The sequence below is a fragment of the Notolabrus celidotus genome, chromosome 2 (assembly GCF_009762535.1).
Source record: "Notolabrus celidotus isolate fNotCel1 chromosome 2, fNotCel1.pri, whole genome shotgun sequence".
In the NCBI taxonomy this organism is placed as follows: domain Eukaryota; kingdom Metazoa; phylum Chordata; class Actinopteri; order Labriformes; family Labridae; genus Notolabrus; species Notolabrus celidotus.
Window position 1 is genome coordinate 8,878,196 of NC_048273.1, and position 72,089 is coordinate 8,950,284.

General features: G+C 41.3%; 1 protein-coding gene across 1 annotated transcript; it reads left to right on the forward strand.

The window, feature by feature from the left end:
* The first annotated feature begins 13,732 nt into the window (after positions 1-13,732).
* Positions 13,733-60,466, forward strand: kita (KIT proto-oncogene, receptor tyrosine kinase a). Its single transcript, XM_034701451.1, has 21 exons — positions 13,733-13,878; positions 16,758-17,012; positions 21,278-21,562; positions 21,649-21,788; positions 23,899-24,091; positions 24,793-24,979; positions 27,422-27,537; positions 27,801-27,915; positions 30,932-31,113; positions 36,611-36,717; positions 36,876-37,002; positions 37,544-37,648; positions 37,980-38,090; positions 40,039-40,180; positions 40,347-40,438; positions 40,548-40,678; positions 42,286-42,408; positions 50,116-50,227; positions 50,319-50,418; positions 51,864-51,969; positions 55,878-60,466. The coding sequence occupies exons 1-21, from the start codon at positions 13,824-13,826 to the stop codon at positions 56,058-56,060; spliced, it is 2,967 nt and encodes a 988-aa protein (XP_034557342.1). The 5' UTR covers positions 13,733-13,823; the 3' UTR covers positions 56,061-60,466.
* The last annotated feature ends 11,623 nt before the right edge of the window (positions 60,467-72,089 follow it).

Sequence of the window (72,089 nt, forward strand, 5' to 3'; positions counted from 1 at the left end):
TATGAAGCCCATGTGGAAGTGTTATAAACTGCTTGAGGCTGGCTGCAGAAACACCGGAAACCACATAGACATGAATGGGAAAAAGACGATCTTTGCAGCATCAATAAACATGTTTACAGCCTGGTTCAAAAAACGGCATGGCCCTACGAAGCTAATCTCTCTATCGGCACACACTGTACGGGGGGTGAATTTTTTTCTAACGTGACGGTTCAGAAGATGTTAAGATTTTGAGTTTTTGCCCAAATAGGACATGACTGACGTGACTCCCGGTCGGGAATACATAGCTGTTGGCTAGGAGGCTCACACTCCGCCTCTTTACGTCACACGATGCCTGGTTAAGGCGGCTGCTGCCGTTGATTAGCTTCTAAGCAGCGCTCAGGAACAGACGGGTGACGTCACGGATACTACATCCATATTTTATACAGTCTATGGTCGTGTCAGATTGTACTCTTGTCGTGTCATATCGTATGTTTCTAGTATCATATTCATGTTGTGTTTTATCATATTCTTGTCTTTTATATTGAATGTTGTAACATTTTTTTGCATCATATAGTATTCTTCTTGTATCATATTTGTATCATTTCGTATTGTTGCTGTTTTTGTATTCAGGCCGTGTCATTGTATTCTTGTAATTTCATATTCGTGCCATGTCATATTGTTGTTTCTGTTCACAGTATGTTTCTTCATACTGTGTATGTTTTTTTAAATAACCTGGTGCAATTTTATCCATGCAATAACTTGCCTATCTATTTATCAGATAGAAGTGTACATAGTGTGTATACATCTGTAATAGCTGCCATATTTTACTTTATTTTATTCTACTTTATTTCATTCTATTTTACCTTAATCATTGCTATTATTATTGTTATTATATTTTTTAACTATGTTAGTACATTGTTGTTTTCCTCTGTGCCGTGTTGTAAGCTGCTGTAACAAAAAATTTCCCCCAATGGGGGACCAATAAAGTATATCTTATCTTATCTTATCTTATCTTATCTTATCTTATCCTGGTATTCTTGTTGTGTCATATCGTATATGTGTCACATCATATTCTTGTGTCATATCGTATGCTTTTCGTATCATATTCATGTTGTGTTTTATTATTCTTGTCTTTTATATTGAATGTTGTAACATTTTTTTGTATTATATAGTATTCTTGTCGTATCATATTTGTATCATTTCATATTCTTGTGTTGTATTCATGCCGTGTCATTGTATTCTTGTAATTTCAGAGTCGTGCTATGTCATATAGTATTCTTGTTGTTTCGTATTCGTGCTGTGTCATATCGTATTTTTGTCGTATCATATTTCACTTTACTCTTGTAGCATTGTCATATTCTTGTGGTATCGTATTTGTGTTGCATCATATTCATGTTGTGTTGTATCATATTCTCGTCTTTTAGATGGAATGCCGTATCGTATTTTTCTGTGTTGTATTGTATTCTTGCCATATCATATTCGTATCATCTCGTATTCTAACCCTAACCTTTATATCCTTGTCATATATCATTTGTGTGTGTCACATCGTATTCTTGTTGTTTCATATTAGTGCCGTGTCGTATGGTGTTATTTTTCCTGTCATATCGTATCATATTCTTGGGGTATTCTTTTCATGTCGTGTCGCATCGTATTCTTGTCTTGTCATGTTATATTTGTGTCCTGTCGTATCATTACTCTTGTATCGTATTCTTTTCCTGTCGTATATTTGTCGTATCGATGTTCAGGAAGCTGCGGTCTCTTTCTCTTATGGTAAACCTTTATACAGTTCAGCCTCACAGCTCTTGTGTTTCTAACATTGCAACAATAACACATTTAAACAGGCTGTATTTTTCACAGGTTGCTCAGACAGAAATCGTATTGGGTTATCCCAGAAGACATTTATGTGAATGGAAAATTGATAATTGATGGGTGTTTTACTGGAGTTAATGGTTGGAGGAAGTCAAATTAGAGATTTGGTTTCAGTGTTTGAGCCATTAGAGCCTTTAGCTGAGGTCTGTGGGGCTTATGTTTGGAGAAATGATTCTGCAAGATATTACATGACACAAAGAATCTGTTCAGGTCTGGAGGTTACGGTCCGTAGCTCTGATGCTGCACAGACACATTTACAGTCTGTGAAGACACGTCAACAGAGCGTTTTTCTTCAAACTCTGCTCTGGGGAATTAATTCAGATGGAAAAAGTCAAACATGAATATATTACTGAAATAGCCTGCAGATGTTCTGTGCAGAACTGAGGCTGGTTCCAATGCTGTTTTAGACATATTTTCAGAGCTGTGACTGATTTCCCTGTCACAGGCCTGCGCATCATATTTCATGACACCTCTTGAAAATGGTTCTCGGTGACATTTAAGGCCTTGGGTTAGAAAATTCCACAGGTGAATCTTTGGTTGTCATTTGTTGAGCAGGTATGCAAAGTATGATATCAGCCACAGTCTGCGATATCAGGTTTTTTTTTTAGATGGTTTAGGCCTCACCAAGGGACATGACATGAGCGGCAGCATGGTCCTGGGACTGGCCCTTTGCCTTGTCAGAGGTGGGATGTTCAAATCAGCTATGTAGACTGTGTTGCTTTAGGCTGCTCTAAGCTATTTTTGCATTTAAATGAAACCTATTCTGTAAGATTGGTACTTCAAATTTTAAAATACACTGAGTAACTTTTAATGTAAGATAAGTAGCAATAGCTCGGTATGAAAACGCTCCCGATAAATGTATTGTTGATAATGTGCTTGCACCTTTTTCGGCACGTCAGCGTGTAACCTTGCAATTACGTGTTTCCACTTGTGTGTTACTTTGTAAAGTTAAAACTCTCATACAGGATTATAAAATCTGTATAGTAACCCGTGTTTATTTGTGCATACATACATGATGCCATCCCTGAATAAGTCAGCACCCCAGTAGACCAATATGATGTGTCTGCAGAGCCAGAGGCTACAGAAGCAGTACCACAATCCTCGGACTGGATCTCTAGGATCCCTGTGTGGTTGCAACAGTTATAGCAGGGGTTCCCAAACTTTTCAGCTCACGACCCCCAAAATATAGGTGCCAAAGACTTGTGACCCCCACTGTCCCCCGAAGTGACAAAATGTTGCCTCATACTTTATTCGCTGGTCTGCAGAAAAATTGCCACCTACATGCACATTTGGCTGTTTCCTGTGCTGCTGTGAATTAATTAGGAGTCATCTGGCAACAAAGAAAGGCAGAAACTAATGAAAAAAAGGTATTTTGCAAGGGTTCATTTCAAATGTAACTATTCATTATTTACAGTATTTTTAAAATAATGGGTAAAATATGCAATTTCAAATTACTTTAAAAAGGAACATTCTGGAAGACTTCTCACGGCCCCCACTTTATGTCTCGTGACCCCCCAGGGGTCCCGATCATAGACTGTAAAAAAAGTCGCTCGGCTGGAAGTGAGGCTTCCACAAGAACTCCTCCCCCTGGTGGCTGGCTGCAGTATAGGTCAAAAACTCTGTCTCACCCATTCATTTGAATGGGGGTGCGGTCAAACTTTAAAAAATAAATACACATCGTACGAATGTTTCTCACATCCGTATTCTTTAGTGATATCAATCAATCAATCAATCAATCTTTATTTGTATAGCACCAAATCACAACAAACGTTATCTCAAGACGCTTTTACAAACATAGGAGGTCTAGACCACTCTATGTCAGTATATATCTAATCTATATCTAATCTATCAGAATATATATCTAAAAAAAGAAATGTTCATCAAAGACAGCAGATTGGCCATAATCCTCCTGTCAGCCACCACCTCCACAGGGTCCAGGACTGAGCTGGCCTTCTTCACCAGTGTGTTCAGTCTTGCTCTCCTGTATCCTGTCCGCCCACAGCAGGTGAAATCCTTCCAATGTGGCGTTCGTGTCAGGTGTTAACTCTGTTAGCATGATGCTACTCAGCCAGTATTCCCTCTGGTGCTGGGTTAGCTCGTCCACCTTATCGTAGATAGATCTTACATTCCCCATAATGGTGGGTGGAAGGACAGGTAGATGTCGTCTTTTGATATGTAGTTATTATTTGACTGTTTTGTGTTCAAGGCCTCTTTTTTCTGAAAAGTTTCTTTTTCGTTAGTTATTAGAGGTTAAAAAACAAGGTTTTACATCCGGTTTTACTTTGATTGACAGCTGCGGTAGAGAGAAACTCCGTAGGACCTTGGGACGGTACGCTGTAGGGCTGAGCTCGTTACCGTGGAAACACGAATTCCCTATTGTCCAGACTCTGGCTGCAGAAAATTTACAAGATGTCAGCGTTCTGGGGCGGGATATTTTGGCTTCAAAACCGTTCAGCCTCTAGTGGCTGGCTGCAGAAACACATGTTTACAGCCTGGTTCAAAAATCGATCTCCATCGACACACACTGTATGGGGGGTGAACTATTTTATAACTCGTTGTTTTTGAAGCTATTAAACTTACAAGTTTCACAAAATAAGAACATGGCTGATTTGATTGACAGGCGGGCAACCTGTAGCTGTTAGCAAGGAGGCTAAAGGCCCGTCTCTTTACCTCACACTGGCTCAACAGACGTTGGGTGGAGTTCAGCATTTCCAATATGGCATCCGCCGACGATTGGCTTCAGAAACAGATGGTTGACGTCATGGATACTACGTCCATTTATTATACAGTCTTTGGTCAGAATGAATCATGGGGAAAGTAAAGCATAAATAGAAACAGACTGGTTGTTGTAAATTACACATCGCCTGTTGAGTTCTTTAACTAATCTGAGCAAACATTAAGGTGGTATTACTGGTCTCTGAGGCTTCCACATGGGCACCTATCATTGTGCAGAGGAGTTTATGGGATAGGCTTTAAAACTAAAGAAGGAAATTTGAGTATTAAGTCAAATTTCACAAGACTTTCTCCCCTGATTTATTCTTTCTATATTCCTGGGACATGTGCTGAAATTTTATTTTCTCTAAATACGAAATCTAAAAAGAACTCTACCCCCTCTGATTGTCTCCTCGGGCCTGGCTCCAGTATTCCTCTCTATCACTGACACCACTCGGACCCTGTGAAAGCAGTTGTGTAATATTTTCATTGTCTCCTCCGGGATCTCTGTAATGCTGCATTCACATGGATTCAGGCAGACTGTAAATGGCGAACCCATCCCCAACTAAATTTTAAATTAAGTCTCTTGAGGCTTTGTGGTTGGTGTAACAGCCTCGTGATCTTATCCTCTTATCTCCTTCTCTTGTTTATGCTGTTCGTGCAGATCTTGTGCAACAAAGCAAATGTGTAATATGTTGTTTGTGGTTTCCTTTTGCATGTTTCTCTGTTGACACATGTTGTTTGTTTCAAAATAACAAAATAAGTAACAGTTTGAAGAAATTAACACGGATTAATCCCAGTCTGACGCTGTGTAAACAGGATTAAAGGTACCTGCTGTAATCTAATCCTCTTTCATTTACATGATATGACAAAATCTGAGAACAACATCATCAGTGATCGAATAAAAAGTCTGCTCGAAGTCTGTTCTGACTATAAATGTCACATCTGCACCAAGCGGCACCCCACAGTGTTGAAAAATAATCAATTGCACAAGAGCAAAATCTGCAGTACCTCCAGTGTCCACTTGAGGCTGTCTCAAAGACTCCCCATCAGCACCCATTTCAAATGTGTATTTTGGTACGTAGCTTTGGTGGCTAGATTTTAGGCTAACAGTTTTGGCATAATAAGGGTTGCATTTATGTACATTTTGGGCATGTTAGATCTCTTAACCAAGGCCCGTATGCACTTCCAGCCATTACACAAACGGGACCATTAGCCTTAACGTACCGTTATGTCATGGCCCATTTGGCTGTAGTGTTAGCCACATGCACAACTGCAAATAATTGGCCAATTAACTAATTGCGCCATGAAAGCAAGGCTGGTGCAAAACGTCATGTGTCCAGGGAACCTCCTGGAAAACCTATATCCAACAAATTCCAATTGTGCATGCCTACTACGCATAAACAACAATAAACATTGCGAGCGGTAGCGGTGTGACTGAAAGAAGATCAAGAAAAAACAATGTTTCAGCGGAAGAAGAAATTGATATTTTATTACAAGAATATAGAATGAACAAACACTTATTATCAGCAAGTCAATCATCAAAGATAACAAAGGAGACAAGGGAAAGTTTGGCTTCAGATCTTGAACCGGGTAAATGCGTGTGGTGTTTCTGAGACAGTAGAAGACCTAAAAAATAAAATAAGAAACATGAAAGCGGCTATGCGCAACAAGCACTGCCACCAACGTGGTCCAGGTGGAGGACCACTTGTCCCCTCATTGAAGGATGAGGACGAAGAGAAGAAGAATTATGTGGTGTCTCCTAAAAATCGGATCAGCCCATCCAAGCTGAGGCATCTGATTTTTCTCAATGCCAACCTGAGGACGTTAATAATGTTTGCTTGAGTTTGGTTCTGGTTCTGTTTGCTTGAGTTTGATTCTGGTTCTGGTTCTGTTTGCTTGAGTTTGGTTCTGGTTATGTTTGCTTGAGTTGGTTCTGTTTCTGTTTACCTGAGCTGGTTCTGGTTCTGTTTGCTTGAGTTTGGTTCTGGTTTTGGTTCAGTTTGCTTGAGTTCGGTTCTGGTTCTGTTCTGGTTTGTTTCTGGTTCAGTTCTGGTTCGGGTCTGGTTTGGTTCTGGTTTAGTTCTGGTTTGGTTCTGGTTCAAGTCTGGTTCGGTTCTGGTATGGTTCTGGTTCGGTTCGGTTCTGGTTCGGTTACGGTTCGGTTCTGGTTCGGTTCTGGTTCAGTTCTGGTACGGTTCTGGTTCGGTTCTGGTTCGGTTCTGGTTCGGTTCTGGTTCGATACTGGTTCGGTTCTGGTTGAGTTTGATTCTGGTTCTGTTGACATGAGTTTGGTTCTGGTTCTGTATGCTTAAATTTAGTTCTGGTTCTGGTTTGGTTCTGGTTGAGTTTGATTCCTGTTCTGTTGACATGAGTTTGGTTCTGGTTCTGTATGCTTAAATTTAGTTCTGGTTCTAAACCTAACCCTAACCCAACCCTAATCCTAACCCTAACCCTAATCCTAACCCTAACCCTAACCCTAATCACAACCCTAATCACAACCCTAACCCTAATCACAACCCTAACCCTAATCACAACCCTAACCCTAATCATAACCCTAGGATCAGGGTGAGAATGATTTTGTTACAGAATAAATGCACACAATTGGGCAATTATAAGGCTTCTCATAAAAACACCGTATGTAAAAGGGTTTTCAACACAAACCATTAGTTTTTGCAAAATTAAGGTAAAATATTCGGCTACAAAAAATCCTAAATTAAGAGCCGTTCGGGAGTCAAAAGATCAGGCTCTTCTTTGGGAGCCGAGTCAAAAGAGCCGGCTCTCTGAAAAGAGCCGAACTTCCCATCACTAAAGCACATGCTTACTACCATTTGCACTCTTAGTTGCCCTTGGAACTATTTGTATTGTAAAACGTATCAATGTAAATACTTCAGACCTGTACCATAGTGATAAACAGATAACACTTCAATTTGAATCAAGTAAATCCCACTTGTATACTTTAAAACAGAGGGTCATTTCATTGCTTGTGGACTCAACACGACAGCATTTATACTTTTCAAGTAATTGATCTAAAACGCTTTCAGAAAATTAACAGTAGCAAGACTCACATATCCCTTCAAGCCACCAAATGGTATCATAACAATGGTGTATATGCTGTTTTTTAATGACACAGCACAATTTTATAATTTATTAGAAATGTATTCAAATTATTTCACGGACCCCCACGCTATGGTTCGCAGACCCCCAGGGGTCCCAGGACCCCACTTTGAGAACAACTGAGCTAGAGTCAGTAATTGAGCCAAATGTACCATAAAACATAAACAATATACCCCCGTTTTCTGTGAATGCATGATTATGAAGTGAAGGAGAAAAGATGGGAAAAAAGTTGTGCAGTGTCGCTGTCTTTTCCAGCACTGAATGGGGGATGTGTTTTGTTAATAGGGTCAGGTCAAACGCAGCCATGTTGGAATAATTTTCCCGGACTATATGTGATTTTCCAGGACATTTTACTTTTTCTCCCATTTTCCAGGTGTTTTCCAGTATTGGAAAACTGGTCAACTGTTTTCCAGGTTTTCCAGGACGCGTGGGAACCCTGCTTGCTTCAACTCCACCTTTTTATCATTGTTTGAGTTGACTGAAAGTTGGTGGTGTATGCCATTGTCAGGCTTCAGAACTTCAATCCAGACACCAATGGGTGTCTGGATGTCACAGAGACTGAGTCTTTGTTTTGTACATATGGTCTGCACACATACTCTACAGAGAAACACACTCTTATACACTAACAGCAGATGTCCGTCCACTACAAATTTCCCAAAGGACAGAACATTTTGATGTTTCGTGAGCAGGACAGTGGAATAAAGTGAGGCTGCAAGAGGACAGGAACATGGGGCAGACAGCATTATGTTCCAAGTTGGCAACATTTTGATTTCTTGCTGTTCTCTGAGCCAGAGTTTACAATCAGATAATTTGCAGGTCACTCTCACGAGGGGGAAAGAAACATGGTTGGTCTGGATAAAGACAAGGTAGTTCGTCTCAGTCTATGTTACGTCCCAACCTAGGGCAGCACTATAGGGTGAACAAACTATCCTCAAAACCTTAAAACAATCTGCCATGGTATTCATTAACCAACAAATATCTGAATGATTGAACAAAGATCAATTGAAGAATCAAAAAAACAACACAGGTACAAGATCCTGACAGAGAGGCAGAGGACTTTAAGATGCTTAACATCGGATATCCACCATGTCCGTGGTTTCAGAACAAGCACGGACTAGACCTGCCAGACAGCTGGAGTCATGTGACTGAGGTTTTCCCGCGGTAATCACTGAATCAAGGGTTCTCCTCCTCCTCTCCTCACCCATGTTATCTCTCTGGTCCTCTGAAAACCTCTGATCTGTTGACTCCAGGCCTGGCTCCGCTCATCATGATGGTTTGTTGTTGTAGTTAAGTGAAATACGATCAGGTGATAACACAGAGGGTTTTATTCTGGAAATTAACCGGATGTTTTAATTTTGTTTTGGTGCCTGACTTCCTGTCTGTCGAACTGCTGAATCAGAGACACAGCCAGAACGCAATGGAGCAGATCCAGTGGAAGTTAACACAATGACAATAGAATAGAAACCTATCAGATCTGGTGCGGTGATGGATCAGAGACGGACAGGACACAGATCTGGTGGAATTTGATTGTCAGAGGAGGTCTTTCACCTGCAGGGTCAAACACATCTGCCTCTGGTGAAAAACCTGCAATAACCAATGAGAGGAGCAGACTGGGAGTGTCACCGGACGTTGCAGCGAACGTAAAATCAACTGCATCCCGAGCCATGTGGAAGATTGTAAAAGAAGAACAGCATTTGGAATTATTAGGCTGTATAATGAAGGGATGAAGTATCTGTGACGTCACCTTTCTGAAGCCCTGTTTTTTCAGTGAGGAAAGTAGCTATTGGCTATTCTAAAAGTCATGAGAAGTCGCTAAATGACGTCATTGATTAATTTGCAAAATTTTAATTGTAATAGACGCTGCAGGAGAGATGTGTAACGTTGAGGGAGAGACAAAAAGAGGTTAAAAAACACTCTTTAACTATAAATACACTTAGGATCCTACAACAAATCAAAGTAAAACATTACATGTTTCAACCATAGCATTTTCAAGATGTTTATTGTATAAAACCTACATTAACTATCTAAAAGGACCAAAAAGAGACAGTAGGCTGTATCAGCCAGCGGAGTCTTCGTACATGCGTGATACATTTGCAGTCTGGATGCTGAGGGATGAACACCTCCTGCTCTGACTGCAGCTAGGAGGGACTCAAAGCAGCATCCACTGCTCGTTGAGTAGAGTAAGAACAATACATGCTTTCACGTCAGTCTAGAGAAGTCTCCATTTAAAGGTGACATATCACGCTTTTTTCATCAATATATATTGGTCTAAGAGGTCCCGAAAACATGTCTTTAAAGTTTATGCTCAAAAAAACACTTTGAAGTCAGATTTTGGCATGCCTGAAAAGCCCTCTTCTTCAGCCCTCCTCAGAACAGTCTGTTTTCTCTCTGACCACGCCCCCTCAGGAAGTGGATGTGCCCTCGGCTGTCCAGCACGTTGATCTCATGTTAGCATGTTGGCTTCTCACAGACCCACGTTACTTCAACCCTCTGAATCTGATCCAGAATCTGATCCTGGCGGAGAGGCGCCTGCAGCAGGACCTTTCTGAACCATTGGTCACAGATTTTGTGTTTCTTGTTGTTTTATTTGTCAGTATGTCGACGTGTCTTGGTACAGAGCTACGAACATGTAGCTATGTGGCTATGCTAACTAGCGCTAGCACTAATCCATGATAAATAAAAATCATCCACTAGATCTTCAAATCTGCAGACGTGGGGAGTAAAACTGACCTCTGCCAGAAAGGCAGCAGGACCTTTCTGAACGATTGGTCACAGATTTAGTGTTTCTAGTTGTTTTATTTGTCAGAATGTCGACGTGTCTTGGTACACAGCTACAGCTACAGCTACAGCTACGACATGTAGCTATGTGGCTATGCTAACTAGCGCTAGCACTTTTCCATGACAAATAAAAATCATCCACTAGATCTTCAAATCTGCAGATGTGGGGAGTAAAACTGACCTTTGTGTTTATTAAGACAGCCTACAACTAGCATGCCTCCCTCCTAAGCTCCTTGTTAGCACACACGTGTGCAGGTAATGAAAAATGGAGGAAGGGTTCAGTATTATTTTATACAGTCTATGGGCTGAACAAGCTCCGAGCTCTGACTCCGTGACAGACTGGATATTGTTGTGACGCAACAAAAACAAGGAAGTCTGAAACGGCTCGTTTCAGCACACATTTACAGAAAGGTGGAGAAATCAGAACAGGGGCAGAATGGATTTTTTTCATTTTCGGGGGGTTTGTAGACATGCCAGGGAAACATATTTCAGGTAGAGAACCATTAAAAAGTCGATTTTGCATGATATGTCACCTTTAACACCAGAAAAAGTCGCTAGATCCGTCGCTTTTTTGAAAAAGAGTTGCTAGAGGGGTCTAAATCCTCGCTAAATATAGTGACAAAGACGCTAAGTTGGCAACACTGGCCACATTGGAAATGCTGAACTCAACCTAACTTTGTCCGAGCTAGTGAGAGGTGAAGAGGCGGGCCTTTAGCCTCCTCTCTAACAGCTACAGTGTTCCCGCCTGTCAATTAAGTCAGCCACGCCCTTATTTGGGCAAAACTTTTAAGATTAATAATTTAAAAAATACTGATTTATATATTAATTCACCCCCGCACAGTGTGTGCTGATAGAGAAATTAGCTAGTTAGACCTGAACTGATAATTGAACCAGGCTGTAAACATGTTAAATTCTGATCGTCTTCTTTGAATTGGTGTGTATGTGGTTTCTGGTGTTTCTGCAGCCATTCTCTAGTGGACACTCGATGAACTGCAGTTTTGAACACTTCCACATTGGCTTCATATTTTAAGACCTTAGGTTGCTGCTTGGTTGCAATGATGCTTTCAGACGCTTTCTACTGTTTTGTGCCGGCACAACCAGGAAAAGAAGTCCTGAAGTTGGGGTATTCACTTGTTGCTCTGCTTTCACTTCAATGCAGTCCATATACTGAAATTTCAGACCTGCAAGAATTTCATCCAACCGGGCAGTGATTGGTTTATGCGCCCCTCTTTGTACACGGCCCAGAATTTGAGGGGCGCCGGTGGACTAATGCACGTGCCACATTTACTGAGGCTTCAATCCTCATCACAGCTGCTGCTGGTTAAACTCCCAGCCAAGGTTTTCCTGCATGTCGTCCCTCACACTCTCCACTCCACACATCTCCTGTCTCTCCTCAGCTGTTCCTCCTAATAAAGGCAAAAAATAAGCTCCAGAAATCATTCAAAAATCTGTTGCACAACTCAGAAACCAGGTCAGAACTGTGATTGAACCTTTTGTCTATTCTGTGTATGGGTCTCCTGTCCAGATCTTGTTTTACAAGTGGATCCAGACTTTGATTTTGATCTGGTCTATGAGCTTTAGCGTCTGGGTTTAATTTTGTGGTTCTGAGTGATACAATATGAGATTTTAGGAATCACTTTGACCCTTAAGTCTGAGTCATGTAAGTATTTAAAACATGGTTGTATTTCTGTGGCGTCGTCCAGTGAAGAAATGATATGAAACTGAAAGATGGCCGCCAACAGACTGGACACGCTGACCCCAACTGATCCCCAGGATATATAAGAAGTGCCCAAAGAGGTGGAGCTGAGGCTTGATCAACAGGTATCCCCCTCATCTGTTAGTCAAACACACCTCACCTGAGTATGCAGAATTATGCAAAGCAGTACCTTAGTATTTAAAACATAAGAGTTATAATAAATGTGAAAATATGGAATAAAGAAAAGATGTACAAAGACCTAGAATATGTCTCACATCAGGCTGTGATCCTCTTTATATCTGCTGTGAAAGAGAATACTTTAATGTGAACTCTGATGGGGTTTCTTGGAGACAGCCTCTAGTGGCCACTAAAGGAACTGCAGCTTTCCTGCACCTCCTCTGTATTGGCTCATTTTTGTTGCCTGGTTTTAATTTCCAGTATTTTATTTGATAGTAAGTCAAAGTCTGAAATGTTAATCTTTCTTTCCTGAAGGAGTAAATGCAGGAAGGAGCTGCAGAATTATTCTTATTCCCTGGATTCCTGGATGTAGAGGGACTTTGTGTCCAGAACACATTCCTGGAAAAAATGACATGCAGCTTCCAGAGACTGTAGGTGGTGCTGCTTTTTCTGGATATAGAAAAAATAGAATAGTTTTAATTTCTTTCAGGGGGAAGTCTTCTTGTCCAGTCAAAGCTGCCAAACCATTTTTTTTTTCATAGTTTGTTGCAACATCTGGTGAAACATAAACAAGAACAAATCAGAAACAATTACAAGGTTCTGTTAGAGGCATGAACAACCCCCTGAAGTCTTAAATTGTTTCCTAGAAGGAGATGTGCATGGCTCAAACAAGAAGTAATATGTTGTCATTATAAGCTCTGACTTTAGAGGTGAAGTCCCTTACACTTTAGATGTAAAGGCATCTGTTTTATATGAGGAGATCATTTCTTTCAGCACTGCAGCATCAGAAGCAGCCACCATGGCGGAGCACCAGGCCAGCTGTGCCGCCTGAGAATGCGTGCCAGGGTTCAAAAAATGCGATGTGGTATCAGAGGGGGTTTGGAGACAAAGAGCTCGTTATGTGGTGTTCCAAAGTCAATTTAAGAGGTTTTCATTGCAGTTATAATGACTTCAAGTGTGTTGAAAAAAGGCGCGTAAAGTGGAACAAAGTGAATAATCTTAATCACAGTCTGGAGGAAGAGTTTCCATGTTTTGGATCTGTGCATTCTTTAAAGTCTGACAGGACATGTAATGATGTTTGGTCCGGTAATTTGTCAAAGCAGATCATGTAACATCAGCAGTGAACGCCTGTATCTTTGTCTGAGTGTGCGCGCTTGTCCCCTCCCTCTCCTCGTGCACCGTGTGAGTAATAAGCTCCACCAGTGGCTCCTGAAAACATGTTGTTGACGCCTCAGTCAGTCAGAGCTACCTGCCCTGCCTGTACCGGCCCCTCTGGCGCGCTCCTGGAGAACAGCATGTTTGCAGAACGACGACGGCTGCTGCTGCTGCTGCGAGCTCAACTGCGCATCTGTGCCTTTAAACACTTGTGAGCGCGTCTCTCTCTCAGCCCGCAGTCAACTTCCCTCAACTCTGACGCGCTCTGCGAACACACATAGCTCCGTTTATCATAAAGGAACTGGCTCACCTTTACAGCTAAACCGATGGAATTATAACTATGGAATACCACTGGATACTGCTGTCTGTCTTTCTACAGTTAACCTTCCGTCCAGGTAAGACGTTTGCACTTTGCGCACGAAACTTGTTGCTGCTCACAACAAGCAGAGGCTCGATTATGTTTTAATGAGTATTCAGATGCATCTCCTTTCAGCTCAGTAACACACAGAGTCTATGCTCTGATGAAGTGAGCCGGTCCACTTGCTCTGCATCGCAGTGTTGTGCGTTTCTGCACTTTTCTTTGTTCTGGGAGGAGGCGCGGAGAGCGCAGCCGATAAGGGAGCCTGAAGTCTCTGAAACCTGATGAGGGAAGCGGATAGTTTGGCTCATGATCTGGATGCAGCTTCAATAATTCATGTTTAATTCAGAGAACAGCAGGGTGCCATAACAAAAAAGTAATCACACGGTGGAGGTGAAGTGGGATGCTGCAGAAACTGGACTTTGTAACGGCTCGATGGAGGCGCAGGCTCCTCGAGATAAAGCGCATAACCGTTAGTATGGAAATGTGTCGAAACCTTTAGATTCCTGGGAGGCATGCCAACGAGCTCTCTGGCATTCCTGTTTTTCATTGCGTAGTAGTCGGATATGTATTGTCACATGTGTCTCAAAGTGTTTCAAATCTCTCTGACAGTTTGAAGTGGTGTGAGATTCTACTCTCATGCTACAGCTATTACAGCTTGGCAGCATCTTCAGAGTGTGTTCTGCGGAGGTCACGGCCCGTAAAAACTGGATTGTGCTTTTTAACACAAATAAACCGACTTGCTCTGAGCTCTTTATGAGAATTTAGTCTCATAAACCCCTATCCCTTTCATCCAAACTCTGCTTTTTATCTCAGGAGGAAACAAAGTTTGGGGGATTTTCTGAAGAGAAACGCAAATTAATGGAGAGCTGTTCTGTCAGAGCGCACACACAAGCTGTCGTGTTGCTCCCTCAGCTCTGCGCGCATCAGGTGGATTCTCCCTCACCTGATCGGCAGCCTGATCCTAATTGATGCAGCGTGTTGATTTCAGCAGGGAGCTTGAATGAGTGTCACATCTCCGGGCAGAGCGCACGGGCTTGTTTGTCATGTGACAGAGTGAGATACACAATGAAGTTTGCCTGGGGCGAGTCAACAGCCTACAGACCTAATTAACTACCCCCCCATGCTTTAAGATGATATCATCGATACACACAATCACAGTTACATGAATAGCGCACAGCTCCACATGAAGAAGTCGCAAGTCTTGTTTGTTTCAGCTCCTCCCTGTCACGCTGTCATCCCAATCTTTACGTTAAATTCCACAGTTGTTAGCCAAATATTTACGCATGAGCGCAGAGGCTGAGCAAACACAGGGGCCAGCAGCGTTATTAACAGTCTCTAAATAGACCCATCTCTGTGTAATGATACATTGATGTTTGCTGTTCTGTGATTCTACGAATTTAAGTGTTTCTAATGGATGCACCGCACCAACACACTCTTCATCGAGCAGTCATCAAAGTGCAGACTGCGGGGATGAGAGGATGAATGATGTCATTATTTGTTATTGTGATGAGGATGGAGGTCATGTTATTGTCAGCAGCAGGTTCACACTCAGCGGGGATCCTGCGCTGATCATAACAACCGGTTTCAGTAGAGAGAGCAGACTATAAATACTAACCTCTATCACTTCCTCTCACCTGCATCTGTTGGTGCCACATATAACACTTTGGGTTGCTCCTCCCTTTTAGAAAGTTTGTGTTTTGATATTGTGCCAAATATAAGAGGGCTGTTTCCTCATTTGTACATCTTTGCTTGGTTGTTTAGTTCCTGCTGCAATTTAAATCTTTAAGTGTCGGTGCAATCCGGTTCATCCTCCAAAATGTGTGACTCAAGTGCTACAGAAGCAGACAAACCTTCAGCTCAGTGCTTCCCAGCTTTGGAGCCAACACTCTGCAAGAGGTCCAGAGATAAATCAGAGCGGTCATAAGATGATGCAGCCTCCGGGTGTTGCTTCTACCTGAAGCTCTGAAGCGGCACTGCTCTCAGCTTCTGCTCTAAACAACAGAGCGCTGTAGAGAGCTCCTCCGCTGATCAAGACGAAGTGAACAACCGGTCATTACCATCAGAATATATCTGTTTGTGTCACTCCGATCTCACAAATCTGTTTCCAGTGTTTTAAATGAGAGCATTCATCTGTTTTGATGATACACGATGAAGTGTTTCGTGTTTGAGCTGCTGAATGAAGCATATTGAAGACATTATTTTGGTGTGTGGGAATTTGTAAGAAGCATTTCACACATTTTTAACATGTAAGAAGCCGCAGATAAGTCAAAAAGGACACTATGTGCCAAACTGCAGACCCTGTTGTTCCGGGTTTATTCTGGGCATGTGATCAATGCTTTCAATCTGGACTCATAGCTTGTTATGAACCTTGTGGAGATTTGGTTGGAGCAGTTCACACATCAGGATGTAACCTGTAATAAGATAAAACAAGTAATGATTAAGGAAGCATTTAAGCTTGCATGTTATCTCTAACTCGCACGCCTTCTTCACCAGTGAACTTACACCAATCTGAGAGTAGCTATCAGCTAGCTTTGCTTCATCTAGCTGCATCAAAGTGGTGTGAAAGCATTAACATTAAACGCAGACCTCCATCCAACAGATAAATGTGCTCATGCTGAGCGAGAAGGCATGAAATAATTGAATTAACTGAGATACATTCAGACTCTCGTAAACTCTGGTATGTCAGTTGAGATGAAACTGCAGCTGATTCTGCAGCGTTACTCGAGCATCCGCCTCAGTGACAAAATGCTCGCAACATCTCTCTCCTGCTGCATGACTCAGCTTTGAGTTCAACTTTTCACTGATCATAATAATGCACGGTTAATCCTGCAAACTCTGGCTCATGCAAATTGTCCCATCATGATTTTGCTGTGTGTGGTCTGCAGTGGATCTCTCTCTCTGTCCCCCTTACAGGAGACTCAAAGCCCACCATCACCCCCGCTGACCCCCACATCGTTGTCGTGCTCAACAGACCCTTCGAGCTGCACTGTCAGGGCGAGAAGGCGATGCAGTGGCAGCGGGAGGACCGGCCAAGGGTGCGGGGGGAGAAGAAGATCGACGGGATGTCCACCCTGCACGTCTCCAGGGCTCAGCCCGTTCACATGGGGCGCTACATCTGCCTGGAGGAGAGCTCGGGGGAGCAGGCATCCATCTACGTCTATGTGAAAGGTACTAGGGATGGGCAATGATTTTTGAATATTTGAATATTCAAATTAGGGATGTAAATTTCAACTATATTCCGTGTGAATCTTTGGAAATGATCATTAAAAAAAACATGAACGTTTTCCATGTCAAAAACAATGCTAAATGCTTTTTTCCCCTTGAATCAAATGTTCCTTCACGACACAATGTATATAACTGAAAGTATTGAATAGCTACGGATCGTATTGAGGTGTTCAATATGTTAAACACACTGAATATCAACGCGTGGAGCAGGCTCATTATCTCCGCGGACATACAGTCATAAAAGTGAAGGCTCAGCTCTCAACAAGGGAACTGAACAGAAACATATTTCAGACTCACAGTGTCCAGTTTTCTGTCTACTCATTCTTATTTTGAAAAATAAGCATGTGAATGCGGTCAGGAGTCAGCTGGGATCCCAGTCCGGTCAGAATCAGTCCGGCAGCAGAGAAAAAAAGCGCTCCTGGAGACCTGTCACTCAGCCGCAGCCCCAAGCTGAGCGTCTCTGCTGTGTGCAACACCTTCAGTCAGCTGATTCACATCGAAACATGCTTAACTTAAAACACCTCCCTGATAGCTGAACCAAATATGAGACCACATGATGTTTGTCCCACGTGACAGATTATCAAATCAAAAAAATGTGTTCAAGTACGTTCTTAACAATCAATTAATCAATAGTTGATTAATTGTTTACATCCCTAATTCGAATATTCATTCACTTAGTAAAAAATAGAAGAGTTACTTCAAATGTTTTATCATTTTAAAAGTACAATTTTTCATCATTTCTGGTTGTAATACAGTATTCCCAGACGGTGGCTATAGAGCGTCTTCAAGCTGTCAGCTAACCGCATTAAGTAACAGAAGAAGAAGAATGCTAACCGCATTAAACAGCAAAAGAAGAAGAAAACATTCTCTGTTTCTGAATCTCACTCTACTAAACATTTCTGGAGACTGAGCATGGCTGTAAAATGAAAGCACACACGCCACGCCGTGTTACAGAAACACCGACATAAAGACAAGACAGACGCTGACAGTGCCTGCTACTAGCAGCACCTCATCCTCATGCTGGTTAATGTGACTGCCACACAAACGGGCTGTTAATAGGACAGGGGGGATGATTGATTTTTTCAAATAATCGTCAAAAAGATACCAATGATTATCCAATAGTGTTTTGGCTTGAAATCCCCATTCCTAAAGGGTATCGGGGCGTTGTGTTCAAGGGCGTTCTTACGGCGTTCTCATGTGTGTGTTTGTGGGATAAAGAAAAAGAGAAGTGAGTTTTAGAGAAAGCAGGAACAGACTGCAGGTTACAGCCGGAGAGATGTGTTGATGTTTTCCTCTGCAGTGAGATCAGTGTGTGGGTGTGTGCAGAGAAAGGTGTTTGTAGCTTTGCCCCGGACAGGTACAGTAGATACCGTGGCTGTTTATCAAGAGCATGACTGAGTTCGACTATATTTCCTTCTCTCTGTGACTCTACATCCCCTTGGCCGGCTGCCATTCCTGCAGGCTGATATCATGTGCTGATCACTCACTCCACTATTCACACATGCACCTCTGAGGCTGCAAACATTAACGAGTCTGTAAGAGAGGCTTTGGATGTGGTGTTATCAGAAAATATTGACTCTGCTGGAGAAACTTGTGCAGGTAAACACAGAGCGCTTTGTCTCTGCAGGGTGGATCTCTGTGTTTGGAGAACTCAAGCCTGATAACAGATCCGCCTGTCTGCTTGTTTATTCTGCAATTTTGGACACAAATTGGTGGAATTATTAGATTTAAAGTTTTAATCCTGAAGATTTCTGTTCCGGCTGATTTGGCGACACTCGAGCTGCCATAGAAACAGCAAGTGTGGTTCGATACTACGGCCCCCAGAGTTCTGTGGACGGAAACAAAACTGAGCAGCAACTGGTGTGTATGTGTGTGTGTGTGTGTGTTTGTGTGTTCAAAGTGCGGCCAAACACTACACACACATGAGCACAGACACACACACTGCGCTCCTTGTGTTTCGGGCTCTTGTGTGTGAGTGGGAATTGTTCAGAGAGGCTGTTGTCTGTGATCCAAATGTCTTCACGGGAAATTGTGCACAAAATATCCGTCCCACAAAATACTGCAACGTTTTTTGTGGGTCCAAAAGTTTAGAAAGATTTCTAACAATTATTAAAAACAAAATGCATGAAGCTTTAAAACTTCTGCACTCTTTACATGTTGGCATTTTGCGGACATTAAACATTTATAAACCCTCGTTTTAAAATATGTTAGACTTTGTTCTCTGAGCAACACAGAGAGACTAATGCACGCTTTTATTACCAGCAGGCTGGACTACTGTCGTGCTCTCCTTTCTGGTCTTCCAAAGAACACAATAAACAAACTGCAATTAATACAAAAAGCAGCAGCAAGAGTTTTAACAAGGACCAGAAGCAGAGCACACATTTTGCCTGTTATAAAATCTTTACATTGGCCTGTTTCTTTTTGTGTTGATTTTTAAATGATTTTACTAGTTTTCAAGGCGCCGCATGGCCTCGCACCAGACTACATCTCAGCTTTTAGTGTCTGAACCAGGAGGGCCTCTCAGATCCTCCGGCTCCTCTCTTTTAGCTGTTCCTAATAGGAGAACAAAAACATTTGGTGAAGCTGCTTTCAGCCACTACACTCCTATACTAAGGAACAGCGTGCCGGAGGATCTGAGAGGAGCTGATGGAGATATTGAGACCTTTAAGTTGTGTTTCCTGGGGCATTTTTTTGCCTTTAATGACAGGACAGCTGAAGAAAAACAGGAAATGTAGGGAGTAGAGAGTGGGGGGAAGACATGCAGCAAATGGTTGACCGACCGGGAGTCGAACTGGCGACCTCTGGGACAAGGACTGTAGCCTCTATACGTGGAGTGCTTAGACTGCTAGGCCACCAGTGCATGATATTGAGACTTTTAAATGTAAACTAAGACATATTTATTCAGTCTGGCTTTTATGTAGGGTTTAACAATTGTATTACTTACTTTTTACTATTATATTGATTTAAATGTTGCTTTATTATTTTATTAAATTTAACTGTTCATCTTATTTTATTTTAATTTTATTTATTCATTCATTTATGTATTTTAATGTATCTACTCAGTTTTATTGATATTTTTAGCTTTAATTTTATTTTCCACTTTTATCCTTACCCTTTTTAAATTTATTTATTTTAACTGTTTATATTCTTAATATTAATTTGACGCTTTAACTTATTTTAATTACACATATTTTATTGTTGGTGTGCATTAGTCTCTATTTTAAAATCCATTTTTGTTTTTTAATATTATCTTATTTCTGCTTCTTTCTTGTTTTCAATCGCTGTAAAGCACTTTGGGTTGCATTTGATTTGTATGAAAGGTGCTCTATAAATAAAGCTTGATTGAGTGATTTGTTCGAATCCAGGTTTATTATCTGACAGTGGTCATCGTTCTCTTTGTTCGCACGTTGGTGAGTTTCTTCGTGTGTCATCGTCACTTGTGCCTCAGCGTAGTAGTGTGAAAACATGGACATGTGCATCCTTGTGCTCGCGCATGAGACAAACAAAACAAGGACGCTCCAGCAGATAAAACAGCTCCAGAGCTGCTTGAGGTTAAACTCAGAGAAGCAGAACAGCGAGTTGTCTCTTTTAAAGTCTGAGGGATTAAAAACTGTAACACAGTTTAACCAAACTTCTAATTTAATTATCTTGTTATGACCTCCTCCGTCTGCACTGGTGTAACGGCACCAACTGGAGAATTAGAAGCACCAACTGTTTATCTCCATGCAGCAAACTTCTACACTAACATTGGCACAAAAGAAGTGGGTGTGATGGCACAGTAGCTCTTGTTCTTTTTGCATCTTTTTCGCTTTATCTTGTTTTATATTTGGTTAAACACCTGGCTTTAAGATAAAGCAGCTCTCAGTTTGATGGGACTCATTGTGGCAGTTAGAGGAGATTTGAATGAGGGGAACCAAACGCTATAAAGAAGACCATGCTGCAGAAATAAATGATTAATGCAAAAGAAAACTGCACCTTTGTTAAACTTGTGGAGTCCAGCCATCCAATAACGGCCACCGCTGATTAGAAGCAACAAATACAAGTAGTAATCTGTACAGAAGTAAACATGCCAGCATTGATTAATGTGTAAAAGTAGGAGGCTGTTTCTTTCTGTCACAAAGTGAAGCTCCAGCAGCTCTCCATGCAGCCTCACTCTCAGCTCTGAAGCTCTTCAAGTGCGATTCTGCTTTTTCTCATTTTTTTGGCAGATCCTGACAATCCTTTCAGAAAATCAATGGTGCACAACATTCTTGCTCGTGTGGGAGACGCTGCTTCCATCCCCTGCCTGGCAACTGATCCAAGTCTGGACAACCTGCGCCTGGAATCGTGTAACAGCACAGCTCTGGCCTCTGGTCTCCAGTTCTCTGCAAGCCCAGAGCAAGGCATCATCATCCACAACACGCAGCAGGCCTACGAAGGCTGCTATGTGTGCACGGGGATGCTCGGGAAAAAGCTGGTCAGGTCACATAACTATGACCTGACTGTGAAACCAGGTGAAGAGGTGCATCTTCATGAGCACATGCAGATTGTTGTTTCAAAGGTTAAGAGCTCCGTAACACGTCTTTGTGTTTCCTCTCAGTCCCCATGGCTCCTCCTGTGATCGAGCTGCTTGCGTCAAAGAGAGTCATCCTCACGCAGGGGGAGACTCTTTCCCTCACCTGCAACACCACAAATGTCAACGGAGAGATCAAGCTGGAGTGGCTCACCCCGCCCGGCTCGGTGAGACTCATCTGCATTTCTTGAGCATGTGTAGCGCTGCTGGTGGCAGATTAAACTAGGATACTTCACATCAGGGGTGGATTCACAAAGAAGAGGTTTCTCTGCTGTCGGGCCTCGTGATGAGAAGTGTTCAGATCAAATGCAAAGAAAACATTCGTACTGGTTATTGCAGGAGCTGGAAGAGGGATTATTAATGTGTGAGATTAGATTAAAGCAACGGCAAAAAAATGCCATTTATCTGTTTCCAGTGAGTCTCAGTTTCAACAGAAACAGGAACTGATGTTCTTGTAAGTTTGCTGAAATAACATGATGCAGATTAGGCAAAAGGCAAAAGGCAAAAGTCAAGCGTTGTCAGGTCTGTCCTCAAGAGGAGAGGAAAACTACTTTTACAATGTTTGTTTGTTGAATGGAGGTCTATGAAAGAGAATTAGAGACACTGATGTTTTTTTTTAGCTCTGACCTTCTTCACGGAATGTTCAATTTTTTTTCAGAATTCTGACATCAAAGACAGATTCCAGAACTCTGTCTTTGATGTCAGAAATCTAGAACACCTGCTGTTGCTCTCCATACAGACTGTTTTTCCTGCTGACACCTGATTGGTGGATACTACTCAGACTGCAGACAGAGACCAGAACCCTTCTCAGACTAAAATCCAGACCCTGAGATCCAGATTCAACATGTTTCTGAATCAGAATCTGTAATTACAGGTTAGTTGTAGCTGAAAGTAAAAAGCTCTGTCAGGTCTGTCCTCAAGAGGAGAGGAAAACTACTTTACAATGTTTGTTTGTTGAATAGAGGTCTATGAAAGAGTATTAGAAACACTGATGTTTTTTCACGGAATGTTCCATTTGTTCTCAGAATTCTGACATCAAAGACAGAATTCTGAGAACACCTGCTGTTGCTCTCCATACAGAATATTTTCCTGCTGACACCAAAGCAAAGAAAACTACTTTTTGAATTTGTTTGTTTGTTTGTTTGTTCGATCACATCTGATGCATTTAAGGGATTCAGGGAAATCTTATAGCTGATTGTTGTTTTGCAAGAGAATCAGGTGAATTTATTGGGGATCCCAGTATTTGCGTCATGTGTCCCATTTTCTTGCACCCTCAGGGAATACACATCCTCTTGTCATTTACTTCCTTTGCATTTGGTCTGACCACGCCTTTATTCTCACAGCGCCAACATAAAGACGATGCTCTCTCTTAACTGTTGCATCCTCTGGTGCTGCATGAGCCGTTGAGCAGGATGAGGTTTGGAGTGTTAATTTATCTTGCTGTCTCGCTGCGGGGAAGGAGACATAAAACTGTTGTCGTCGCATCTGTCAAGTCCCGCCGTCACAATAACCAGAAAAAGAGCAGCCTCATCCTCTCGCAGCTCTTTATTCATTCAGTGAGCGAGCATGCCTCTCACAGCTGAGAGGAGATTCTGACAGATCCTCTCTTCAGTCAGATGCAAAGTGAAAGCATGAAACATCTCTGGACTGCACAAACTTGTGTGCATGTTTGTGATGTAGCACAGTTTTCCTTGTGAATCAGAGAGACAGAACAGAAAGCTGCAACTCATGGTGCTGTCGACAGCTGCAGTCCATTCTTTGTGAATCAGCCCCGAGTATTGATGGATGTCTTTGGCCTCTTCAAACTGTTGAAAGCAGAGAAGAGGCAACCACTAATAACCAGCTCAGGGGAATCAGACCCACAGCGTGAGTTTATTTTATGAACAACCAAACAGCTGCAATGGAAATTGGTCCCAAACATGCTGTCAAATAATGATCTCTTAGTGAAGACCGACCTGAGGAACTGGAGTGTGATTCACAGGAAACAAAACGCTGTGGTGTTTTTGTAAATTTAGATTCTTACCTGCAGAGTTTCTTCCCTGTGTGTCTCCTGTCAGTGGTTGTCTCTTCTCTGGAACAGGGGTTACACTTTGTGCTTTCCACGCTTCAGGATCTTGGCTGTATGTGGGGTACTGTATGCATGCACGTGTCTGAGCGTTTGAGTGTGCGTTCGAGTGTGCGTTTGAGTGTGCGTTCGCATGCTGGCGGTTGTGTGTCTGTCAGCGAGGATAGACATGCAGACGGGGTTAATCTCTAGAGATCTCTGGGCGTTGACAGGGTGCCGTCTGGTATCCACAGCAACCAGCAAAGGTTGACAGTGCGTCACGAATCACGTCGGAGCACTTCACGCACGTGCGCAGCTCCACCTTGCACATCGCAGCGGTCAAAGCCCAGGACGTCGGGAGGTACCGATGTGAAGCGGAGAACGAGAAGGGGGTCAGCACGCAGTCACTGTGGCTCGATGTTAACGGTGAGTAAACTTCACACGCTCTAACTCTCATTTCTCTAAACTGAGTTCTAGAGTTTATAAAATGTAGACATCATTAAGTTAAAGTTCATAACTTGATGTAGCTTCAAATGAAAACATGACCCCATCACTCTGCATCCTGATCAATGTTGAACAAAGAAAGTAGGTTTTCGAAGAAGATCTGTGATGTTGCTCATGGGAAATTTATGCTACATCCTGTAATAAACACTACCGACTTTATCCAAGGGGGCGCGCCAGAATCAACATGACATGAAACTCTTCTCAAAGCCTTGAAGTCACTCTGTTTTGCTCTCAAACGGGCCACAGATTATTATATGGCGCTCTTGGTGAAGTCAGTAAATGTCTCTCTGAGTGCTTTAGGATCCTCTTCTTTACAGCCTGAATCGCAGTTTCTCACACAAGGCCAGAGAAGCAAATGCACGAGGCCAGAGAAGCATATATGCACGATGTTATCTGCACTCAGATGCAGATATGTTTCGATAGAGGTTAAATAAAAGATACATTCATCTGAGAAGATGGGCAAGGAGAGATTGCAATTCAGCAAATGTGTTGTACTTCTTCTGTCATCCGCGAAAGCATTTTCCTGCATCATATAAAAGTCTGATCAAACATGATTAAACAGGAATGTAAACCACTTTTCATGCGCAGCATCTCATTTGATATTTTTATTTTTTGTTTATCAGAGAAAGGATTCATCAACTTAGCGCCCACAGAAAACAGAACCATCCAGGTGCGTTCAGGCGAGAGTTTGTCCCTGAACGTCGACTTGGAGGCTTACCCCAAGCCACACACTTTCTCTTGGAGCTTCATGGGTCAGGAGCTGCAGAACACGAGCGACCATGTCATCACCACACACAGCTACGAGTACAGGTGAGAAAACACCAACACACACACACACACACACACACACACACACACACACACACACACACACACACACACACACAACTCCTGGTAGCGTCCCACTCCTGCACATTGTACCACACGGATGAAGAAACTCATTACACTCTGTTAGAGGAATGTAACACCTCCCGTTTGGCTGTGGCTGCTCTCGTCACAGCTCTCTGAGAACTGAAGTTTGAATTTCTAAAAAGTGCCTGGAGGTTTCTGGAGAAACTGGATGTGTCAGATTTCAGAAATATCCACAGTAAGAGCTCTATTCTGCAGATAGATGTGTTACATAATATTATCCAAGACTGCTAATGCATTTTAGCTCCGCTTCATGGTGTCTCATACAAACATTTTATTAAAACTGAAAGAGTGGGGCATGACCTTTGGGCCCATATTGGACCTCAGTGCCTAAAGCAAGTCATGCATGAGCGGGAGCAGTTTCTTAACATCTTTGTGTTCAGTCAGAATCAATAAATCCATTTCATTGGTGGAAAATAAGGGTTGCTAAATTTGAAACTTCAAAGACTTAACCTTTGTTAAGCGTTTGCATAACGCCTGAGAACACATGTGCAAAAACAACACAAGACAAACAGAAGACTGTTTGTAATCATTTATGCAAATATTTGAACGCTTTAAGTTTTCTCATGCAGCTTTAAGTGCAAAGTGAATACACTCTCTTCTGTTCAAATGCAACTTAAACATCCATACACACATTTAACACACTGTTCTTTGAGAATATGACTGGTGTTTTACACTTTGCATCTGTTTTTGCATATTTTGGACTCACTATGACTCAAAGATTGAAAGGTGTTGGTATTGTTTCAGTAGATCGCTTCAGCCTGCAGCGATGAAACAGGCTGTAACGACTGCAACACAATCTTTTTGTGTCCTCTTGTTTTGTAGCCGAAAGTATCAGACTGTAACTCAAACCGTCTGTAACATTACTGGAAGGAGTTTTCTAGAGATGAAGACCTATTTTGTGAGAAAGGAAGATGCTTTTTAAACAAAAGGAGCCCCGCCTTTGCTGGATTTTCTTGAAAGCCGCCAGAGTCTATTGACTAACAGTAATACAGTAAAACAGTAATTTTACCTCAAAAGAACATGGGAGTCTCTATCTAGTAATAATAATAATAATAATAATAATAATAATAATAATTATAAATAAATAAATAATAATAATAATAATAATAATAATAAATAAATAAATAAATAATAATAATAATAATAATAATAATAATAAAATGTGTAAATAAAGTGTATACCAATTATAATAATAAAATATACACTAATAATAAAATAAATATAATAATTAAAGCATTCTACTACTACTAATGAAATTAATAATGATGAAAAAATATATATATTAACAATAATAATAACAATAAAATATATATATAATTAAAGTGTATACTAATAATGATCAAAAATATAATAATGATAGTAATAATGATCAAATATATATAATTAAAGAAAATAATAATAACAATAATAATAATTAGTATTATAGTAATAATTAGTATTATAATAATACTAATTATTATTATAATAATAAAAAATATTATCATACTACTACTAATAATAATACTAATAATACTAATAATAATAATAAAGATGAAGATGATCATAATAATAATAATAATAATAATTTACTTGCATAGAACTTTTCAAAACAGGCTTACAAAGTGCTTTACAAATTACATGAAACATGAAACTTAAAGACAATAAAAGATAAATGTGAGGGAGACACATAAAAGGAAACAAAAAAATGTTGGAATAATTTAAAAAACTAGAAAAAAAAATGAAATATAAAGTTATAAAATTATGAATGTATAAAATAAAATGATAAAACCCTGCCAGTGATCATGCCTAAAAAAGAATAGTAACCTCTTGAAGACGCTCGGCTGACATCTGCTTTTAAAGTACATGGATAAGAAAAGTGTTTTTAAAAGAGGATAAAAAAGTTAATTTAGTTTATTTCTCATAAAAATACTGTGATGGATCCTGCCTAGTAATTTAAACCACCAAAGGCAAACCATAACACAAACGTATTAATGGATAGAGGCAGCACTGGGTGAGCAACTCTGGTTTTCTGCAGGGTGCAATGGTTGTTTTTGTAAAAGGAGCCTGGTGGCTTCGACAAAAGGGGTTGCAAAAACTGCTTCTTGGAGTAAAATAAAAATATTTAACACATTTTAATCAAAACTTGTGGTTTTAAGTAAGTAGTTAAAACAACACCTTTATAATGAGCCCATTTGTTCCCAAGGGTTACAGTCAAAGCAGCCTGAATTAGTGCTGCTGGCTTAAGAAATCCACTGCAAAAAACACACACAAAAGATTTAAATGGACAAAGTATTCAACAATAAGCTTTTAAAATGTAACCAATTAATTCATATGTTGTTGTTTGTTGTTGTTGTTTTGAAGGTACAGCAGTGAGTTGAGGCTGGTGCGACTGAAAATGTCCGAAGGTGGAGTCTACACCTTTAAAGCCTCGAACCGTGACGCATCAGTTAACCAAACCTCCACCATCTTTGTGATCAGTAAGTTAGATGATGGATTTTTTAAAGGTATTTTGTTCCCTAAAGCCATGCAATGAATCTCATTACTGCACAGTGCATTCATCTTCCATCACTGACATGTGGGAATTGGTTTTTTATTGACCTTTTCCCTCGAGAAATCTCTCTCTCTCTCTCTCTCTCTCTCTCTCTCTCTCTCTCTCTCTCTCTCTCTCTCCCTCTCTCCCTCTGTCTCCCTCTCTCTCTCTTCACCCTGACATACTGTGACATTAACTTGTGTTTGTTAGGTAAACCTGAAATCGTGTCACATGACGGCCCCGTGGATGGACAGGTACGCTGCGTGGCTGAGGGGTTCCCCGCCCCGCAGATCACCTGGTACTACTGCGAGCAGCCTTATGTCAGGTGGGAGACTGTGAGAGCTTCTTACCTTGTACGCTTGACACTCCGTGCAACACGCACGTGTTCCTGTTTGGGTCTGTTTTTGCCATGAGCTCAGTTTGGAAACGTGTTTTCATTTATCCCTACACCAGCTGGAGTTTAACAATGACAGTTGTGAGTTGACTATCTTATGTAAGAGCTCTTAATTTATTCAAAACCAAAACACAGACTGAAATAAAGGATTTGGTACTAAAGCTGAGATCTGCTGAAAAATGAGGAATATCGAAATGTATAGAAACTCTTTTTAAGCCAAATAAAAATGCTGCTACGTTTCCTTTGATTTACGGACACGTTGCTTCATTTATCTTTCCTGTGTGCATTTCCCACTCACACATAGTCATGTCACAGTGAAACTCTCTCACAGCTTATTTCAATTTCAGACAAAAGGTTCAACATGGGATCAAACCCTTCAGTGTTGTGTGTAAACTGTGGAGCTGACAGGCTGACCCTAACACTGATGTAACTCACAAAGACGTGGATGTAGATAAGACGTTTCAGCTTGTCCAGAAACTAGGAGAACAATCTCAGCCAATTAAAATCTCAGCTCTTGATCTTTTGAATATGAAACATGTTTCATTTGTATTCTGTAAAAACTGTAGCCAGCATTTATTAAAATACAGCTGCAGAAGAGTGTGGTGTTCCTCAAACTAAAGAGACGATGTTCGAACAGAGTCATCAATCCAAGACAAACTTAGTTTCCCATGACAAAATTCTTCTAAATATATTGAATTAGTGTCCTCCTAATTTTAATATCACCAACAAATCTTTTAAAGTACAACAAGGCAGAAATTATCTTGTATGCCTTCAGTCTGTGGTGCATTGAAATGTCAGCACACCTCACTTCCAGTCACATATCTGAGTTTTTGGTAAAATACAAGAGTCTCTTCGTTGCAGATTTTTGTCTCTCTTACTCAAATTTGTTGTTGTTTTCATCACATTGACTGTTTTTTGTATTTTGGAGCCTAATGAGGCAGGTGCCATATTGGAAATGCAAACTCCACCTTACGTTGGATCAACCCAAACACAGGCAGAGTGCGAGTCAATGCAGGTTGTTAGCCTCTTGGCAAATAGCTACCCTGTGCCCACCTGCCAATCAACTCAGCCACACCCCTAACTGTGTCTTAATATCTTCAAAACAGATGAGTTATGAAGATATTTACAGATATTTATGAAGATATTTATATTTACTATATTCAAATATATTTGTGCTTTTACACATGAGCATATTAACATTGGCTTCAATGGGGATTTTAAAGCTTCTGGGGCCAGCCTCAAGTGGACACTCGGGGTACTGCAGTTTTTTACACTTTCACATTGGAAGTTTCCATTTGGTGGCATTTTTGGGTCTCCCTGTATGTCTAATATAGGGTGCAGAAAACTTCTGACATCAAAAGCTTGTCTTTTAGACTTTAAGGGTTTGCAATGCTAAGAGGTAGCTAAGAAATGTCAACAAAGCTGTTACAAGTCGGGAGAACTAAAGGATGGAGTGTTTCCTGAATTTCAGTCATCATTTAAAGCTCATGTGAGGAGTTTTTTGCCACTTTTAAAACTGATTGAAATTATTATTATTTTCTTTATGAGCCACAAAAGCAACTAAGATTTTAAAATACAAAATACATCATTTATATTTTGCTATTTTTAATGTCTGCTGCCATGGGGTAGGTGTAAAAAGATTTCAGTTCACGCTGCCCTGACCGTCTTTGTTTACCTTTCTCACAGCTAAAAAAAATCTGGATGGATGGTAGATTTGACTGTAAAAAGACAGGATGAAATCTGTCACTGTAAATCAGAACTTCTATAAGTAGAGGATGAAATCAGTAAGAAATACAAGTTTCCAGTTTGTCCACAGGGGGCACCAAATTGCCACAACGGAAAATGTCCTTGCAGGAGCTTTAAATCTTGAATATTTGTGCTTTAAACTGTTTAAACTTCCGCCATCACATAATCTTTCTAAATATAAATTGTAAACATATTTGAAAATATTTCTGTGGGGAAAATGAATCCAGGCTGTATCATAAAAAACAAAAATAAAAAAATCAAATTCTGTGAGCTGAATTTTAGATCTGCTGCCTGAAGTCATAATGATGGTTTAACACGTTAGGACACCAGTCATTAGTTTTATAACACAAATGCACAAACAGAAAGCAGCTCTGTGCAAAATAAAACCCTAAAGCAATCCTGTAATTAGAATTATGTTGATTTAACACTGTTCAAATGTAGAAAATGAAACCTTTCTACATGTTGTTGACTTTATCCATAACTTTCTTGCATGTTTGCTTGAAGACAAATCCTTTACTTCAGATCTGAAGTTTAGTTTTAGTTTAAGACTCAGACATATCTGATGCATCTGGAGGGATCCTTAAAGTAACTTTGAAATGATGATGACGGCGGAATTTGGGATTTAAATGGCCCTGACTTGTGATTGGCTGACATTCATAAGATGATGAGGGATTTGGAAATAATTGATCTGTTATTGGAAGGGGGGCTTGGGAGTCTGCCTGGATACAGCTGACACGCGACGGACTCGGTTCGTTGCGTGTCAAACGTAAAGTGTGTTTAAGGACGAGCACCTGCGACACCAATCCCAAAGACACACGCACAGTGAATCATAAGCCAGTTTTTAAGTATGATTAAATCCAATTAATGATCATTACATATGGACACGCACATGTGCTGTATGTACAGAAACAGAGTCATGTGACCTGACAACACATAGGTACTTTGTTTTTACGGTATGGAGCCATAGCATCTAATCCTTCCTCTGTTATTGTGACCTCTTTAGGGACTAACTGCTGCAAAATATGCAGAAATATGAGCACATGTGTGTTTGATTCTGGGTAAAGTTCTCCTCAGAGGACTTAGAGGAGGAATGTGTGTCCTGCAGAGATTCGGGGGGGAAGAATGCCTGTTTGCCCTCACCCGACAACACACCAATGGGTCCATGATTCTGTGTCAACAAGATGTAATCCTCTGCCTGCAGGTGCTCTCAACAGCTGAATGCCACCCAGGAGGAGCACGTCATCACCGTCACCCTGTTCAGTCCCAGGTTTGGGAAGACGGAGGTGGAGAGCAGGGTGAACATCAGCAGGGGACGGTTCAACACTCTGGAATGTGTGGCTACGGTGGACGGGGAGCAGGCGTACACACTCTTCTCCATCAGCGGTGAGTTGGTTTACCAAGTGATGCTAAAAGGGTAGCATCTTAAATTCAACCAAATGGATAATGGATTAGAGAAGGGGAATTAAAAAGTGCAAATTATGAGGGATCACAAAATTAAACGAGTCATGAGGCAAAAAGCAAGAACAGGCATTTGCTTTCAAGGAAAATGCAATGCATGAAGAAGGAGAATAAAAGGATGCTTCAAAAGAAAAAAAGAGTATGAACCAAAGATAGCTTGGCCACAACAGCCCTCTAACTATGTCGTAAAAGGGTTTATGTCGGCCATAGTCAGCATTTTAAAAGTAAAACGATCTGAAATCTGAATACTAATATGAAATTCAGTCAGATAAGTTTTCAAAAGTCTAAAGAATAATGAGATTTCAATCAATTTTGATACCACCTGCTTTAAAACTAAACAATGTCCGTCACTGTTACAGTCATGGGAAAGTACCAGAGCTACAAAAACTACAGATTTAATGTCATATTTTTAACCAAAAGATGCCACAAGCGGGGCGCTGGTGGCCTAGTGGTCTAAGCGCCCCACATACAGAGGCTACAGTCCTCGTCGCAGGGGTTGCTGGTTCAATTCCCGAGCGGTTGACCATTTCCTGCATGTCTTCCCCAACTCTCTACTCCCCATATTTCCTGTCTCTCTTCAGCTGTCCTATGGAATAAAGGCAAAAAAAAGCCCTAAAAATATAACTTTAAAAAGATGCCACAAGCAAACAAGAGAAAGCAGCAGTGATCGTGCCAGAATGTGACTTTATTTTCTAATTGTTTCACAACAATTATTTTTGGAGATTATGCTTCACCCGGTCATGAAAGTGTTGCTCTGGTCAGAGAGTAAATGAGGATATGCGGTTCACAGTTCAGCTCTTTAATGTTATTCATATGCAACAGCATAACAGCAATGGCAAATTATGCATTAGTAATATTAAGAATGATGAGGGGCGATGTGATGGTATTCTGTAAACCATAACAAACAGAATGTAAATATTAATGACAAGGCCCACCAGGCACAACATGAGTTAGCATTAGCGTTAGCAATACGACATCAATCAACATGTGACATCTGCTATCACATAAATAAATTTCCACGCTACACGCAACGTTTATAACAAATAAACAACCATAGTAAGGACCCCTAGCTGCTCATGCAAGTGCCTGAGCACAAATATTGTGAACATTAAGGACCCGGGCTGTCCATAAAGGTGTCTAAATGAATTAAACAAGCTGGGTTCTGTTTAAATGCAGCTGTGTGTCATCCTGCTCTGCTCTCCATCAGCCATGACACCACTGACTGTTCTCAATCACTGGTGAAAAACAGAACATCTTCTCAAGTCCTTTTGGCAACTCCTTAAAATGCACAAGTTATATTAGCGTCTGTTGCAGACAAACTGAGACACAGAGGTGTCTCGACATGCAGAGTGTTGGCTGTGAGCTCTACGTGTCACATTAGGTAATAAAAACAAAGGAGAAGGACCTGAGTGCAAAATGACAATATTTTTAAAGTCCAACTGAACACAAAAAGGAAGTAGATGAAAACACAAGATAATATTTACAATATAAAGAAGGAAATCATAGCTAGACACAGCAACAAGAAAATGCACAAGAAAAGCAACACATGACACAAACACGGCGACATTACGAGAAAATCAGTAAATACAGACAGAGGGCTGCTGATAGTCAGCAGATAAAGACACAGCACACACTTCCTCTGGATTCTTTTGATTTATCTACAAATGAAATCATTAACTGTATTTCCAATGTGGAGTCATGTTGCGTGACTTTCTGTACCAGCACTGTGCACACACGGGAAATTAAGAATAAGAGAATTACTCAACGTTTGGCACTCAGGAGTTTTGTTGCCATGGTGTCAAAACAAGTGTGAATATAATTTAATTTAGTTCATAATTCTAGTGTCATGAAACCCAGGGCTGAGGTAATGCTCTGGTGTCTCAGCTCTTTGGTGGATAATTGCCTACAGAGGGGTTTCCAGCGTTGACAGCGGTTATATATTTTAGTTTAATTCAGGCGGTGGATGAATTATTTTAAGTGTTGAACTTGTCCCGTGCAAACTGCTAAGGAGCTGTCATTAAGCATAGCATGCATAGTTTTGAAAACAAACAGCGAAGTCTCTGTTAACACTGCATGTGTATGCTAATTGCTAACCATCATCGGCACAGCAAACTATTCTGTAACCGACTGTTTAGTGACCAAATATAATGGCTCCTTATTCTGAATAAGAGGACTCAACATACTGATGAGGTCTGTCAGTCAGATGTCAATAAAAACTTGATAAAAACAAGATGTTTTCAGAGCCAGACTTCCTCAAAGCTACAAATATAAAGATTTTTGTGGACGCTTTATAAGATTCCCACATCCTCCACAAAATCGACTGGAGATGGAGAAAGATGGCGAAAGCTCGTACTCAGAGTTCCCTGATGCAAACTGATCTGGTTCTAAAACTTGTGCTCTCCTCATTCGGAAATTTGAGAAATGTGTGGGGATTGTGGAGTAACTCCACAGTGTTCTGATCTCTCTCACTTTTATGTGTTTAATGCAGAACATGGGGAATGAGAGTGATGGGGTAATATGTGGTAGACATTCGTTTGTGCTCCCCTGTGTAAAGTTAAATATATCATGACCTATCCCTTCCTACCCTACCTTACCCTATGCTATCATAAAATATGCTTCCCTAGACGACCCCTATCCTATTCTTTCCTGCCCTTTCTTATCCTACCCTACCCTATTCTACATTACCTTACCCAAACCTACCCTATACTGTTCTACCAAACATACCCTGCTCCATCTTACCCTAATCTGCCCTACCTTACCTAACCTTACCCTACCCTACTTTACATTACCCAACTCTTCCCTGATCTATCCTATTCTACCTTACCTTCCCCTGCCCTACCCCACTCTACCAAACCCATGTATTTTACCTTGCCTTACTCTACCCTACTCCACCTTACCCTACCATACTCTGCATTACCTTGCCCTGCCCTATCCTGCCCTACCTTACCTAACCATACCCTACCCTACTTTACCTTACCCTACTCTACCCTGATATATCCTACCTTACCCTGCCATGCCCTACCCTACTCTACTAAACCCACATATTTTACCCTACCTTACCTTGCACTACCCTACTCCACCTTACCCTCTCCTACTCGACATGACCTTGCCCTACCCTGATATATCCTATTCTACCTTACCTTACCTACTCTACCAAACCCATGTATTTACCTTACCTAACCTTACCCTACCCTACTTTACATTACCCAACTCTACCCTGATATATCCTATTCTACCTTACCTTGCCCTACCCTACTCTACCAAACCCACGTATTTTTCCCTAGCTTACCCTGCCATGCCCCACTCTACCCTACCCTTCTCCACCCTACACTACACTACTCCACCTTACCCTCTCCTACTCTACATTACCTTGCCCTGCTCGTCCTAACCCTACCTTACCATACCCTATTCTGCCCTACCCTACCTTACCCTAACCTACAATATCAGTCTTTTCTATCCTATTCCAATGAACGTATCTTTTCGTATCATTACCTACCCTACGGCTCCCTACTCTACCCTACACTATCCTTACGTATCTTACTCTACTGTACACTCTCCCATCCTAACCTACCGTACTGTTTCCTTTCCTACCCTACCCTCACTACTTCACCATACCCTTTCTCTACTCTTTGATACCCTATCCTAAAATATCCTTGCTTATCCTATTCTTTAGTAAACTATCCTACCTTTCCTTTTATTACCTGCCAAACTGTCACCCCTCTTCATTTGATGTCATATACATGCCTTTTAACTGTACTGACATCATCAGCAGGGTTGAATTAACATGTTTGTTTTTTTAAATAACAGAGTCTCTGTCTCTTTTAGCTTTGAGTTGAATGACTTTCAGGATAAGTGCTGAGTTGAAGAAAGCAGGGCTGCAGGTTTTTGTAGTTTTTCTACAAAAAAATCTGCACAGAATCTCAGAGGCTGTGAAAAGTTATAAATTAACCTAAAATAGTTCTTCAAGCTGGTCTCAAACTTTTAAGAGCTCCTAAAGAAGTAAAAGCATTTTAAATTCAGTTATAAAAGACGCTCCAAGTCAGGGCAGGAAACCGTGCTATCATGTAAACAGAGAAGGATGCAGCTTGTGTGTAGGTCCACACACCATGTGATAATGAAGGGGCGCCTCTCAGTCTCCTGTTTTGTTTCTGAATTGATGTAATCCCCTGCGTGTCCTCACCTTCAGATTAGAATTAAGCACAACAGAGTCAACAGTGCCTAAGGACACACTGACATTAACATCTCCTCTTTTCAGATTGCAAATCTATCTCCACCTACTGTGTCAGTTTCTCTTTCATTTGATTTGAGTGAACTAAAGTTTGGCGACTCTCTGCGCTGTGGTTCAGACAACAAAGTTATCGCAGCGGTTGTATCCCACATGCGATTAAATCTTCAACCCAAAATATTTACTCCAAGCATGATTCTGTGGAGGATTAACCCATAAACGTGGTTTTACAACTCAAGTTTGGTCGTCTGTGCCGTGTTAGGTAAACATCAGCAGGGGAGATACCCAGAACATGACTGGTCTTGGTAGGAAGATGTCACCTACAGATAATAATTAGCATTGGTCCATTGTTTACTTTATGACTCACAATCCACCCTGTTGTAACGGCTTCCCCATCTGCTGCACATCCTGAGAGCACAGAGAACTTGCCCCAGCTGGCAAAGGGACCCGGGTTTATGCATGGTTGGGGGTCTAACAGCAGCTACAGCGGGTATGTGGGCGAGCTTCGTGCAGGAGGAGAGTGTTTTTAGCCAGGCAGGACAGGCCTCTGGGAGCGTGTGCCCAGGATTTCTGTGCTTCACAGCGCAGCAGCAGAGCAGGCGGAGGCAGAGAGTGTGGAGCGCAGTGGGAGTCCTGGCGGTGTGGGGCGTTCAGGGGTCTGTGGGAGGCTGTGGAGGCGTCACTGAGCTGCACAACAGAATACACAGAGAAGCTTTAGAAAGCACTGACAGGTTTACAGGGGATTAGTTCCTGCAGACTCTGCATTCTCTGATTCGAAGAGGAGAGAAAGCTTCTTATCTCTAAAGAGCTTATTACGCCCCACTGTGCAGAGGAGCAAAACAATAAGGCAACACAGACAGGAACAGGACACTGTTTACATATAATTACTCACCAACACAGCTGCAAGAGCAACACAAGTACAGCAACATGGGACTGAATTAGAAGAAATTCTGCAAAACAAAGCACAGAATCCACAGAAGAGAAGAAGAAATGTGAAGATCCAGCGTGTTTACATGTTTAATTGGATTAGTTTTCTGTGATTTGGGCAAAGTGGGCTTCAGGGCGACTTAGCCCTCCCTGGCTTACCTTAATGCCCCTCTGCAATGTCATTGAGAGTGTAAACACGGCAGGCCACAGAAACAGACACTAACTGTTACTGCTCTTGTACCAAACATTATCATTTCTGTGTCCCTGCAGAGAGAATCGTTCCCCATGATCTGTTCACCCCTCTGCTAATTGGCTCCGTGTCAGCAGCATGCATCCTCTGCCTTGTCCTTATCATGCTGTTCTACAAGTACATGCAGGTAGGACAGCTCTGCACTTTACCAGTGCAGTGGCACACCCATTTTTTTTTTCCACATTTTGAGTCGGAACAAGTCAAGAAAAAAAAATATTGCATTCCCAGCATTAAATTGTAACAGTAATTGATGTATTTTTTTCTTTTTGCCTTCACCCATACCAGAAACCCAAATACCAGATCCAGTGGAAAGTTATCGAGGGCATCCATGGAAACAACTATGTGTATATTGACCCCACCCAGCTACCGTATGATCACCAGTGGGAGTTTCCTCGAAACAACTTGCGTTTTGGTAAGCTATCTGCCCCCCTTTCTGCATCCAGGTTTTATTAATCTGTCATTTCTGACACTCTGCAGCAGCAGAGCTCTGAATCTCTAGCTCGCACGTCTGAGGTGTAAACCAGGGCTGGAGCAGCGTGATGTGGAGATAAACGAGGGTTTATGTCAGTTAGAAAGCCTAACAGAGCAGGCAGCATGACATCAGCGCTGCCAGCCTCAGGCAACTTCTGGCTGACTGACAGACGCTCTGTTTTCTGCGAGTATGGACACAGCATTAAGGTTTTAGCAGTGTCTGTGGTCATCAGTGGCTAACCAGTCCTATGCCTCATTAATGATGAAACCCCACTCCCTCACAGCAAACAGGATTTTGTTGACATATTATGGGTGTTGTTTTCAACAAACCTCCTTAAACAGGATCCTGCGTGTCCTGGTGCCTGTGCATACAGCCCGGGGGCTCAAACTGGTGTTGTTCTAGGAACGCTGGCACAGGGCCAGTTAGTGGGAGGGAAACAGGATGGGGAGTAACAGTTTTGTGTCTGTCTTCTTGTCTTCAGGGAAGACGCTGGGATCTGGTGCTTTCGGGAAGGTGGTGGAGGCGACTGCATATGGCCTCTCCAAAGCAGATTCAGTCATGACGGTGGCTGTGAAGATGCTCAAATGTAAGAGCTGTCAAAACACATGCAAATGATGCACCGCTGAGCTATTTCCATGATGTGAGAAATATGCAATCATTGAATAAAAGGCCTTAGAAAATATTCACCTGCAGGTGTTCACGCAGACATTAAGTGCATGCCTGTATGGTGGTTTTTGCAGCGCTGCCAAATCAATATGTTTAATAGACACTTTTATTTACATTAGCCTCCGGCAACAAGCAAATTTTTGATCATGTATGCCCGATCACAACATGTTATCACAGTGTGGCTTCACTAACTTCTAACCGTTAAGCACATGCTGATTATGTTCCAAATAATGTTGTTTTTTTTCCCACAGCGAGCGCTCACGCCACAGAGAAGGAGGCGCTGATGTCAGAGCTCAAAGTCCTCAGTTATTTGGGAAACCACATGAACATCGTCAACCTGCTGGGGGCGTGCACGGTTGGAGGTGCGGCCATTGTGTTAAACTGTTTTATTATTCCAAACTGTTGAGTTGAACTGGAACCTGAAGAGGTTGTTGACAGAGATTCAGGAGATTTAATCTGTTCATCTTTTGACGCTTCATTTCACTAGATGACTTTGGAAACACAATCTGTCTTACAAAGGAACAGAGGAAGGTTTCAAATAAAAGAACAAACAAGAAAATGTTAGGGGTCACATTTTATTTAACCCTGTTTTTTAATATTCTAAGGACTTAACAAGTAATCGACTCTCAGATGACTTTGCATCTCAGAAAACTGCAAGAGAGCAAAAATGTTAAAATCAAATTTACAAAGTAGATCTAACACCTCTTTTCCCCTAATGCATGTCCGTAGATCTGTAAATAGACAGATGATGCCCCTAGTGTTCAACGTAAGGAAGTGCACTTTTTGACGAATGGATAGAAACCTGACAGAAACTACTGATTCTGTCTAATAACTGATAAATCTGACTGTTTTTCAAATTAAACTGACCGTATATAATGTATGATCGTATTTTGGCACGATAACATAACTTAAAACTAGACAAACAAGTTCTTCTGAATTATGCAAGCTCTGTTGATGACCAACATAGGCAACTGACTAAGCTAGTTGGCAGCCTGTTGGCGAAGCTTGCTCACTGTCACACAGACTCTTGAAATTCACCTTAGAAGTCAATTTTTTTAACACACACTACCAATTAAAAGTTTGGACACACCTTCTCATTCAATGGTCTCAATTTATTGTAATTATTTTCAACATTGTAGATTAATACTGAAGACATCAAAACTATGAAATAATCTGTTTTTGCCATAATCTGGATTACAACAGTAGTCAAATAGGGCTATCCATTGTGTACTAACTCTACCTCTGAACAACACAATTGATGGTCTCAAACACATTAAGAAGGCAAGTCATTCTACAAATGAACTCTTGACAAGGCTCATGTTTATTAGAAACCATTCCAGGAGACCACTTCATGAAGCAGACTGAGAGAATACCAAGAGTGTGCAAAGCTGTCATGAAGGAAAAAGGAGGCTACTTTACAGAATCTAAAATATAAAACATATTCTGCTTTGTTTAACACTTTATTGTTCATTAAATAATTCCATATATGTTCTTTCATAGTTTGGATGTCTTCAGTATTAATCTACAGTGTTTCAAATAATTACAATGAATACAAACCCTTGAATGAGAAGGTGTTTCCAAACTTTTGACTGGTAGTGTACATGAGGCAGATTCAGGATCAAAATATTAAGGAGAGGAGGAGTTTTTTAGGAATGTCAGATTATCATGGGAATAAATGGGCATATGCTTGACTTAGATTTAAAGAATGTTGAATATAATGCTTCAATGTGTCTTCCTGCTGCAGCTACTTTAATTTTATTATATGTAGGACCCAGTACGGATCCTTGTGGGACACCATTTTTTGTACACAAGGTTAAAAGATAAACCATAACTTGTGTACTTTGCATTCTGCCACAGATGTAGTTAACCAACCATTTAAAACATTCCAAGGCAATCGTCATTAACTTAATATTTTAGTATTAACTAGACATTTATTTTATTTTATTCTATTGTGTAATGACGGATCAGTGTGGCACAAGAATTTCCTTCAGGATTAGTAAAGTTCTGTGTAACCTTTCATCACTACACTTAGATTTTGGTCATTGAATATCTTTATGGTAACAGTCACAGTGCTGTGTTGCTTTCTAAATTTACTGTAATTGCAAGTGAATGGTTTTTTGCAATGAACACTTCTTAAATGATAACTTGTTCACTTAAAATTGATAGTCAAAGATGTGCTTATAATCGTATATGTAGATGTCTCCATCCTCTTAAGCCAGAGACATCCTCTGCTACCTTCCAGACTTCACGTATTTACTAGTTTCTTTCGTACGTGAGTCATGGTTTGATTGTTTACTTCTCCGCCTGCAGGACCGACGTTGGTGATCACAGAGTACTGCTGTTTTGGAGACCTCCTCAACTTTCTGCGGCGAAAAAGGGAATCCTTCATTTGCCATAAGATGGAGGAAGACTACTACTACCGCAACGTCATGCCGCCGAGAGAAACAGCTGGGTCAGGTTCTTCTCTGTATATTGAGAGGTGGTTTCATTGTGTGTGTGGAATAGTCAGGGGAGTGTTTACTACCCAGAACGTGCGTAGGAGTATTGTATTTGAACAGCAGCGTGCCTGTTTGTGGCTGTGCTCAGCTGAGACCAGACTGCTCTTTTCCTCCTCACAGTGACAGCTTGAATGGCTACATGACCATGAGGCCTTCTGCTACTGGCAACATGCCGTCCGGCCTCTCCGAGAAGAGACGCTCACTATACAAAGGCAAGCCAGCCATTCATCAAATTTCTCAGTCCCAAAAATACACAGAAAACTGTCAAAGGAGACTCGTTTGAATCCCCATGACCAATCCTTGTCCTGTGTGTGTCTTCAGGTGGCTCCTATGTTGAAGCAGATGCAGAGAATGAGCTCTTCGACGAGGACGGTCTGTCTCTGGATACTGAAGACCTTCTCAGCTTCTCGTACCAAGTGGCCAAAGGCATGGAGTTCTTAGCAGCCAAAAATGTGAGCATAACAATTACTGCAACAGATTTATGGATGAAATTTGTTATTTAGATGTGGACAGACCCTAAACAGTCGACCAAACGTCAGTCCATGAGAGAGTTGCAGCTAATGCTACGTTCCATTTAGTTTTAGAAGTCTGAGTCATCCATCATATGACTTGCCCCCCTGAAGTCTGACTTTACTCTTTCCAAACAGAGCAGGTCTAGACTGTCCTCTATGTTCTATTATTGACAAAGAACCAATATCAAGACAGGATAAGATCCAGTCCCATCTTACAGACAGGACTCAGTCTGATCTCATCTTAATCCACCATGAGCAGAGCACTTTGCAGCATTTAGCAAGTTACATTGGCAAGGACAAACTTCCTTTAACAGGCAGAAATCTCCAGCAGGACCAGATTCATGTTAGACAAACATCTGCTGAGACCATGTTGGAGAGAGGGATAAAGGGAGATGAAGAGAGAGAGAGAGATGATAGTGGTGAGACGGATAGTACGAGACAAGGGAGCTCAGGGACTCCTGAAAGGTCTATGGTTAGTGACTTTAACGGGACAGGAAGAGTTAAAGTAAGAGACAGTCAGAGAGAGGAGAGAGAGGGAAAGATAGGATTCCAGTCTGTCAGTCTAAGCCTATAGCAGTCTGAGCCTATTGCAATTTAGGCCATTTGCAGTCCAAGAGTAAAACAGCTTACAGCAGAGATCCAGAGGAACCCACAAGCTCAGGGACTCCAGAAAGGTCCATGGTTAGTGACTTTAATGGGACAGGAAGAGTTAAAGTAAGTGATGGGGGCTGTCAGTCTAAGCCTACAGCAGCATAACTAAGAGCAGGTCCAAGCCTGAGCCCTTCCATGCGCCTACGTGGCTAAGGCAGGGAGAGCAGCAGGGGTACAGAACAGGGCGAGCATCAGTGACAATACATACTATATGACACTGGTAAAATCAGGCACAGCAGGAAAAGAGGATCTGGGGTGGAGGTGGTGATAGTATCATATATTTGCATAATGAGGGGCATGGTTGATTTGACAAACAGGCAGGCGTTTCGTAGATGTTTGCCAGGAGGCTAAAGTCCACCTCAACTCCACCTCTTTGCAAGTTTCTAAGTTGATAAAACTTTAGCTTGAGTCTGAATTTCCAATAAGCAACCTCCATCGTTAACCTTCATAACACCTCTTCAGAACCAACAGAGTGATGTAACTGAGACTACGTCCTCCTGACAGTGACTGATGGATGAATAATAAACATCAAACATGATTAATAAGCATGCAGCCACTGGTTGACTGTTGGTTTAAACTTAGAACCAGAGGAGTGAGAATAAAATCTTTAAATAGTTTTCTGAAGTTTTAAAATAGAACATGAAACATACACTTTGTTAATGGATCGAAAACTCATGTTGGAGCATTTATATGAAATATTTATCAGCGGTGGAGGTGAGATAATGTGGCCGCTGAGCTCCTGTATCAGTGTCAGAGGTTGTGTGTTACAGACTCGAGTGTAGAAACTCAGCACCGGACTGCATTAGAAGAAGCACTTTATCCACGACCTGCTTTGTATTATTGATCGGTCACACTCGTATCATTTGATGTTGGAGAGCGTTGCGTTTGTTTTGCAGTGTATCCACAGAGACCTGGCGGCCAGAAATATCCTGCTGACTCAGGGACGAGTGGCCAAGATCTGTGACTTCGGCCTGGCACGGGACATCACCACAGACTCCAACTACGTCGTCAAAGGCAACGTAAGTCTGCACGAAGCATGGATATTTAAGAGGAGTGAGAGGATACACCCAGAGACATGTCCCAACCTTTAACATGCCATCCTCACCTTGAGTTAAACCCTGTCCTTAAGTTGCCAGATAATTAAGAACTATATTGATTTGAAAATAATAAGACTTTCAAGTCATTATAACAAAGGTAATATACATGTAGGGTAGCCAACACCAGCAATTTTTAAAAGAAAAAAAAGCCTAAATATTTTAAATTGACTCAAATTCATGAAAATAAGACTAAACATAATTTTTCAATTGATATACGTACAGATTTGTTTAAGTATGTCAATGGAAAATTAGTTTATGTCACTTCACCCAAGCACCCAACTATACTTACAAAATAATACATTAAATAAACTATTGATCAGACTTAAAGCCATGATTTGTACCATTATAAATCAAAAGGTGCATGAAAAGCTCACAAAATTTCTTAAATTTTAACCTTTAAAAATGTAAATTCTTCATTATATCTCAATTTTCTTCATCCTATCTTAAATATGTCTCTGAAAGAAATAGGCCTTCACCATCGTGTAACACTTGGTCTGTCAGTCTCTGCCATTGAGCATCCTTTGGTTTTTCAACGCGGCCATCAAAAGAAAGTCCACAGTCCAACAAAACAGCTACGTCTTTAGTTCTTGCTTTTGAAACCGTCGCCGGGTATCAAATTTTCACTGTGTGTGTGTTTGGGTAAATTCCCAGGGTGTGTCCAGTAATATAGCCTCCAATAGTTGAAGACAAACACCAAACTCCTGACCATGATTTACAACATATTCAAAAGCAAACATGGCGTGCAGCTGCCCTAAACTTCCTCCTTCTAGTAAACATTGACTCAACATGACTTCTGCTGCAGCCCTGTGGGGTGTGTCGGCAGCTGTGTGAAAGTTTTCCCCTCACTGATGGTGTGAAGTCAACACTAAAAGCTTTGTAACTACTGGTTAGTATTAACTCTAGGCACTTAAATTGGCTTTTATTTGGGGCAGAGACATTGCAGAAAGGTCACCAGTCTAGAATCAAAGATAGACTTCAATGGGTCGCTGCGGGTGTTCACTGTGACTGTTGTAGCCTTAATGTCTTATTTCACGGCAGCTTTTTTTAAAAGTTGCTTTCCAAATAGCAGCAGTTTGAGGCTTTCTAGTTTCACACATTAAAGCTCAATGCAAGTGTTTGTTAGCCAGACTTTAAGAGGGTTTAAAAAATAGAAAGGAGGCCTCAGATGACCTTTTTATGTTATTATAATACTAGAACACTAGAATACTGGGTCAGGGGTGAAATAAGGATACTCCACACAGCACTCTCTACAGTCTTTCTCAGACTGAAATACCTGGTGTCATGGCAGCTTTTTAAAAGTTCTAACAGACTTAACCATGTTCACAGGCCGTATTTTTGGCAGCTGGAACGAACACAAAATCCATCTTTTAGCTAGGAAAGCTGTTTGTCCTTTGACATCACTTCTGGTCAGTTTTTGTGTGAAGACGCCAAATTAAAAGTCTAAAACTTAAATGAAACACGTAAACGTCTACACAATAATCTACACATTGCCAAGCGGCAACCCCCAGTCTTAAAATATGAAGCCAATAAGGAAGTGCTAAAAACTGCAGTTCCTCAAGCGTCCACTAGAGGCTGGCTGCAGAAACAACGGAAACCACATAGACATGAATGGGAAAAAGACGATCTTTGCAGCATTAATAAACATGTTTACAGCCTGGTTCAAAAAAACAGTTCAGGTTTGAATAGCTCATTTCTCTTTCAGTTAATTTTATAATAACTGTATTTTTGAAGATACTAAACGTAGGAGTTTTGCCCAAATAAGGGCATTGCAGACTTGATTGACAGGCAGGCACCCTGTAGCTGTTAGTGAAAAGGTTAAAGGCCCGCCTCTTTACTTTAATTAGCTTGGACGAAGTTAGGTTGTGTTCAGCATTTCCAATAAGGCACCCACTGATGATCGGCTTCAAAACGGGGTTCAGGAACAGATGGGTGACGTCACGGAGACTACATCCATTATTTATACAGTCTATGCACATTACAGGAAAGAGTGACACTGTTATTGTGCTACTTGCTATAAAAGCCTTGACTAAGTGACGGGGATTACTACCTCAGTCTTTAAACTCTTTGAGACTTAGCGATTCATGTTTTAAATGAAAGAACTATATTTGGTGACTTTCACTACCAGTCAAAAGTTTGGAAACACCTTCTCATTCAAGGGTTTGTATTTATTTTGATGATTTAAAATACTAGGTTAATACCGAAGACATCAAAACTATGAAATAACATATATGGAATTATTTAATGAACAAAAAAGTGTTAAACAAAGCAGAATATGTTTTATATTTTAGATTCTGTAAAGTACCCCCCTTTTTCCTTCATGACATCTTTGCACACTCTTGGTATTCTCTCAGTCTGCTTCATGAAGTGGTCTCCTGGAATGGTTTCTAATTAACATGAGCCTTGTCAAGAGTTCATTTGTAGAATGACTTTCCTTCTTAATGTGTTTGAGACCATCAGTTGTGTTGTTCAGAGGTAGGGTTAGTACACAATGGATAGACCTATTTGACTACTGTTGTAATCCATATTATGGCAAAAACAGATTATTTCAAGGTTTTGATGTCTTCAGTATTAATATACAATATTGGAAATAATTAGAATAAATTGAGACCATTGAATGAGAAGGTGTGTCCAAACCTTTGACTGGTAGTGTACGTGTCAACAACCAAGGAAAAAAAGACTAAGCTTGTCGTATACGTGGAAAATTGAAGAAGTTGTCCAAGACTGCAAGGTCATGAAAAAAGTGCACAGATCGGTTGAATCTGCGTGAAATCAGGACTGTATACTAGTTGCTGTTCCCAATGCACGTTAGCTTTCTGGGTAAGTTGCTGTATCATGGCACATTGCAGTACAATACATTGATTTTACTGCGTGACACGACAGCATTCGAAAATGCAGGAAAAATCAGTGTACATGTGCGGCTTTATGATTCTTATAATTTTCATAATGCATTACTTTAATGTCTTGGTGCAACAGCATCTATTTTGTTGACTTACTAACAATTTAATATGTGATAATTTGATGTAAACAGAAGATTCATGTGCCTTGATTCCCCTCCTCTCAGCTGCCTGTTTGTGCTCCATCCTGTCTTCATGCATCTACATCCAGATTTACATACAGCTGTCCCAACATGTTGCAGCAAGTCTTATTACACTTAAGTGTTTACATCGTACAGATTTAAACATCATTATGTTCAAACTGGTTGCACCACATTAACTGGTCCGTATGTAAAGGGAAATTATCTCAATGTATTCAGCAGTGTAAGTTTCGTGCACAAATCTAACCCAGCTGACATGCCAGAGTGAGGAGCCATGTGCATTTTGCAAAGACGTCAAGCCGATAAAGTCTGACTGATTTATGACAGTCAGGTTTGGTTCACTTACTTTCCACTTCGTCTGTGAAAATACTAACTCTGACACACGTGACAAGGCCCCGAATAAAAATCTGCTCAGGGACCCCTCAACCTGACCCCTGACTCATGTGAACCATCTGCCACACAGTCACACCTGACACCCCTCTACTCCCACTGCAGCCTCCCTCCTTTAACACAGAACTCTCCATCTGTCAGTCTCAGGATGAGGAGACTTTGGAACGTGGAACATGCATGAGCTGCAAACAGAAACCTGCAGGATCTTCGTGCATGTTTATCACAACACAGATACAAATATAGAGAGAAAACTAAAATGTTTTTCCTCTTTAGCAGGGCGAGGTTGTTCCGCTCTAACCTCTCATTACAGTCCTGAACACACCCGTTAGTGAAGGGGTGGGTCTCTGCGTAATTGTTCAGACCTCAGATAACTTGTGAAGAGAGCCGCTCTGCAGACACATATTCATCCACAAAATAAATAACAAAGAATACATAGATGGAACAGATCAAACAAACTCACACCTATCATCACAAAGGATTGGCACTTGTGTTTTAAATTTAAATTTTACTCCTACAACTGTTTATGTAGGGAGTGATGATTCAGCTTGTGATGCTTTAGGTCACTCTTTGGCAGGGTGTGGCGGTGGATGCACCTGAAATCTCCCGTGACTAGAACCTGGTGACCTGAGGTGTAAGGTCTCCTGAGGGAATAATCTTCATCCTGCTGTCCTATTAAGTTTGGAGACACATGCACGCTCTAGTGTTCATTTTGTTAACAAGAATTATGACGATAAATGTTCACCAACGACTAATTTTATCATGAGGAAAACGAGACTATGACGAGCTTAAGTGCATCACTGATAATTAAAACTCTGATTTGATTTTGTTAACAAGACGACGACGGGACAAAAACATTGGTGGCCTACCGCCAGACATTCAAAATCCATGTTTCCCCCACTGTGCGTCTTCAAAGATAAAAGTGATGCATTCCTGTGACAGACTGAGTTATTATTTGAGGGGCGCAGTGTTAGCTTGGTCACTACCTGCAGCAGATGTGCTGTGTGAACCAGCTCTCCCCACCTCCATGCATCTGTCTCATCTTCATAGATGATTTTTACCCCCTGGTGTGCGTTAGTGGCAAAGACACAACCGGGGGACGTCTGTTTCTGTTTTAGGACTATTTGACGTTTTTGCCGCCATTACCGTAGAAAGCTCCCGTCTACAGCTTGATTTATTCTAGTTTGGTGATACATCAGATATATTCAGTAAGTTTTGATCGACTCCTAGTCAACAAGGATGCATATGTATTTCAGAGTGCCGTGAGCCCACTGCAGGTGCATTCAAGGACCGTTGTAACTGTGCAATACAGCCGTTTCATGCAATTTTTCTGTGAATCAAGAGAATCAAAATACAGTCACAGTGGTCACTAGGGGTGAGCCCGACTAAGGATTAGCTTAGTCGAATCTGATTCATCAGATTTTGCCCATAATCGACGAATAGTCGAATGTTTGTTGTTTTTCCTTATTGACAAAGTCTGCATGATGGTGACCGCATGACAATATTACGCATAACCCTTTACAATTAAGAGACTCGTAGCTTAAAGTAAAAGGGACAACAGAATATTATAAGCATAAAACTTAGATTTTCTAAATCTATATTGCAAAAACAACGAGGGGATGAAGGAGAGAAAACTCAAATAAGGCCACCATCCGTTAAACATGGAACAACGCGCCGTTATAGAATAAGGAATCAGGAGATATTTAAACAGTGTTCACACAGTGGAGAGCACAAAATCCTGTCTTTGAGAATATCCTCTCTGATGGTGTGGAGGTGGATGGGACGCTGTGGATTGTTTTTGAGGCTTCGGACAGCTTTGGGTATTCCTCCTCGTTCGTTTGGCCCCATACAGTTTTTGTGTGGTCCCTCTTCATGAAGCTGCTCCTCATCTTCTTTACTATTTTTTAGGATCATCTGAAGTTTTATCTCCTGACATTTTGAGCTACCATGAACATAGAAAGATTTAAAGGCCAGCTGAGATACGTCTGCTCCACAGGTCCCGCTAAATGCTCCACCTTTATTTACCAGGGGAGATTTAACACTTCAAGAGCTGTTCTCAGAATTACATTAAATAAGTCTATATTTATATCAAAATAGGATATATGAGACACTATTTTTACAGGAAACAGGAAAATAATGTAAAATTAGACATCGAGCACCCCCATGGTTTGAATGGAATGATCCACGGTTCATATGCAAATGTTCGACTATGAGATTGGCAGTCGACTAAGGCTCGTAAGAACGAATCGTCAAATATTCGACTATTTGGGGTCACCCCTAGTGGTCACATCAAGAATGTCTTCTTTTGACTTTTTAGCAGGGACATGCTGAATTATTTCACTTAGGATTTTACACAAGCAAAATGTTAAAAGAGTGAAATGTTGACGATTTTAACACTAGGTACAACCCTGATACCGATATCTGATCGACTACATTAATTATTTAAAGAGTGAAGATGTTTCAGCAAAAATCAAAGACTAAAATGTTTTCAGTTTCCGTTGATTAAAACTAGACTAGGGCTGAAAAGACTAAAATGTGACTGAAACTAACAGGCATTTTCTAAATAAAAAATCTAAAATAGCTGCCAAAATTAACACTGGCATGGTCTGAAGGGACGAAACAACCATATAAGTGTCTCTGTCGGCCGGTCTCACCTGGATAACTTAAACCTCTATGTTATCTACTTCATAAAAGTTCCACTAACCGCTGACCTGAACAGCTGTCCTTATACTGCATGCAGACAAGGTCGCCGTGCAGAGTCAAAAGAAGTCTTGTGCAAAGGAAAAGGGCGTTTTGACGTCAAGGTGAAGCAGTAAATATAAAAATAAAGCTTGCACTGAAGGAAATTTTATCTGTAGGACTCCTGTGAGTGGTTGACATATGTGTATCTCGTGACCCCATCTGCAGCCGAGCTCAGCTTAGCCTTTGAGAAGGAATCCCAGCCACAGCCTTGCAGCCTGTTATCTGCTGTACACAGCACACTTACCGCTGATAAGTACCTCATAAAACCCCTCTTCAAAGGAACCAAACTAAGTGTGTCTGCTGTTTTTGTCCAACCTTATTAGGTAAATAACTAGTTTGCACCCCATAATTAGTTATTAGACACACATGGATATAATCTGGTGGAACCATAGACTGTATAAAATATGGACGTAGTATCCGTGACGTCACCCATCTGTTCCTAAGTGCTGTTTTGAAGCCAATCGTCGGCAGCAGCCATATTGGAAATGCAGAACTCAACCAGGCAGAGTGTGACGTAAAGGGGGAGTTTGAGCCTCCTAGCCAACAGCTATGTGTTCCCGACTGGGAGTCAAGTCAGTCATGTCATTATTTGAGCAACCACTCGTAATCTTAATATCTTCTCAACCGTCGCGTTAGAAAAAAATTCACCCCCGTACAGTGTGTGCCGATAGAGAGATTAGCTACGTAGAACCAAGCCGTTTTTTGAACCAGGCTGTAAACATGTTTATTAATGCTGCAAAGATCGTCTTTTTCCCATTCATGTCTATGTGGTTTCTGTTGTTTCTGCAGCCAGCCTCAAGCAGATTCTCAATGAATTGCAGTTTATAACACTTCCGCATGGGCTTCATATTTTGAGACCGGAGGTTGCCGCTTGGTTGGAACCCTTCCCATGTGCATGAAGGTTTCTGTTCCTGCAAGAAAGAACAATGTTGTCTCTGGTGTTCCTGTCTGCAGAACAATCTTCCTCATGATCCATACAGCTTGCCTTTAGTTTTAAGAGTGATGCATTTTATGAAAGAACTCCCCTTCTCCTAATTTATCTTCTTTGTTTCTGCAGATGCCTTGAATAAAAGGTGCTGTCTGTCCTCACCCTCGTGATTGCTACAATTATATCTCGTAATTCAAATCGTAGCCTGAAGACATGCCGTTGTAAACTCTCAGTTTTACAGACATCGGGTCTTATGGCAACCATGAGCTCTTTCTAAATTTAAAAACCTGTTGACGTCTGACAGCTGAGGAGCTGCCTGCCGTCTGTCACACACCTGATGAGATGTGTCTTTGCTTTTTTCCACTGGTGTCAGGTACGGCGTGGGCGACTGTGTTTTTAGCTTCCCAGGCGAACAAAGTGTGCAGTCCTGACACTTGGTACATTCTCTTCGTGTCGACTTCCTCGGTCGAAACTTCACCTCTGCGAAAAAGTTTTGATTGAATGAGTTACACTTTCCATCGTCTCACTTTTCTTTCAGGCTCGTTTGCCGGTGAAATGGATGTCTCCGGAGAGCATCTTTGAGTGCGTGTACACGTTTGAGAGTGACGTGTGGTCCTACGGGATCCTGCTTTGGGAAATCTTCTCCCTGGGTAAGACTGCCCAACCATCAAACATGCTTTTTGTACTTGTTTGGCTCTTTAGTGCGTGCAGAAAGTAACAGAATCTCTCTGCTAAATGTAGGAAACAGTCCTTACCCCCGCATGCCTGTGGACGCCAAGTTCTACAAGCTGATAAAAGAAGAATACAGAATGGATGCTCCAGAGTTTGCACCCAGTGAAATGTGAGTTTTTTATGCTACACTGTGGTTTAAGTTTAATCTTGTTTACTGTTCCTATAATGAAAATGTTGGACCTCTAGGTTATGTTTTAGTCTTATTTTTACAATGTATCTTTATTATAAGTATATATATTTCTATATCTATATATTGAATTTATATTTATAAATGTTTATTTATTTATTTATGTATTTATGTATTATTTATTACATTTTTCTCATTATATAGATGGTAAGTAATGTAGAACATGTGTGTCAAGCTATGAAAAATCAAAATAATCAGTTAAAAAAAAAGAACATGTTGGACCTCTACTCAGGGGTCTGGATTTGGTTCTGTTTGTAGTCTAAGTAGTAGTCAAGTCAAGTCAAATTTATTTATAAAGCACATTTAATAACACAGCAGAAGCTGACCAAAGTGCTGTACAATACATACAAAAAACACAATGTGAGACCAAATAAGCAATCATTTAAAAAGAGACAAACAAATGACAAGGAAAGCACAGCATTGGAAATGAAAACCTATTTGGTACTAGAGGACTCAAATGCTAAAATACAAAAGTGAGTTTTGAGGCCAGTCTTAAAAGTGTCGACAGAGGTGGCGGCCCTGATTGAGGAGGGGAGGCTGTTCCAAAGACGCAGGGCTTTTACGCCAAAAGCATGGTCGCCCTTCAGTTTATATTTTGACCGGGGAACTGCCAGGAGACCCATGTCAGAAGACCTCAGTGGCCTGGAGGTTTTGTAAGGGCTCAGGAGGTCAGTTATATAGGGATGGGCCAGACCATTCAGAGCTTTAAAAACATAAAGCAAAATCTTAAAATCAATTCTAAAGCGAATTGGAAGCCACTGTCCAATAGTACTGACCAATCAGGTGTCTGCAGGAAAAAAAAGTCTGTATGGAGAGCAAAAGCAGGAGGAACACAATCCAGCGTAATCCCGGCTCCCATGGTTGTTAATCTGAGGAGGATTTCTTTCTCTCTATAAACAGATATCTGCATGAAGAGCAGCTAACAATCTGTTCTAGATCACACATTTACACTGAGACACAAATCTACTTAATGCTGTGTCACTAAAGACAATAAGCGTTTAGATTTCCTGACTTCCTGGAACGCATCAGGAATGATGGATCCCACCATCAGGGTGGGCAGCAGGTGTTCTAGAATCGTGGGATCAAAGACAGAATTCTAGAATGCTTTCTTTGATCTCAGAATTCTAGAATTCCAAGGGGAAAAAAATGACATCCAGTCAACAAACATGCATTCTAATAGTAGTTTTTATCTCCTCTTGAGGACAGACCTGACAAAGCTTGTGCATTGTGAGGGATTCACTCTCATCTTGTTGCAGAAACTCAAACTGACTCAAAATTAAGTGTGGAACAGAAAGAATGCATACCCGAAAAGGACAAAGAATGTCTGTGAAATCAACATGTTTTTATGTCCCTGTGCTGCTGTGCAGGTATCAGATTATGCGCTCCTGCTGGGATGCTGACCCCTTCAACAGACCCCCCTTCAGGAAGGTCGTGGAGAGGATCGAACAGCAGCTGTCAGACACCACAAAGCATGTAGGTTGTTTCCTTCACATAAACAAGGTTTGAAGATCCATCCCTGAGAAGCCTTCACATTTTAACACATTCTGCAGGCCCTTTAACTCGTGATAACTTTGACACGTCTTTGAGCATCAACAAACACACAGAAATGAAAACATTATCCATATTCAGTAGAATGAATCTCAGTATTGTGCTCTGTGCTTCTCAACCAGAGCAAATTTAATTCACTTTGAAAACAACTCTTCTAAGGCGCTGGATCATCAGACTCCCTCGTCGCCTCTCATGGGATCACAGTTTTAAAGTTGCCTCCTGTGTGTATATACATACTTCAGGTATAAGTCTGGCGCCTTCACAGAGTGAGCAGATGGGTTTGAACTCTCAGCTCGTGATTTACTCGTCACATATGAGGACCCCCTCTGCTCTGTCCTCCTACCAGATACCAGCTTCACTGTTGGCTCGACTTCAGTCTTACATCACTTGTTGACCAAGTACTCTTTGCAGAATTCTTTAGCTTTCAGAATCAGAATCAGAATCAGAATCAGCTTTATTGTCCAGGTATGCTTGACCACACAAGGAATTTGACTTAGGTAAACTGTGCTCTCTTTGTACAAGGCATAAGAAAAAGACATACAAATAAAAATAATAAAAATAACATCAGCTATAAATACAAAAGAACAACAAACAGGCATGACTAATATGTACAGACTAAAATAATATGATAAAGTGCAGTGGTGAGTAGCAGAGGTAGTTTTTACATTAAAAAATAGTAGTTAAATAATACAAAAATTAGAAATATGGAATTCTGCTTGGAGAATGTATTGTACAGAGAGTATTTATCTGACAGGTATGACACTGTAATGGTTTAGTGTTCGTCAGAGTGACAGCCTGGGGGAAGAAACTGTTCTTATGGCGGGTTGTTTTGGCGCACAGTGATCTGTAGCGCCTGCCGGAGGGGAGGAGGTTGAAGAATTTGTGTCCAGGGTGTGAGGGGTCAGCGGTGATGCTACCTCCCCGTTTCCTGGCCCGGGACCGGTACAAGTCCTGGATGGGGGGCAGGTCGACACTGATGTTTTTTTTCTGCAGTCCTTATAGTCCGTTGCAGTCTGTGTTTGTCTAGTTTGGTTGCAGAACCAAACCAGACAGTGATGGAGGTGCACAGAACAGACTGGATGATTGAGGTGTAGAACATGATCAGCAGCTCCTTGGGCAGGTTGAACTTCCTGAGCTGACGCCAGAAGTACATCCTCTGCTTTTTCCTGATTTCCTTTTTCCCGGGAGATAGTGGATCCCAGGAACCTTAAAGAGTCCACAGTAGACACAGTTCTGTTCAGGATGGTGAGGGGGGGGGGGGGGGGGGGGGGGGCTTTTCTGAGAGCCAGCTGTTCAACCTCCTGTCTGTAAGCAGACTTGTCTCTGTCCTGGATGAGACCTGTTGAGGGTTAGAACAGAATACAGAAAGTCATGGTTACACTCTGTGACGATTGGTAAGCAGTTAGTTAAGCTTTCTATGACTGGAAAACAGGTGGAAAATCTCTTTCCAGAGCTAATAACATTTTTTCTGCTCGTCCCTCTGAAGCCTGTCTAAAACATATTCATCCTCTGAGCTTGTTGAGAACACTTTGGGATGTCAGTGAGTGAAAATATGTTACTGCAGGCGCTGTTTTTTGAGAGCTGACAGCAAAGTGACAAGATGACAAGTTGCAGCTTAAACACTCAACTTTTTTTGGACCAGAACTTTTCATTGTCTGCCCTCATGTCCTGTGAGGTTTGTACTTGTTGCTTCAAAGTTTGCCTCATGGGCTTTTCTTGGGAAGCTTTCAGTCCACTTTGACTCGTGGTTTTCACTGAAACACTAAAGTTGCGTCAGTGTTAACCTCGCTGTGTGCCTGGTAAGGTTCAGCAACCAAAATGTCTTAGTGTTCAAGGAAAGGATTGTGCTAGTGTCAGAGAAGATCCATCTTTGGCATTTTGTTGCACAGTGAGAATTAGGGATGCCCAGAAGCGATTAATTTCCTCTTCATTGAAGTAAAAAGAAATTTAAATTCCAACTAAACTAAAGTAGTCTAAAGGTCAGAATATAACTCTGAAAGGAATCTCAATTTGAGCACAATTTATTTAACACAGGATCCCAGAGTCTGCAGGTAAACGATGTAGGCCTACTATAGTTAGCAGAACTAGCACCAGCAGCCTTCAGTCCTCCTTGCAGGTTAACCTCCATTTACCTGTGCTGGGGACAACTTTATCTCCATTTACTAGCTCAACATACTGACAAACCATGGCCCGCTTCCAGATGATAATTGTCACCTGTGCTTGTTTACATCCAGGTAGTAGAGCTTCAGAGCATTATGGCATTAGCCAGTAACCAGAGCTACAGCACTGGCTAGTCGCAGGTAGCTACGCTAAAGCTTTGACACAACACATTGCTGACATTACAGGCCCACTAAATATAAATATTGATAATGTGATCTCATGGTTGTAAGTCCTGTGTTTGACCCAGTAGCATACTTAGCCAAACACAGGAAAGTATTGCTAGTAAAACACAGTACAGCCAGGCAGGATGAGACAAAGTTTAATGCTTTTCAAATCTCTATCATGGTGAAAACGTAGCCTTTTGTTGCACAGTGGAAATTAGGGATGTCCAGAATGGATCAGTTTCCTCTTCATTTAAACGGAAATTTAAATTCCAACTAACCGACGAGTCTAAAGGTCAGGAAAACCTAAAAAAAAATCTATTTTGAGCGCAATTTATTTAACACAGCTAAACACAGGAGCTCTGAGTCTGCAGGTAAACGATGTACTAAGGTTAGCAGAGCTCGCTCCACCACTGTCATATGTCAGTTTAACCAGACACAGCCTACATACAACCTTATCTCCATTTACTAGATCAACATACTGCCAACACGCCGCGCTACCAGATGACATCTGTCACCTGTGCTTGTTTACATCCAGACAGTAGAGCTTTAGAGCATTATTGCATTTGCCAGTAACCAGAACAACAGCACTGGCTAGATGCATGTGGCTATGCAAAATTATTGATAATGTGATAATGATAATGTGATAATCACAGCAAAGTATTATTAGAAAAACACAGTACAGCCAGGCGGGATAAGACAGGGTTTAATGCATCTCAAAATCACTATCATGTTGAAAACTTAGTTAGTTGTTCCCAACTGCTTTCAGTCTTATGCTAAGCTACGCTAACAAGTTTCTCACTCCATCACACCCATTTTAAAGTCACTACACTGGTTCCCAGTCCATTTTAGAATTTATTTTAAGCGCTACATAAATAAAGTTATCATTATTATTATTACCACATCGGTTTCAAACTCCTGTAATTCCAAGCAAGATAGTTAATAAGTATTGTTTAAAATGTCAGACTGCTCCTTTAGATTATCTCAGATCAAAGTTTCTGACCCTCTTCACCCTTATGTCATAATACGTGACTGAAATTTAAGCTAGCATAAAGACACATGGACATTGTATGCTAATGCTAATGCTAGCTAATTTAGCCAAGATTTTTAACTTTGTGCCACCAGAGGTTGAAGACTTGAGGTGATCTATTGACATAAGTAGTAGAAGTGTGTCTCAGTTGACTCTCAAGACCAGCCTGAGATGGACGCTAATGTTTTTGCCACAGTGTCAACAGGCAAAAGGGGAAAGTAGCTGGTCTCCAGATTGATTTCATATGACGTCTGGGATTAGTTTGTCCCAGGAGTTGCAGTTGATGAGAAGTAATTGCTGTTGTTATGGGATTTTGACCAATCAGAAGCAAGTATTTAACACAGCCTGCTATTTTTTATTGCATGATTAACTTTTCATCATTTGTACAATGTAAGGGAGCTATCAAAAAAACCAAAGGTACACATCCTGCATCACAAGGTACAACAATCTCTAACTCTGTTTCCCCTCTCCTCTATCGTCAGATTTATCTGAACTTCAGCTCCAAGATCCCTGCGACACCCAGAGCCAGGGAGGAGCCCGGTCCACAGAGCTCGACTTCCCACTGTCCAAACTCATCCGGCAGTAGCGGCACAGTGGCCCAGCCCTTACTGGTCCAGCACGAGGTCTTCCTGGAGGGCACAACCTTCAGAGCCCAACGGGTGTGAGGACCGACCTGTCTGGCTGACTCATAAAGTGCCTGTGATGTTCAACCACAACCCAACCACTACACCCGGCCACCGCCCCGGTGCCAGCAGCCTCTGTAGGAACATGCTGCAGACAGGATGGTAATTGCTATCTACACGCAGATGGGACAACAAAGGACCGATGGCTTTTGTTGTTGTTATCCTCCTACTGATTACTGGAGGGACGGTTGGACAATTGCTGCCCCGCTCATAGCAAAGGACGGTTCAGGATACAGAGGATGAGGAAGGACAGGAACTGTTACTCTGCAGTTGACATGGAGGACATTTTTACACGGTTACCCGTCACATTACGTCCTGTTCCTCCCAAACATTTCAGAAAGGTTGTGTTTTTAGCCGTAAACTACTTGCTATCTACTGGACTGTTTTGGTTTGTTTGTTATTTTCTGTCGTGGATATTTATGTAGCGTTTTATTGTGGTTGGCCGTTGCATTTTTAAGAGGAAAAAATAAGCACTCAAGGCACTTGAACTTAACATCAAACACCACATAAAGCAGCTTCAGTTTATTTTTGTACTCTGTTATCGTCAGTATTATTACCAACCACCATGTAAATGAAGGAGATACTTTTCTGGGGGCCAATTTAAATGTAGATATGGAGACACTGGTAAATAAGCTATTAGAGAGCATGAGAGGTCATGCTTACGGTGTGCTCGGACTAAAAGCAGGGAGAATATAATAACAAAGTGTATGCTGAGTCCCAAATTTGCCCCTCAGGACCATAGACTGTATATACTTTGGATGCAGTGTCCATGAAGTCATCCATCTGTTCCTGAGCACTGTTTTGAAGCCAGTCAGCGGCGGCAGCTATATAGGAAATGCTGAAAGAGTGTGACGTAAAGAGGCGGGGTTTGAGCCTCCTAGCCAACAGCTATGTGTTCCCGCCTGTCTATCAAGTCAGTCATTTCCTTATTTGGGCAACAACTTGTAATCTTAACATTTTCTGAACTGTCGCGTTAGAAAAAAATTCACCCCCCTTCCAATTTGGGCCGATAGAGAAATTAGTGATGTAGACTGAAGAAATTTTTGAACCAGGCTGTAAACATGTTTATTTCTGCTGCAAAGATTGTCTTCTTTGAATGGGTGTGTATGTGGTTTCCGGTGTTTCTGCAGCCAGCCTCAAGTCTATTCTCGATGAAGTGCAGCTTATAACACTTCCACATGGGCTTCATATTTTGAGACCGGAGGTTCCCGCTTGCTCGGGACTCACCTCTTTGGTGTCATGATATCAAAAGTCAATCAGCATTGAGATTTTCCAACATAGCATCAAAAAAGGTAGCACCAAACCTCATTCAAAAAAGATAAACTTTAAAGGTTGTTCACTTGTCGTCCGGCAGACGGATCTGACAAAGCTTCAGTTTTTACTTACTACAGTTTACATTGAAATATTGTTAAGTCGGCATACTTTCAACCTCTTTATTGCAAATATGCTTGCAGCTGGGTCAGACTTAAGTACCAGAAGGCGTCGGTTAAGCTAGTACAGAAACAAGTCCTGGAAAAGGCGTTGAAATTAAACTCCAGGAGAGTAGAAGAATCTGCATCATTTCTTGGAAGTGCAAACATTTGCTGCTTGTGTTTAACAAATGCAAATAACCACATTAGGTCTTATAAACAACCTTGTCCAGCTAACGTACGGCAAAAGAAGTCCTCAACCTTTGGTCCGAGCACACCTTTAGAGTCCGTGAGTGCTTTGAGTCTATTAGGAGAGTTCTGCTCTTTTAGCGTTCGATGTCTGAACCTGTAGAGTAATGAGATGTTTTTCTAGATCTGTTCACAAACCATGGGAAATGTTGTCGCTAAGGTACGCTGTTGACTGTAAATGTGTACATATCTGTGTGCAGTGATGTTTGTCATTGCTGTAAGGCGAGGGGGGAAGAGTCACACTCGACAAAGACTCTAAGAAGCCGTGACTCTCGGCTTTGCTCTCGGTTCATTAGCGCGTTCTGCGGGTGTATAGTTTCACTTCGTGACAGCTGCACTGCTGGAGAGGTCTCGTGTAAAGGTGTAAATAACTGTTCAGGTTTTATGGGGTCGCTCTCCTGCCACGTCTGGTTTATGATCTTTGTTTACAAGCAGGAGACAGGTACTGCCATTTCTGAGATCTGCTTTTCACCTTCTTCCTCTTCATGAAGAATCAGGAAACAGGAACTTTCTATTGCGGCTCACAGATGGCTGTGAGAGCTGCAGTGCGGTTCTCTGTTGTACAGGGTGTTTGATGGATGGATAGAAGCGCCATTGAAGTCCCGCTCCAGCCAGTGTTTCTAAAGATTTACACTCTAGCACTCAGGAACTATGAAAGAAGTGAGGTCAGAGGGTTTTGAGATTACCATGGTGAATCTCCTGTCAGGTTTTGATCTTTCTCCCTCCAAATCCTCTCTTTCATCATCTTCCCTGGAGTCAGAGTTGTTGTTAATCATGTTGCTGTACTCTTTGGTGTCAAACTGACCAGTTAAAAATATTACCATTAAATCAATGCTTCACACTCCACGACCATGCACGAATCAAGCTGAGGAGCAAACATTCAAAGCAAGTTCAGCGAGTTCCCCCATCGAGATCTGAGAATATACGCCTAACGTGAGCTTTTTGTTCAGTATTGTGATGATATAACATGCAATAAAATAAAAAAGATCACCTCAAAGGCATGTAGGGTTGAGCATTTAGTTTTTATGTCCAACTCCTTTTCTTCATATTTTACAAATTACCTGATTTAGCAACATCTTCCTTCTGAACCCAAAATAGACCCAAAAACTGTGTTTTTATCTCCAAACTGGCTCCAATTAATCTGAGAATAGTTTGTTGAGCTTCATTTAACTGCATAAAATTAACCTGACAGCCTTTGGTGTCAAAAAATGAGCCAATGTGTGAAAAAAAAAAAAGAAGTGCAGTACCTCCAGTGTCCACTAGAGGCTAACTCCAAAAGCGAAGGAATCCCCATTAACACCAATGTTAAAAAGTCTGTTTTTACAGCTAAATTAAACATGTTTGGAGAATGGTACAGAAACGGTTTCACTCAGATTAGCATGTTTCTTTGTTCCTTCACACTTTACAGACGTTAAACTCACTTTTTTTGATTATTAAAAAATCAAGAGTTATGTATAGTTTGCATAAAAAAGGGGTGTTGTGTCGACAGGTTGGTTTGATTTAGCTGAGCTTCACCACTTTGCCTCTTATTAGATTGTAAGTTAGGTTGAGTAGGCATTTCCAATATGGTGACCACCATTGTTGGTCTTCATAGCCCTATGTCCCTATGGTGGTAGCATGACATTATACCAAGGCCTCCATCAAACAGGGAAAATGTGCACATTCTGAGTGACAAGGTATTGATTTTGTTGATTAAATTTGTCTTAATCATAGCTATAAATTCAGAATTTTCTGTTGTGTCTCTTATGACTGCTCATGTTCTCGTAAAAAGGAAACTGTCAGACAAAGAAGCCAGAGGACAGTGAAACACAGCTGTGATACATTTATAAAGTTATGCTTTTGTCTGGTCAGGTTTGATTTATGCGCCTTGCAGTACAGACTCTGAGTGATATAAAAAGGTCACAAGAGAAAGCTGAAACACTGGAGTGGGACTTTGAGAGGAAAGCATAGGCTCTCTATAACTCTGGCTCATACTGACAGCGGCACGGCCATTGTTCTCGGACCAGCCGCTGCTTTCCCAGCTCTCCCTCCAGCTGCTTCCTCTGTCAGATGTGGGACTTTCAGCAACTCTCAGCCAGTAGTAGTCTGTGCCGGTCCGGACCATTATCAGATCCCTCTCTTCCCACTGCTGGATGTTGTGAGAAGCACCAGGAAAGTGTCCTGTCAGTGTGTGTGTGTGTGTCTTTGTGTGCATGTCTGTGTGATTGCTAAAGATTTACTGTCAAAGAGGTGCCACTACTACAGACTCATGTGTTCCCGGCTCCTCAAACCCCACCGTCTTACTGATCACTGTGTTTTTGTACATATGTTGTAAAGTAATGTTGATGCTTTTGAAGGTACATTGATGCAGAATTTGATTGTGCTGTATTTTTATTTTGTGTTCAAATGTTTCAAACTGGAGGAGCTGCTCGTGTCTCTTTGTGGAAACAGACTTTTTTAGTTTGTCGCGTTTTGCTTCCGGCTGATTTGTCCATTACAACCTGTTTGGAGATCACTTGGTGATCAACACTGCCCCCAAACTTCCATCCTAATCATGGAAACTAATAAAAATTAAATAAAGATCTCAACACTAGATCGTACAACCATTTAGGAAAGGTTTCAGAGTACTGGATTATCTTCTGTTTCCTGCATTCTGCGGCGTATTTATTAAAACTGAGGCTTGAGTGTGTCTGTGTATATTTGATGTGTTACTCATACTTGTGTCAATGTAAATAAAATTGTGTATATTGAATTCCCAAATACTTTTTTGTCCTTTTTGCACCCTTACTTGCAGAAACAACCCTCAGCATACTTCCAGTGTGTGAATCTACAGCTTAATTCACTCTGCGTGTTAATGCATGGAGACCTTTTCATGGCTGACATATGAAAATGATTGTATTTTTTCAGCTGCAGTGCCAGCCATCTATTAGGCTGTCCCCTCAGGCAGTAGTCAAAGGTGTTTTATGTCATAAGTTCTGGAAATTCACAGGATCTCAGTTGTGCCACATGCTAATGTAAAGAGCAGCAATGGCGGGAACATCATCTGATTCTTTGAGCCGGTCTTCCTGTCCCACTCTCAGTCTGCTGGCCGCGGCCCAGAAAGGGACATCTGGCCTTGAGGGGAAAGCCACGAGGACAGCAGTGCTCGGAGCAGAGAGGCCCGGTGCACAAATTTGCGTGGGCAGATCCATTGTTTCAGGATCGGACTGATAAGACACGAGCAGGAAATCCCACCATTGAAGTGGAGCTCAACGCAAGTGTTTGTTTGTCCGAGCGGAGGAAGTTTTAGACCAAAAAAGAAAGCTTCAGTTGAATCTTTGGAGGAGAGTCATTAGAATATTGGGTCTGGGGTTTAATGAGGATACTTGGACTTTTTCTGTGATTATTTCAGCCTCAAATTCCTGGTTTCACAGCTGATTCTTTGAAATGCATGCTGCCATGTTTTCAGGGTTTGGCTCAGTACCACACATCAACTGTGATCGACTGTAACAAACTCTTATAAAAGCCCTTTGTTTGCCTGTTTGTCTTGTGGCATGACCCTCCATGAAGTTTGGAGTCAAGAGCCAAATAACGTCTAAAAGGCTGAAAGAAACTCTTGTTTTTTAAAACATATTTCTTGATCTACCCTCTATGGTGTAAAGACAGCCTCTGATTGGAAGTGCATAGAGCCTGGTTTATAATACCACATCAGGTCTGCATAGCCCCGTTTCAACGCAGAAGCCTACACACGTAGCCTGACGTGTACCTCCTTTGAAATATAAATATGATACTGGATTCTGGATTCTGGAATCACAGTACATCAACCTAACATTCTAGAATCACAGTACATCAATCAAACATTCAAGAGTCACAGTACATCAACCAAACATTCTGGAATCACAGTACACCAACCTAACATTTTAGAATCACAGTACATCAACCAAACATTCTAGAATCACAGTACACCAACCTAACATTCTAGAATCACAGTAAACCAACCTAACATTCTAGAATCACAGTACATCAACCAAACATTCTATGATCACAGTACACCAACCTAACATTCTAGAATCACAGTACATCAACCAAACATTCTGGAATCACAGTACATCAACCAAGCATTCTAGAATCACAGTACTACAACCTAACATTCTAGAATCACAGTACATCAACCAAACATTCTAGAATCACAGTGCATCAACCTAACATTTTGGAATCACAGTGCATCAACCTAACATTCTAGAATCACAGTACTACAACCTAACATTCTGGAATCACAGTACATCAACCAAACATTCTAGAATCACAGTACATCAACCTAACATTCTAGAATCACAGTGCATCAACCTAACATTCTGGAATCACAGTACATCAACCAAACATTCTAGAATCACGGTGCATCAACCAAACATCCTAGAATCACAGTACCTCAACCTAACATTCTAGAATCACAGTACATCAACCAAACATTCTAGAATCACAGTACATCAACCAGACATTCCAGAATCACAGTACATCAACCAAACATTTTGGATTTAAAGTACATTAACCAAACATCCTAGAATCACAGTACATCAACCAAACATCCTAGAATCACAGTACCTCAACCTAACATTCTAGAATCACAGTACATCAACCAAACATTCTAAAATCACAGTACCTCAACCTAACATTGTGGAATCACAGTACATCAACCAAACATTCTAGAATCACAGTACATCAACCAAACATCCTAGAATCACATTACCTCAACCAAACATTCTAGAATCACAGTACATCAACCAGACATTCCAGAATCACAGTACATCAACCAAACATTTTGGATTTAAAGTACATTAACCAAACATCCTAGAATCACAGTACATCAACCAAACATTCTAAAATCACAGTACCTCAACCTAACATTGTGGAATCACAGTACATCAACCAAACATTCTAGAATCACAGTACATCAACCAAACATCCTAGAATCACAGTACATCAACCTAACATTCTAGAATCGCAGTACATCAACCTAACATTCTAGAATTGCAGTACATCAACATAACATTCTAGAATCACGGTACATCAACCAAACATTTTGGATTTAAAGTACATTAACCAAACATTTTTGAATCACAGTACATTAACCAAACAATATTTTTGCACGTTTCACACTTACATGTTTCAGATCATCAAACAAATTTTAATTTTAGACAGAGATAATCAGAGTAAACACTAAATGCAGTTTTTAAATGATGATTTTATTTATTAAGGGAAAAAAATTATCCAAACCCACCTGACCCTGTGGGAAAAAGTATTTGCCCCTTAAACCTAATAACTGGTTGTGCCACCCTTGGAGAAAATAACTGCAATCAAGTGTTTGTGATAACTGCAGAGGAGTCTTTTATATCGCTCTGGAGGAATTTTGGCCTACTCTTCTTTACAGAACTGTTTCAATTCAGCCACACAAGGCCAATCCAAAACATTCTTTTTGTTTTTTTTAAGCCATTCAGAGGTGGACTTGGTGGTGTGTTTTGGATCATTGTCCTGCAGCATAAGTGCATAAGTGCGCTTAAGCTTGAGGTCTCGAACTGATGGCCAGACATTTTCCTTCAGGATTTTCTGGTACAGAGCAGAATTCATGGTTCCATCAATGACAGCAAGTCGTCCAGGTCCAGACGCAGCAAAGCAGCCCCAGAACATCACTCTACCACCACCATGTTTCACTGTTGGTATGATGTTCTTTTATCAAATGCTCTGTTGGTTTTACGCCAGCTGTAACAAGATGCACACCTTCCAAAAAGTCCAACTTTTGTCACGTTAGTCCACAGAATGCTTTCCCAGAAATCTCAGGGATCATCAAGATGTTTTCTGGTGAATGTGAGACGAGCCTTTGTGTTCTTTTTGGTCAGCAGTGGTTTTTGCCTTGGAGCTCTCCAATGGATGCTGTTTTTGCTTGATCTCTTTCTTATGGTGGATTCATGGACACTGACCTTAACTGATGCAAGTGAGGCCTTCAGTTCTTCAGAAGTGGTTCTTGGTTCTTTTGTGACCTCCTGGATGAGTCGTCACTGTGCTCTTGGAGTAATTTTGGTGAGCCGGCCACTCCTGGGAAGGTTCACCATTGTTTCAAGCCTTCTCTATTTGTGGATAATGGCTCTCACTTGGTTCTCTGGAGACCCAAAGCCTTAGGAATGGGTTTGTAACCCTTTCCAGACTGATAGATGTGAATGACTTGTTTCTCATCTGTTCTGGAATTTCTTTGGATCGTGGCATGATGTGTTGCTTTTTGAGATCTTTTAGCCCACTTCACTTTGTCAGAGAGGTTCTATTTAAGTGATTTCTTCATTCAACAGGTCTGGCAGTAATCAGGCCTTGGTGTGGGGAGTGAAATTTAGCTCAGCTTTCCAAAAAATCTGGTTTATCACAAATAATTTGTGATTTAACAGGGGGGGGGGGGGGGATACTTTTTCACATAGGTTCAGGTGGGTTTGGATAACTTTTTTCCCTTGAAAAACAAAATCATCATTAAAAACTGCATTTAGTGTTTACTCTGGTTATCTTTGTCTAATATTACAATTTGTGTGATGATCTGAAACATTTAAGTGTGAAAAATGTGCAAAAATATAAGAAATCAGGAAGGGGGCAAATACTTTTTCACAGCACTGTACGTTGACCGAACATTCCAGAATCACAGTACATCAACCAAACATTCCAGAATCACAGTACATCAACCAAACATTCCAGAATCACAGTATATCAACCAAAACATTCCATCTCCAATGTCTCCTTTTTTGTTCCTCTTTGTTAAATCGCTCTATGATCAACAGTAACATGTATCAGCTCCAGTTTAATAAAACACACGCTCTGAGTGCCCGTAGATCTCTGCAGACAAACGAGCAGAAAACATAGCAAGACCAGAAACATGCAATCTGACTAGCGTAGAAATCCCACGGCCACTATGGCATAGAGTCAACGCAGATGGATAAACCAGGATGAAGTCTAACAGGTATCAACATGTGAACATACACAAACAGACCTCTAATAATTACAAAGACCCCAAACTACTTGAAAGTAGTGCCCAGGTTCAAATATATGATAATCTATCCATAAAGCCTTTTCCCGGCAGGCTGTCACTTCCAGTGAAACGCTCAACGCTCCTGTTTTTTTATGACGCAGGTCGTTTTGTGCAAATTTAATAGATTTAAACCTCTGATTAACCCATTCTAAAGACACAAGAGCTGTCAGCGCTCACACTCAGTGATTACACCGACTCCTGGGCTCCAGGTTTCCTCCAGGGCTAGAAGGTGTGTACCGTGCTGAAAGCTCCTGTTATCTTTAGGATTAAAAGGTTCTTGTTAAAGCAAGCATACAGGACCGTTACATGGATTGACATGTGTAGTACAGTTGTCTTTAATCATGACTCTTTTACACAGAGGAGACATCAATCATCTTGTGTCTTTCCACTCTTTCTCTCCGAGTTGTGAAAGTGGGATACGGAGGAGCTGACTCATTTCTAATCCATTAAATCAGAAGGAACATGAGCATGTAGGGCTCCTTTCTCGCACCATTGCTTAACCTGCTGCGGTTCCTAGCAGTGGCTGTAAATCTGATAAGCATGTCACTCTCTTTCCGACACTGTTTGTGGTAAATCTGGCAGTTTAATATGAAACAGTGTGTGTATGAGTGAGTGTGTGTGTGTGTGTGTGTTTTCAAGCTGAAGTCAAGATGGGAAGAGAGGGAGGCCGTTTCTGAGCGCAGGAATGTGACTTCTTTATGATTTATGGTTCCAGTAATCTTCAGACATCAAAACAGCAAAATATCACACAAACAAGATTTCATGTAGCTTCTGTAAAGTTTCCAGACAATAAACTCATGTAAACAAAAAGAAGAATTCAACAGTTCACCTCCAGGGCTTCTATAAATGACCTTCATAGACCTCATCACGATGTCTTTTCAGCATCATGTGAGGCTTTGTGCCTTACCATGTGACTCTGAACTCCGTCTTATTTCAAGCAAGCTACAACAACACAGATAGCATCAAGTCTCCTTTTAGAAAACAGCCATTCTTGATGTATATCAGAAGATATTTCAATACCCAAAAGGATCCTGCAGCTAAGCGGAGATGAATGCAGGCATTGTACCGGACTGTGTCCTACTTTGACATCGTGTAACCTTAGGCCACCTCTCCACCAAAATTCAAAAACAAAGATCAGAATATATGCAAAGGGGATTTTTTCCTTGTCCTCTAGCTGTTAACTGATGCGCTGGAAGAAAAAGTCCAAATGCATGTTGTGTTCGACGATCAAAACATCATGACTCCAGCTGCTCAGGAGACGGGGAAACAGAAATTATGAAGCATGAAGGTTTCCAGAAATACTCAAAAGAGAGGAAACAACAACGCTGCATTATGAGGATCAATATTCTGAATATTGGAATTTTGTGTCATATGGGATGACGTGCTGCAGGGACATTGGTTGGTTGTTGTTTCAGCTTCAATTTTCAAGAAGGACGGATTCTCTGAAAGGTATTTCTGAGAGTTTTTAAACTTGAGCCCAGTCTGTACTTATTTTGGGGGTTGCACGGGACTCAAAGGAGTGTGCAAAAGTTCTACAAATTCACAGATAGACATACAATTTTAGTGCAACTGCACTGCATCAAAGCCCTTTGATCAGCTGTGACAGTATGATCTGACAGTGTTGTTCAAGTCTGCAGCCCCATGCATGACAAACTGTGACCTGTGTGTTCTCACTCCAGTGAACCAGCATTCACTGTTTTAACAGCCTTAACTCCAGCAGCTCTTCGGTTGGATCAGACCACATGGACCAGACTTTATTCCCCACACATGCCCCATGCAGACCGGGAACACCCCACAAGAGCTGCAGTTCTGGAGATGCTCTAACCATGACTATAAATGTCTTGTTTTTACACTAACAGGCTCAGATTGATGTTGTAAGTTATTACCAGCATTCCAGACAGGATTCCTGCAGAGAGGCAGCATTTTCTCGATTACCATCCCTTGTTCTAAGCAGAAACAGCTGATAGTTAGCTTTCTTTCAAGCTCCCACTGCCATAACTGGTTAATAAGATTGTTTTATTGCACAACTCTGGTGCCTTAAGTGTTTTTTATCCACCACAATATAAATGGAACAATCAATAAAACAAAAAAAAAAACCTCAAGGTCCTGGTAGTTCTGCAACTCAGAGTTCTAGCTGTTTTGGGGGCTGCAATGATTGCAACATAGTTTTAAGGCTCATTCATCAGATAGCAGAATCATTCCAATCAAGTCAATTAAAAAACACAATAAAATGTAACAGGGACCATGAGGGGGTTATTTCCCCCCCCCCCCTCTGGCAGTTAACTGATGTGCTGGTTTAGTAAGGGAAGGTAAAATGGAGCCACATATGGGGTTGTTTTTCGGGTCACCACCGCTACCTACGTTTGCTCAAGCTGCTCAGGAAACATGCCCCTCTGTGTGCACCCTGACAGAGCCGAGGAGGGGTGCCGCTGTGGGCTGCCAGCCAGAAGCCCTGAGATACGCAAACCACAGAGGGAGCAGTGGGTTCTCATGAAATGTGTATGTGTGTGTGTGTGTGTGTGTGTGGTGGAGGGGGGGTCAAGAGGAGGATATTTTATCTAAGGTACACTGCACTTCCTCATGTGTGCAGAGTGAACCTTGTGTTCCCAGAGCAGAGTGTCAGGTCGGTCACAGGCAGAGCTCAGGACTCCTCGGCAGCAGATGGCTGACGGGCCTCTGCTGTGAATATAAAAACACTGTGCAAACTCCCGGACAAACAACATGTTGAAACTTTATCTGGATTGTAACATTTTATAGTGTTTTCCCATACAAGGACAATGTAGACCTTGTCTGGTTTGGATTTAATAGCTGCATTTATGAATGTTTAAGATATTTAAATGAAGTGTGTGTTTGCAGGAAGCTTCTTCCTGCTGAGTTTTTAAGAAAATATGATGCCACTACACAGGATAGCTAATTTTTCTTCTAACCCAGCAATTTCAAAGATATTAAGATTACGAGTCTTCCAATGAGAAGCACGGCTGACATGATTGACAGGTGGGAACCCTGCACCTGTTGGCTAGGAGGCTCAAAGCCTGCCTCTTTACGTCACAATCGCTCAACAGTAGCAATATGGCTCCCGCTGACGATTGGCCTCAAAACAGCTCTTCGGAAACAGATGGGTGACGTCACGGATACTACGTCCATATTTCATACAGTCTATGATTTGTACACACTCTACAGAGGGGGTTTGTTTTTGTCTCATTTATTTTTAAACCATAAGGTCAGTGGGTTTTGCATAATTCAGGACATGGTTTCCTTGATTGACAGGTTGTCACAGTTATCACCTGCCACACCTGCTCAGCCTCTCAGCCCACTACATTTCCACTCCCCTTCGTTTACCTGAACCACACTCTCCTCATTAAGCCAACACAAATCACCTGTTTCTCATTACCTGCTGCCAGTATTTAAGTCCCGGTTTCAGCTCACTCAGTGCCAGATTGTTCTCACTGCAAATGCAAGACTCTCCAGCACTTTTCCTCAGACTGATCTCCCGGTTTCGATCCTGCCTGTCCCCGACCTTCCTTCCTCGTTTCTGCCCTGGTAACTACCTCAGCCTTCTGTCCCCGACCAAGAGATTTGCCTGCTCCTCGTCTGTTTCCAGCCTGATCCTCCACACAGCGAAACCAGCATCTCAACAGACATTGTGTGACCGGGTTAGTAAAAACTGTTACCTGCTGTTTCCTCCGGGCTCCAGTGTGCTGCTTTTGGGTTCACCCTCACACCCGTAACACAGGTGGAAGTGTTGCAGCTGTTTGTAAGAAGGCTAAAGGCTCACCTCAACTCCACCTTTCAGAAGCATGGTTGGAGACAGCATTTCCAATATGGTGAATCCCATCATCATCAATGAGCTTCATAAATCCTCCTCAGAGAGCACTTAATGATGTGTCCGGGCTCACGTCCACGTTTTATACCGTCAGTGATCTATCGTCTTTATTTAACTACCTGTTACAAACAACCTTTTCCATCCTAAACCTGGATCTATCATTACAGTACGTGTTCATCATGCTGATTTATGTCCAAATATAACTTATCTGACATCGTCAGTTGTCACTTTAACCACCAATTTCCATGCCTTTTTTATTTCTTTCACTCAGTGCAAATCTTAAAGAGTTAAAAAGACATTGTGTGGTTTTACGGTGGCTTATGTGGTTTTGTTAATCAGCTGTATGCAGTAACTCCCTGTAGCAATGTTCCATTGAGTGCATTCAAATGTGGATTACATGCCTTTATCTTCCTTGGGGAAAAAAAAGAAGTCAAATACTGAATGGGTGATGTCTTGAAGCCAAGACAAGTACAGTCTGGCTGGTGTAGACGTGGTCGTGACAACCTGCCCCTTCAACAACCCCACTCACACATTGAATTTAAGCCAGTGGGTCCAGTCCTCAGGTGGGACCAGTCCACAGCATCACAGATTCTTGTGTGGGTGTGAAGCAGACACTCATGGTTATGGTGCGTTCAATGACCCTTGTGTTACATTTCCTCTCAACGTTCCTCCTCTACTCTGATAATCCGGTGCACACAGCGCTGCACGAGCCTCATTGGTCAACAGAGCTGTCAATCATGGCCTTAATATGGAGGGTTTGGACCACTGATTATTTTAAAGGTGACATATCACGCTTTTTTCATCAATATATATTGGTCTAAGAGGTCCCCAAAACATGTTTTTAAAGTTTATGCTCAAAAAAACACTTTGAAATCAGATTTTGGCATGCCTGAAAAGTCCTCTTCTTCAGTCCTCCTCAGAACACTCTGTTTTCCCTCTGACCACACCCCCTCCGGAAGTGGATGTGCCTCGGCTCTCCAGCACGTTGATCTAATGTTTACATGTTGGCTGAATATACACGGCTGCTCAGAGATCGCGTTACTTCAACCCTCTGAATCTGATCCTGACGGAGAGGCGCCTGTAGCAGGACCTTTCTGAACGATTGGTCACAGATTTAGTGTTTCTTGTTGTTTTATTTGTCAGTATGTAGACGTGTGTCTTGGTACACAGCTACGAACATGTAGCTATGTGGCTATGCTAACTAGCGCTAGCACTTATCCATGATAAATAAAAATCATCCACTAGATCTTCAAATCTGCAGACGTGGGGAGTAAAACCGACCTCTGCCAGAAAGGCAGCAGGACCTTTTATGAAGGATTGGTCACAGATTCTGTGTTTCTTGTTGTTTTATTTGTCAGTATGTCGACCTGTGTCTTGGTACACAGCTACAGCTACAGCTACAGCTATGAACATGTAGCTATGTCACTTATCCATGACAAATAAAAATCATCCACTAGATCTTCAAATCTGCAGACGTGGGGAGTAAAACCGACCACTGCCAGAAAGGCAGCGGGACCTTTTCTGAAGGATTGGTCACAGATTCTGTGTTTCTTGTTGTTTTATTTGTCAGTATGTAGACGTGTGTCTTGGTACACAGCTACAGCTACGACATGTAGCTATGTAGCTATGCTAACTAGCGCTAGCACTTATCCATGATAATAAAAATCATCCACTAGATCTTCAAATCTGCAGACGTGGGGAGTAAAACCGACTTCTGTGTTTATTAAGACAGCCTACAACTAGCATGCCTCCCTCCTAAGCTCCTTGTTAGCACACATTTGTGCAGGTAATGAAAAACGGGGGAGGGATTCAGTATTATTTTATACAGTCTATGGGCTGAACAAGCTCCGAGCTCTGACTCCGTGACAGACCGGATATTGTTGTTACGTAACAAAAACACTGAAGTCTGAAACGGCTCGTTTCACACAGATTTACAGAAAGGTGTAGAAATCAAAACAGGGGCAGAATGGATTTTTTTAATTCTCGGGGGGTTTGTAGACATGCCAGGGACACATATTTCAGGTAAAGAACCATTAAAAAGTCAATTTTGCATGATATGTCACCTTTAAAGTCCTGCCTTTTTTCTCAGAATTCTGCCTTTAAGATCAAGGACAACATTCTAGAATTCTGTCTCTGATGTCAGAATCCTGAGAGAAAAGACAGCATTCTAAAGAAGAGTTAGATCTAAACTGATCCTGCTCCGTACCTGTTATTATATCATAAAATAACTAATTCAAAGTAAAACTAGTCAGAAACATGAACACTGTGAAGTCTCTATTTGACCTGTGTTTGTATTTTAAAGATGACCCATGTCCCATCTGTTAACATGGAGGAGGCAGAGATTATGACCTATGCTGCAGCCAGACACCAGGGAGAACTCTTAATGATGGCTTCACTCCTAGGGAGCTGTCATGCCATCCATTTGCCAGTCTTTCACTCTTGCAGTGTTTTTTATGCTGAGCTGGAATAACTCCAGCTTCATATCTGAAGGAAAGTTTATTTTAGGCCTTATTTGTGTTTGTTTCATGGAAGAGAAGTCAAACAGAAGACAGATGACTCTTATATCTGCCAACTGAATATGAAGTTACAGCCAGCGGCAGGTTAGCTTAGCTGATCACACAAACTTAAATTTGATAAACATATCTGTCAGGTAACCGAATCCTTCTACAAGCACTGCTGAAGCTCAGAAATTAATACATTATATTGTATTTGTTTAATCTGTACATACCACAAAATGAGGAATTACACTTTGACCGAGGGCTGGGTTCCAGACTTGGTCTCTGTACAGACAACAAAAAACTCACTGTTCAGTCGAGAGTTTGTTTTTTAATGTCACAGAAGAGGAAAAGTTTTTTACCTGCTCCTGTTCTTCAATCTTTGACTTGATGGGATCTGCCTTTGACAGAATCAAGGACATAAATCAGCAGGTACTCAGAGAGAGTCTGGATCATATCTTGAGATTTATTGATAAGAAATACTGAGCAGAATCTATGATAGTGTCCTGATATGTCACACACTAAATAAAGTATCCTAACATGCCTCCCCGTCATATCTTCACATATGTGGAGTATTTGGCTGGAGTGTCACCAAATCTGTTGCATATCATCACTCTTTTTCCCTGAAGCATAAAAACACTCAGCTGACATCAGGAATGTGACTCGTGTGGCAGTCAAAATACGACATTTGTTATACTTTAAAAATATCCTAACTCCATTATCTGATCGTATCAAACTTCTCCTCCTCCAGCAATCAGATGTGTTCCAGTTATAACATTTTAGTGCCGAGGTGGGACAACATCCAGCACAGATTTTATCTTGTATGGGTAGTACTTTAAAATTCCAGCCAAAATCTCCTCCGGGTTCTGAGGTGACTTGCGCAATGACACTGCAGCTTCGAAAGACAGCAGGCCACAAATTCACTGGCAGATTTGTCTTTAGTTTTATATGTTTGTATCACTTGCATGCCTTTTGCAAGCAGTAGCTAATCCGGTGAAGACATGTTGTTATAACATT

Excerpts from the sequence above, each read along its gene's own strand:
- kita (XM_034701451.1), top strand. The coding sequence starts at position 13,824 with ATGGAATACCACTGGATACTGCTGTCTGTCTTTCTACAGTTAACCTTC. Across the intron at positions 24,092-24,792 it reads ACTGTGGCTCGATGTTAACG|AGAAAGGATTCATCAACTTA; the intron begins GTGAGTAAACTT and ends TTTGTTTATCAG. Across the intron at positions 27,538-27,800 it reads CTCCACCATCTTTGTGATCA|GTAAACCTGAAATCGTGTCA; the intron begins GTAAGTTAGATG and ends TGTGTTTGTTAG.